Source organism: Rutidosis leptorrhynchoides, chromosome 3, assembly GCF_046630445.1.
Source record: "Rutidosis leptorrhynchoides isolate AG116_Rl617_1_P2 chromosome 3, CSIRO_AGI_Rlap_v1, whole genome shotgun sequence".
Lineage (NCBI taxonomy): Eukaryota > Viridiplantae > Streptophyta > Magnoliopsida > Asterales > Asteraceae > Rutidosis > Rutidosis leptorrhynchoides.
In genome coordinates this window covers 501,828,630-501,900,718 of record NC_092335.1, presented here as the reverse complement: position 1 = coordinate 501,900,718, position 72,089 = coordinate 501,828,630, and positions in this window count along the sequence as shown.

The window sequence follows — 72,089 nt, the reverse complement described above, 5'->3', positions numbered from 1 at the left end:
TGTTTATGAGAAATGGAAATATGAAATCTTGTGGTCTATTAAAATTATGAAATGATTATTTATGTTAAACTAATGAACTCACCAACCTTTTGGTTGACACTTTAAAGCATGTTTATTCTCAGGTACGAAAGAAATCTTCCGCTGTGTATTTGCTCATTTTTTAGATATTACTTGGAGTCATTCATGGCATATTTCAAAAGACGTTGCATTCTAGTCGTCGAGTTCATCAAGATTATTATTAAGTCAATTATAGTTGGATATATTATGAAATGGTATGCATGCCTGTCAACTTTCGATGTAATGAAAGATTGTCTTTTCAAAAACGAATGCAATGTTTGTAAACTGTATCATATAGAGGTCAAGTACCTCGCAATGTAATCAACTGTTGTGAATCGTTTATAATCGATATGGACTTTGTCCGAATGGATTAGGACGGGTCCTTTCAAAACGTCTCAAAATTACAAGAGTACAAGCCTCAAAACGCAAAGTACAAGATATTAAATAGTACGCAAGGACGTTCGAAAATCCGGAACCGGGACCTGAACCAACTATCAATGCGCAATGCAACGGAGCTAAAAGTACAAGTCAACTATGCATATAAATATAATATAATATATATATAATTATATAAAATTATATATATTATATATATATATTTAATAAATGTCGGCAAGCTTGCAAACAAAAGTACCTGACCAGTAAAAGGTGGCCATGCGACCGCATGGACAGGAAGCACAAACTCCATACGGTCGCATGGAGTACTGTAGCAGCTGACATCCTATAAATTGCACGAGTTTCAGCGAACAAAAACACATCTTTTTCTAATCTCTCTCTCACAAATAAATATATATTTATATTTATATTTTAATTATAATTTTAATTTAAGTTTAATAATAATAAGGTTATAATGGCGAATGTTGTAAGTTTGTAAGTCGAAATTCTGTCCGTGTAACGCTACGCTATTAATACTCATTGTAAGTTATGTTCAACCTTTTTAAATTAATGTCTCGTAGCTAAGTTATTATTATGCTTATTTAAACTGAAGTAATCGTGATGTTGGGCTAAATATTAAAGATAGGGTAATTGGGTTTTGTACCATAATTGGGGTTTGGACAAAAGAACGACGCTTGTGGAAATTAGATTATGGGCTATTAATGGGCTTTATATTAACTAAACGATACCTCATTAATTTAATATAAAGGTTACAATTTGACGTATCTATATATAACCACACACGCTTAATCGGGTACGGTGGGCGGGATATCTATAAATTTGAATTATTGTTCATTTGACCGGACACGGGAATGGATTAATGGTTAATGGACTCATTAAAACAGGGGTGGATTACATTCAAGGGTAATTAGTGTAATTGTTAACAAAGTAGTAAAACCTTGGATTACATGCAGTCGATAACCTGGTGTATTCATTAAACAAAGTATTAAGACCTTGTTACAGTTCGAATCCCTAATTAGTTGGAGTATTTGACTTCGGGTATAAGGATAATTTGACGAAGACTCTCGCACTTTATTTTTATGACTGATGGACTATTATGGACAAAACCGTATGGACATATCGAATAATCCAGGACAAAGGACAATTAACACATGGTAATAAATTAAAATCAACACGTCAAACATCATGATTACGGAAGTTTAAATAAGCATAATTCCTTTATTTTATATCTTATCGCACTTTTAATGATCGTACTTTTTAATTACCGCAATTTTATTTATCGTAATTTTATTAATCGCACTTTAAATTATCACACTTTTATTATCGTTATTTAATTTACGCTTTAAATTAAGTTATTTGTATATTTAATATTTTACATTAGGTTTTAATTGTGACTAAAGACATAAAATCGACAAACCGGTCATTAAATGATAAAAACCCCCCTTTTATAATAATAATAATACTACTTATATATATATATATATATATATATATATATATATATATATATATATATATATATATATATATATATATATATATATATATATATTACAATTATAGGTTAAAATAATTATAGCGTTAAACTTGTTTACTGTATCCCTGTGGAACGAACCGGACTTACTAAAAACTACACTACTGTACGATTAGGTACACTGCCTATAAGTGTTGTAGCAAGGTTTAGGTATACCCATCTGTAAATTAAATATATAAACTTGTGTAAATTGTATCGTATTTAATAGTATTTCGCAATAAAAATATAACTATTTCGTATACGCTGCTGCACACATTAAGTATTTTTGGCGCCGCTGCCGGGGACATCTCATCAACGCCGAAAGCGAAACGCTATAAAAAAATATTAGTTTTTAAGCTATTTTTGTAAAAATATAATTTTATATAAGTTTTAAAATACAAAAATATAAAAGAAAAATATATTTCTATTTAAATTAAAAAGTTTATATTTTTATTAAAACTAATAAGTAAATTATTTTTTTATAAGTTTTATTTAAGTTATTTTATTTTTATTTTATTAAAAATCAGTAAAAAAATATAAAAAGTATTCGGGCCTGGCACTGTAGAAGCCCAACATCTGAACTGGATCCGAGGGTCATGCGACCGCATGAAATTTTAACTAACACTCCATGCGATCGCATGGAGTGACTTGACAGGCCTGATCCTTAAACTGGTACGATTAGGATTAGGTTTAAAATTAATTATTATTATTAATTAATTAGAATTAGGGTTAATTAAAATAATAATTAGTTTAATTTAGTTTTCTTTTTAGTTTTAATTAGTTTTATTAAGTTTAATTAAATATATAAAACTAATACTTTTATATAAATAATATAAAAATAATATTTTTATAAAAAATTGTATTTTTATAACTTTAAGCTTATTTTTACATTTTGTATATTTTTATCGTTAATTCGTAATTTATATGTTTTTCATTCGTAATTAGTTTTAAGTGTAGTATTTTGCCGTAGTTATTTTTATTTCTAAATTTTTAGGCTTTGCTGTAAAATCCCTTAAGTGCTTTTTCTTTAGACTAAGATTTAGGTGCTTTAGAATTTTGCGACGCCGTTTTAAGATTTTTGTACTTTTTAAGTTATTGTCGTTTTGGATATAGAATTCCTTTTAAGCTTTAATACCTTTAGACATAAGTTTTAATTTTTAGTATTTACTACCTTTTATTTTTCGGCGCTTATTTTTTCGACCTTTTATTTTTCGACGTTTTTTGACGCACTCTTTTTCTTTCTTATTTCTCGACGCTCTAGTTTTTAGGACATAGAATTTTCTATTTCTTCTTTAAATTTCAACGAAAAATTATTTTAAGCGGTTAAATTGATAGACATCCAAAATTTTTTGATTCGTAGTAATAGTTGGATTTGTTAGTGGCGAGTTGTGGGCTTCCGATTTAAAGGGTCCTGGCTACCTGCTGCATCTATTGGCTATTCGAAACGTGGGAAAAATCAGAAAAATCTATTAATTTGATAACTTATATAATTTTTATTTTTATAACTAATAGGATATTCAGTGAATGCACCGAGCAAAACGTTCACAACCTTTCATACGTTCACCACCTGTAACTCGATCAAAACATCTAGCCAATATTGTCGCCATTGATTTTTTTGTAGAATCGTCATCTAGTCGACCAAGTACTCCAATTCAAATTTCTGATAATCCATTTTTTGAACCCGACCTCACAATTGAGAACCCGGAGGATATTCAGGGACAATTCAGAGATCCTGAACCACTAATCATTCCTCTTGGACCACAAATCACTCATCCAAAGATTGTCGAGGAAGAAACCATTAAATCAAAATCCTCTAGTGATTCAGATTCAACAAATTCAATCATGGAAAATCTGGAACCTCTAAGTATGGAAGACCGAATGAGGGCTAAACGCACTGGCCAAGGTCATGCAATTACTCAACCAGACATTAATGCACCAGATTATGAAATCAAAGGACAAATCCTACACAAGGTAACTAATCAATGCCAATTTAGTGGTGCGCCGAAGGAAGATCCAAACGAACATCTTCGTACCTTTAATAGGATTTGTACTCTATTTAAGATCCTAGAAGTGGAGGATGAACAGATATATCTCATGTTATTTCCCTGGACTTTAAAGGGAGAAGCCAAAGATTGGTTAGAATCGTTACTTGAAGGGGCGATTGATACATAGGACGTTTTAGTTGAAAATTTTCTTAAACAATTCTTTTCGGCATCTAAAGCCGTGAGACTTCAAGGAGAAATTGTTACGTTCACGCAAAAGCCAAATGAAACTCTATATGAGGCGTGGACAAGATTTGGAAAATTGTTAAGAGGATGTCCGCAACATGGTTTAGACACTTATCAAATAGTACAAATATTCTACCAAGGATGCGACATCACTACAAGAAAAGACATCGATATAGCAGCTGGTGGTTCCATTATGAAGAAAACCGCAACTGAAGCTTACAAAATTATTGATAACACTGCTTCCCACTCACATGAGTGGCACCAAGAAAAAGATATCGTTAGATCATCTAAAGTGGCTAGAGCTGATTCTAGCCATGACTTTGATTCCATTTCCGCAAAGATAGATGTTGTCGAAAGATGAATGGAAAAGATGACTAAAGATATTCACTCAATACGAATTAGTTGTGAGCAGTGTGGAGGACCACATTTGATAAAAGATTGTCTCAGTATTGAACAAACAATGGAACAAAGAGAGAATGTTTCATACATGAACCAAAGGCCTGGAAATAATTATCAAAATAATTATCAACCGCCAAGACCAAACTACAATCAAAACCTGAATTATAACCGAAATGTTCCATACAACAACCAACAAGGTCCTAGCAATTAACAAGTATCTAACAATACTTACAATCAGCAAACAAATCAGAAGACATGATGTCGAAGCTAGTTGAATCTCAAACTCAATTTTTCACATCTCAGAAACAAACCAATGAACAAAATGCTCAAGCATTTAGAAATCAACAAGCTTCTATCCAAAATCTGGAACAAGAAGTGAGCAACCTAGCAAGGTTGATAGGTGAAAGAAAACCGGAGAGTCTACCTAGCGATACAAATGCTAACCCTTTGAATGAAACATCTAAAGCCATTACCACACGAAGTGGTATTACACTTAAACCACCTAAAATGGCTGTAATTTCTGATGACACTATTCCTACTCCACAGGCACCATAGCCTGAGCAAGATAAGGAAACAGAACCGGTAGTTGAAAAGGTTAATGAAGATAACACAGCTAAGGCAAAGCCTTATGTTAAACCATACCGACCACCACTTCCTTATCCGTGTAAAATAAGAAAATAAAGACTTGAAGCCGCGCAATCCAAATTCTTGGATATGTTTAAACAAATAGTGCTGTTGAATAACATACCAGAAAAATTATCAGATCCAGGAAGTTTCACAATTCCATATTTTCTGGGTAGTCTTAGTTCAATAGAAGCATTGGCAAATTTAGGTGCTAGTATAAATTTAATGCCGTATTCACTATACGCTAAAGTAGACCTTGGAGAATTGAAACCAACACGAATAAGCATACAACTAGCCGATCGATCAGTAAAATATCCTAGAGGGATAATGGAGAACATGCTAGTTAAAGTTGGTACTTTAGTATTTCCAGTAGATTTTGTTATTCTGGACATTGAAGAAAATTCTCGAGTTCCTCTCATATTAGGAAGACCATTCTTAAACACGGCTAAAGCAATAATAGACGTGTTCGGTAAGAAACTAACCCTAAGTATAGAGGATACATGTTATTATATTCAAACTATAGATTCACATGCAGAATTGTTAGAAGAATTTTCGAAATTATAAGGAACAGGAGAATGTTCTTTAGGAGAAGGAACTGAACCAATTGATGAAGCTGAAATGTTAGCTACACTCATGGCTAATGGATATGAACCAACAACAGAAGAAATTCAAATGCTAAAAGAAGAAGATAGATATCGATACAAATCATCGATAGAAGAACCACCGACATTAGAGTTAAAGCCACTTCCAACCCATTTGGAATATGCTTATTTACATGGTGAATCTGAATTACCTGTAATAATCTCGTCTTATCTCACGAACAATGAAAAATCTCGACTCATTTCTGTGCTAAAAGCTCATAAACCAGCTATTGCATAGAAGATTTATGATATTAAAGGCATAAGTCCTTCGTATTGCACACATAAAATCCTTATGGAAGAATGTCATAAAACATATGTGCAACGCCAACGAAGACTAAATTCTAATATGCAAGATGTTGTTAAGAAAGAAATTATTAAACTACTAGATGCAGGTTTAATTTATCCAATTTTTGATAGTCCATGGATAAGCCCAGTTCAATGTGTACCTAAGAAGGGTGGCATGACTGTCATCACAAATGAAAAAAATGAGCTTATTCCTACTAGGACTGTAACAGGATGGCGTGTTTGTATTGATTATAGAAAATTAAATGACGCCACCAGAAAAGATCACTTTTCCTTACCTTTCATTGATCAAATGTTGGAAAGGTTAGCTAGAAAAAGTTACTATTATTTTCTTGACGGCTTCTCCGAATATTTTCAAATTCCAATCGCACCCGAGGACCAAGAGAAAACCACATTCACGTGCCCATATGGTACTTTTGCTTACAAACGCATGCCATTTGGACTTTGCAACGCCCTTGCAATCTTTCAAAGGTGCATGTTGGCGATTTTTCACGACATGATAGAAGAATGCATGGAAGTTTTCATGGATGACTTTTCAGTCTTCGGTGATACTTTTGAAACATGTCTAGTTAATCTTGAACGAATGCTTATTAGATGCGAACAATCAAATCTAGTACTTAATTGGGAGAAATGTCATTTCATGGTTAAATAAGGCATCGTTCTTGGTCATAAAATTTCAAAGGAAGGAATTGAAGTGGATAGAGCTGAAGTGGATAGAGCTAAAGTAGAAAAGGATGTAATTGCTAAACTTCCACATCCCACCAATGTTAGAGGAGTTAGGAGTTTTTTAGGGCATGCCGGTTTTTACCGACGTTTCATAAAAGATTTTTCTAAAATTGCCATTCCTATGAATAAACTCCTAGAAAAGGATGCTCCATTCATCTTTTCGGATGAATGCATCAAATATTTTAATATTCTTAAAGAAAAACTCACTAATGCGCCGATCATGATAACTCCAAATTGGAATTTACCATTTGAAATCATGTGCGATGCAAGTGATTTTGCAATGGGAGCCATTTTAGGACAAAGGATTGAAAAACGATTTCAACATATTTATTACGCTAGTAAGACATTACAAGGAGCACAAACGAATTACATAACTACTGAAAAAGAACTCCTTGCTATTGTCTTTGCTTTTGACAAATTTTGTTCATATCTCGTTCTAGCAAAAACGGTGGTCAATACCGACCATTCTGCTCTTAGATACCTATTTTCTAAACAAGATGCCAAACCAAGATTAATCCGTTGGATCTTACTCTTACAAGAGTTCGATATTGAAATTCGAGACAAAAAGGGAACATAAAATCTCGCCGCTGATCATCTTTCTCGTCTTGAAAATCCCGAATTAGAAATTCTAAATGAATCGGCCATACAAGATAACTTTCCTAATAAATATCTATTGAAGATAGATTATAATGAAATTTCATGGTTTGCAGACTATGCAAACTACTTAGTATGTGGATTCCTTGAAAAAGGATTGTCGTACCAAAAACGAAAGAAATTCTTTAGTGATATAAAACACTATTTTTGGGAAGATCCACATTTATTTAAAAGTTGTCCCGATGGAATAATACGCCGATGCGTATTCGGAGATGAAGCTAGTCAAATCTTAAACCATTGTCACACAGGACCAACAGGAGGGCATTATGGGCCTCAACTTACAGCAAGAAAAGTCTATGACGCTGGATTCTATTGGCCTACAATTTTCAAAGACGCACACCTTCTTTGTAAATCCTGTGATGCTTATCAAAGGGCCGAAAAAATAAGTCAACGTGATGAAATGCCACAAAATGTCATTCAAGTATGTGAAGTATTTGACGTTTGGGGTTGATATTGCTTTAAACATACATATAATTCGACGCAATATCATTTATATTTCATCAGCTTTTACCGAAACGAAGACATTCAAAAGTATTATTCACGAGAAAAATGACAAAAGTCAACACGAGCTTGAAGTTTGATAAAACAACGATAAAAACAACGGATTTAAACCAAATATGTATCAAGATAAAGTTTACCCGAATGCAAGTTCAAGATGATCGAATAGAAGAGTTCAAATAAAAAGTTCCAAGTCGATATACATAAACACGGGATCAAAAGAGAACAAAACATAAAATAAAAATAAGAAAACTGTCTGCTATTCTTACGCGAATCGTGTGGCCTCCTACGCGAAACGCGTAGTATTTCTAACTTACGCGTATCGTGTGGCCTCCTACGCGAAACGCGTAATATCTTGTCCAGATTCAGATTCAAATTCATATAGGACGGTCGCTTTTTCAGTTTAATATTACAACTACCATCAACTTTTCAGCTGTACAGTGGTGTATACTTAAGTATACCTGCTACACTTCAATTAAAATACAAGATATATTGTGAAGAGAGGGAGGATATATACAGTTAGAGTTGAAGACAGACGGGGAGAGCAGAACTACACAAAGAAATATATATCACAAAAATTATTAATAGTGTGTTTGTAATTTTTAAGTACTCCGTATCATTTCAGTTTCAAGGTTCAATATTTAGGATAGTTTCAAATATTAAGGGTGTATTGTTCGTGATTTAAGGTTACGTTTGTACGCGTGAAAGGGGTGTTATTATTGTAATTTTCTACTGTTTAAAGTAAATGAGAGTGAAGATTTTCGTAAGTATATTCTGTTAAAATTATCGTTATCAGTTTTTATCATTATTATTATGTTTGTATATTTATATTTTTATGTTTACCCTAGTATAATGAGTAGCTAATTTCCCTAGTGTTTGCTTAGATGTAGAGCCCCTAGTGAAATCGATTGTTATCATTTGTAAAAATTAAAATGTAACTTTAGTATTTTTAACATTGAGCCTAATTGAAAGAACCATTATTATGTATTTGGATATTTAACTCTTGTCACTTAATTTGTTAGATTAAAAATAACGAAAGTTATTATTATTTATATAAATTAAGCTTCAACATTAAAAGTGATCTAGACGAACTTATAACTAATTTACTAACACTAAATTAAAAAGTAAGGTTCGGTGGTTTGGGTAATATCACTAGTCATATAATAGTGAAATTGTAAAAAGGGAAACCGTTATGATTTGGGTTTTGGCGAAGGTCAAAACTGGGTTGGATCTCAATTTAAATACTTAAAGATTAGTAACTATCTAAATATAATCCAATGAAAATTAGATTTAATTTAGTTAGCCAAAACTTATTATTTATTCGAAAGGAAAATATAAGTCTTATACTAAACATTTTAATACGAGCTTAAACTTAAAACAATCCATGGACCTAGAGGTGACACATTTAAGTAAACACTCCCATTTATTTATTGTTAACTATTATTATTATTATTATTTACGTTTATTAATTCAATAAAGTAAAACTAAAAAAAATATATATACACAACATTATAACTCAGTGTATTCGTTACTGTTTTGTCACATCGATTAACTCATACGCGAATCGCGTATAAATCTACACGATACGCGTACGATTTAAAACTTACGCAGAACGAGTACATCATTACGCGGAACGCGTAAGTATAATACGAATACTGTAGCGTACTAGGTTAAAATTTAGGGTTTTAATTATTTTATTATTATATTTAAGTTGTTAGTTTACAATTAGTATTAATTTATAATTAGTAATTAGTTTATAATTAGTAAAATATTATAATTCCTATTAATTTATATTAATTTTATTAAAACATGTTATTTAGTCAATTTAAATAAATTTGTATTATAATTGCTCAAAACAAAATTCTAATCAATTAGTTTTATTAAAAGTTATCATTTAATTAATTATCATTTAGTAATAAACTTATTAGTATAATTTCAATTAATTCACTTTTAAGTTAATAATTATAAATAATGTATTCGTATAAATTAATAAGTAGTTCAATTAAATTAGGATTAAGTTATATTTTATTATTATGTAGTATTATCAATTCCTAATCTAAAACCCCCTTAAAATAAGTTTAACTTTAAAGACTATTAAAAAACCATTGAACACTGTCTCCCTGTGGAACGAACCGGATTTACCAACAAACTAAACTACACGGATATGACCAATTGCCTATATGTGTTTGAAACCAACCTAAAATCGTTAAAATACCACATATATAATAAATCAATTCGTGTAACAAAACAACTCAAATCCGTTCATAAATAAAGGTACTGTTTAAACGCATCAACGCCTTTCCATCCTCAAGCGAATGTTAATTCGTTGTGAGGAATCAAATCTTGTTTTAAATTGGGAAAAATGCCACTTCATGGTGAAGGAAGTCATTGTTTTAGGACACAAGATTTCTCGAGATGGAATGGAAGTAGACAAAGCTAAGATCGATGTAATCTCAAAGCTTCCTCCTCCAACTAACGTTAAAGGAATTCGTAGTTTCTTAGGTCATGCGGGATTCTATCGACGATTCATAAATGACTTTTCCAAAATCGCGCGACCCATGACTAAACTTCTCGACAAAGACAGTGCATTCGACTTCAATGACGAATGCTTACAAGCTTTCTCCATTCTAAAAAATAAACTTACGAATGCACCCATTATGGTATCACCCGACTGGTCCAAACCTTTCGAACTAATGTGTGATGCTAGTGATTTTGCGATGGGAGCTGTTTTAGGTCAACGTCAAGATAACAAATTTCAACCAATCTATTACGCAAGTAAAATGCTTACAGGAGCTCAGTTGAATTACACAACCACAGAGAAGGAGCTCCTTGCAGTAGTTTTTTCTTTCGATAAGTTTAGATCTTACTTAGTGTTATCTAAAACAATTGTTTATACCGATCATTCAGCCCTAAAGTACTTATTCAAAAAGCAAGATGCTAAACCTAGACTAATTCGTTGGATTCTTCTCCTACAAGAATTCGACATTGAAATTAAGGATAAAAAAAAGTGCTGAAAATCTCGCTGCAGATCACCTATCCCGCCTTAAAAATCCTAACTTAGAAACACTCAACGAATCTGTTAATCACGATACTTTTCCGGACGAGTTTCTTATGAGAATTGAAATAGAAGAAGAAATTCCATGGTTTGCGGGCTATGCTAATTATCTAGCCGCATGAATTCTTGTTAAAAATCAAACTTATCAGCAAAAGAAGAAATTCTTTGCTGATCTGAAGTTTTACTTTTGGGAAAGCCCTGACCTCTTTCGTATAGGGGCTGACCAAGTTATTCGTCGATGTGTATACGGCAAAGAAGCGCAACAAATTTTAGAGCACTGTTATGAAGTACCGGCTGGTGGACATTTTGGACCTAGCTATACAGCCAAAAAGGTTTTTGACTCAGGTTTTTACTGGCCTACAATTTTTAAAGATGCATACAATATGGTAAAAACTTGTGATTCTTGTCAAAGATCTGGAAATATCTCAAGAGAGAAGAAATGCCACAACAAGGCATCTTAGTATGCGAAGTATTCGACATATGGGGTATTGACTTCATGGGTCCATTCCCCTCTTCTAACAAATGCAAATACATTCTCGTGGCAGTCGATTACGTTTCTAAATGGGCTGAAGCAAAAGCCCTACCCACTAACGATGCTCGAGTTGTTGTCAGCTTTCTTAAAAATCTTTTCTCGTGTTTTGGGATTCCAAAAGCATTAATCAGTGATCGTGGAACGCATTTTACAAATCAACTACTCGAGAAAGTGCTTAAAAAGTATGGAGTTAATCATCGTTTTTCAACTTCTTACCACCCTCAAACGAGTGGTCAAGTTGAAAACACGAACAGAGGTCTTAAACGAATTTTAGAAAGAACGGTTATAAATAATCCAAAAATCTGACATCGAAAGCTAGATGATGCCCTTTGGGCATTTAGAACTGCATTCAAAACGCCCATCGGTACTACACCTTTCCGATTGATTTACGGTAAGGCATGTCATCTACCTGTTGAAGTTGAACATAAGGCATACTGAGCTCTGAGAGAATGTAATACCGATCTTGCGAAAGCTGGAGAAAACCGATTCTTACAACTAAATGAATTAGATGAAATAAGACTACAAGCGTATGAAAACTCTAAAACATACAAGGAGAAAACTAAAAGATGGCACGATGCACGGTTAAAAGAAAAGAAAGAATTTGAACAAGGGGATAAAGTATTAGTATTCCAATCACGTTTTAAGTTTTCACCTGGGAAACTTAGATCCCGATGGACTGGACCATATATAATAAAACAAGTTTTTCCATCTGGATATGCAGAATTATATAGTAAAGAAGGTGGAACTTTCAAAGTGAACGGTCATCGACTCAAATTACACTTTGAAGGGATCAATACTACGGAAAGAGACGAGATCACATTCTACCCTAAGGACAAGTAAATTCAGGGTAACTTTAAAGCTTGTTAACTCCATTCTCAAACTTTATTTTCATCTTTAAGAGTGGGGTTTGTTTGGTCTTTCCCTAGCAGACACTAAAGAACTAGTCTTCTCCCTCCATTCTACCTTTTTATTTTCTTCTTTTCATTTGTATTTATTGTTTATTTTCAAGATGCGCAATCAATATGTCTACAACCACTTCTTTTTAATGTGCGATAAAATTTTACCGAGAGATGTGGTGTTAGATATAAAGAGAAGATGCGATCAGGCGAGTAAAGAGATAAGGCAAGAACTTAACGAGAAAAATTATGCCAAAGGAAAATCAAAATCAGCTAAGAAACGTCAAGCGCATCATTTGGGCAAATGTGTAAAATGTGGAAAACCAGCTCATTACGGAAATTGCCCAAAGAACCAGACGGACTCTAATATCGAGTACGTAACCTTATGCCGAGAAGGGCCTTTTAAATGTTCAAAGGAAAACCTCTTAAACCAACGAGGTTACACCTACGAAGCCATGGGGGGTGAAATGATGCGACTCCACTACGAGGCGAGTCGACGCGGTTTCACAATCTAATCCTTTTTCTCGCCAATTGTGTGTTTGTCATTTTTGTAATTTTGTGCAATTTTGTGTTTTTGTGTTTATGTTATGGTGTGTTAATTTATTCTTACCTTTATTTATCTTTACAAAAACGTTTAGTGTGGGGTAAAATTTTTGTACTACTAAAGTACAACCCCATCTTGTGTGTGATTAACATGATTGTTGACAGGTACTTATGATGATGATGCATTCGACATAACGAAACACCATATTTATATTGTGATAAAGGGATTGGATATGTTGATACGATAAGAAAGTTTACAATCTCCAATTTTTAACTAAGGAAGTTCTAACAACCTTTACACTTTTTGTCCTCTTAAATTTATATAGTTTATCTGATTTTATGTAATGAGGGCATTACATAATCTTAAGTGTGGGGTGGGAATATATAAATTCTCGTAAATTCTCGAGAACTTATAATTTAGTGGTTTTTATGAAAATTTTTACAATTTTTAAACAAATATAACTAATCAATTTTTAATGTAATAACTAGCAATTAAAGATTAGGTGTCAAAAACCGAAATTATTGTCTCCATACATTAAAAATACATAAGTTTATTTGATTGAAATATATAAAAGAAAACCATGTATAACAGAATTTATAAACCCCATATGTTTAGAACTATTTATAACATGTTTCTATGAAGTTTATTGCAGATATCATCGCTTTGGAATGTATAAACCTGAATATTTCGTTAAGGAAGTAAAGTCTTCCAAAATGACACACTTGCTAACTTATGTTAGAAGATGTAGTCCAGAACAGCTGTAGGTTGACGAAAAATCTTGAAAAGTCATCTCTATCATCGGCTGGAAATCCACCTCACCTCAGCATCAAACGGGGTTTTTGGTGGTCAGACTTATCCTAACCATGAGATGGATCTGTCTCGTACAATGGGGGGCACATTGCAAATTAGCTTTTAAGACTAATGAATCTAATCCCCAGATGGATGATCTCCGTAAAGATCAACCGCATCTATGTTTGACCGCGGTCAACATACATATGCCATAACAAATTGAGGTGTACAAACTCATGGTTCACCGATCATATTTGGACACGATATAATTTTATTCTAAAACTTATGCAATTTTATGAATTATATTGTGTAAAACCATTTTTTTGGACATTCGGTTTCAAGTTCCATGATACTTCAATTATGGGGGCGGATAGCTTGCTAATCGCTGACTGAGACTACGGTTTTCAGTTACCCTCGACCGGAATTTGAGGTTAAAATCGAAAAACGTGTCTAGTGTAAAAACTAGCATGAAATTTTATAAAATCTTAAAACGTTTTCATAAGGTCCAATTTTCCCTAAGGATCCAAATTTTTAAACCTTAATCACGAGTTTCATGTTTGTTTCTGTTGTCAGAAGTTCATTTCGTGTGGTGTGCGTGTGATCCAATAAAAATTGTGTAGTGTTTCCAACTTATTCCATATAGCGTGTGTTTCATTTCGTGCAGTGTGTGTTGTGTGATTTAATGTTCGATATGGAAAAATATGTAATGTTCCGATTCTATTTAGAAGATGTAATTGCTTGAGGACAAGCAACGTTCAAGTGTGGGGTATTTTGATATTGCTTTAAACATACATATAATTCGACGCAATATCATTTATATTTCATCAGCTTTTACCGAAACGAAGACATTCAAAAGTATTATTCACGAGAAAAACGACAAAAGTAAACAAGAGCTTGAAGTTTGATAAAACAACGATAAAAACGACGGATTTAAACCAAATATGTATCAAGATAAAGTTTACCCGAATGCAAGTTCAAGATGATCGAAGAGAAGAGTTCAAATAAAAAGTTCCAAGTCGATATACGTAAACACGGGATCAAAAGAGAACAAAACATAAAATAAAAATAAGAAAACTGTCTGCTATTCTTACACGAATCGTGTGGCCTCCTACGCGAAACGCGTAGTATTTCTAACTTACGCGTATCGTGTGGCCTCCTACGCGAAACGCATAATATCTTGTCCAGATTCAGATTCAAATGCATATGGGACGGTCGCTTTTTCAGTTTAATATTACAACTACCATCAACTTTTCAGCTGTACAGTGGTGTATACTCAAGTATACCTACTACACTTCAATTAAAATACAAGATATATTGTGAAGAGAGGGAGGATATATACAGTTAGAGTTGAAGACAGACGGGGAGAGCAGAACTACACAAAGAAATATATATCACAAAAATTATTAATAGTGTGTTTGTAATTTTTAAGTACTCCGTATCATTTCAGTTTCAAGGTTCAATATTTAGGATAGTTTCAAATATTAAGGGTGTATTGTTCGTGATTTAAGGTTACGTTTGTACGCGTGAAAGGGGTGTTATTATTGTAATTTTCTACTGTTTAAAGTAAATGAGAGTGAAGATTTTCGTAAGTATATTCTGTTAAAATTATCGTTATTAGTTTTTATCATTATTATTATGTTTGTATATTTATATTTTTATGTTTACCCTAGTATAATGAGTAGCTAATTTCCCTAGTGTTTGCTTAGATGTAGAGCCCCTATTGAAATGGATTGTTATCATTTGTAAAAATTAAAATGTAACTTTAGTATTTTTAACATTGAGCCTAATTGAAAGAACCATTATTATGTATTTGGATATTTAACTCTTGTCACTTAATTTGTTAGATTAAAAATAACGAAAGTTATTTTCATTTATATAAATTAAGCTTCAACATTAAAAGTGATCTAGACGAACTTATAACTAATTTACTAACACTAAATTAAAAAGTAAGGTTCGGTGGTTTGGGTAATATCACTAGTCATATAATAGTGAAATTGTAAAAAGGGAAACCGTTATGATTTGGGTTTTGGCGAAGGTCAAAACTGGGTTGGGTCTCAATTTAAATACTTAAAGATTAGTAACTATCTAAATATAATCTAATGAAAATTAGATTTAATTTAGTTAGCCAAAACTTATTATTTATTCGAAAGGAAAATATAAGTCTTATACTAAACATTTTAATACGAGCTTAAACTTAAAACAATCCATGGACCTAGAGGTGACACATTTAAGTAAACACTCCCATTTATTTATTGTTAACTATTATTATTATTATTATTTACGTTTATTTATTGAGTAAAGTAAAACTAAAAAAAAATATACACAACATTATAACTCAGTGTATTCGTTACTGTTTTGTCACATCGATTAACTCGTACGTGAATCGCGTATAAATCTATACGATACGCGTACGATTTAAAACATACGCGGAACGCGTACATCATTACGCGGAACGCGTAAGTATAATACGAATACTATAGCGTACTTGGTTAAAATTTAGGGTTTTAATTATTTTATTATTATATTTAAGTTGTTAGTTTACAATTAGTATTAATTTATAATTAGTAATTAGTTTATAATTAGTAAAATATTATAATTCCTATTAATTTATATTAATTTTATTAAAACATGTTATTTAGTCAATTTAAATAAATTTGTATTATAATTGCTCAAAACAAAATTGTAATCAATTAGTTTTATTAAAAGTTATCATTTAATTAATTATCATTTAGTAATAAACTTATTAGTATAATTTCAATTAATTCACTTTTAAGTTAATAATTATAAATAATGTATTCGTATAAATTAATAAGTAGTTCAATTAAATTAGGATTAAGTTATATTTTATTATTATGTAGTATTATCAATTCCTAATCCAAAACCCCCTTAAAATAAGTTTAACTTTAAAGACTATTAAAAAACCATTGAACACTATCTCCCTGTGGAACGAACCGGATTTACCAACAAACTAAACTACACGGATAGGACCAGTTGCCTATATGTGTTTGAAACCAACCTAAAATCGTTAAAATACCATATATATATATATAATAAATCAATTCGTGTAACAAAACAACTCAAATCCGTTCATAAATAAAGGTACTGTTTCAACGCATCAGGGGTTTTGACTTTATGGGTCCATTTCCAAAATCTCATAATAATCTCTACATTCTCGTTGACATTGATTATGTATCTAAATGGGCGGAAGCACAAGCTCTCCCAACTAACGATGCACGAGTCGTAGGCAACTTCTTAAAACGTCTTTTTGCTAGGTTCGGAACACCGAAAGCTTTAATAAGTGATCGGGATACTCATTTTTGTAATAATCAACTTGAGAAAGTTCTCAAAAGATATGGAGTAACTCATAAAATCTCAGTCGCTTATCATCCACAAACAAGTGGACAAGTTGAAAATACCAACCGAGCATTAAAACGTATTTTAGAGAAAACCGTAGGATCAAATCTGAAGGAATGGTCCATGAAATTGGAGGATGCACTTTGGGCTTTTAGAACAGCCTACAAAACTCCAATTGGCACCACACCTTTTAAACTTGTTTACGGAAAAGCATGTCATCTTCCAGTAGAAATTGAGCACAAAGCATTTTGGGCTTTAAAGACATGTAATCTAGATTTACATGAAGACGGACGTCTACGATTAAGTCAATTAAACGAATTAGAAGAATTAAGACATGATGCATATGAAAATTCCTTAATCTATAAAGAAAGAACGAAGAAGTGGCATGATAAAAGAATCAGAAGTTCAAAAGAATTTAAGAAAGGAGACATAGTCCTTCTTTTCAATTCACGATTCAAGCTATTTCCTGGAAAATTGAAATTTAGATGGTCTGGATCATTCATAGTAAAAAAAGTTTTCCCATATGGAACAATAGAGTTAATAAATTCAAATGGGATTGAATTTAATGTTAATGGTCACAGAGTTAAACATTACATACATGGTCCAATGGATGTTGACAATGAAGTTAATCACAATTTCAACACCACAGCTAACTAAGTGTGGGAAGATTCGAATCTTTTAAGGGTAATATGTATTTCTGTTAGAGTTAGATATTCTGTTTTCATGTAGTTCTCGAGAATGAAATCCGCATGGTCTTTCCCTAGCAGACCCTAAAGAACTAGTCTTCTCCCTTCATTCTGAATTTTTATTTCTTTTAGGTTTTACGAGATGAAGAATTCCTTTGATCTGAACCATGGTCTACTACTACATGCTATGATTACTAAACGTAATAATAACATCTTTCCGAGTGAACTGGTATCATTCATAAGAGGCAAAATGGACGCAGTGAGGAAAGAACTCAGGAAAGATCATCATAAGATACATTTTGGTAAAGGAAAATCAAAATCCGCAACAAAAAGAAGAGCACGACACCTTGAAAGATGTCATAAATGCGAAAAATGGTCACATGAAGGTAAATGTTCAAACAATCAAACATATTCAAATACCGAATTTGTTACTCTATGCAGAGAAGGACCGTTCATATGTTTAGAAGAAAAGTTATTGAAGAATCGAGGTTACGCTTACGTAGCTATGGAAAACAAAATCACACGACTCTCCTATGAGTCGGCTAAAGCACGTCTCTGAGAATTCTTTCTCATAGGTAAGTATGTACAGTTTTTATTTTATTGCTTTTAACCTTTTGATAATAAATGCTGAATCGTTCGCTATAAAGTATTAAATTGATATTCAATAAAATTAGGTATGCGAAACCGAAATTATTGATATCATACAAAAATTTATTACATCACTGCGAAATTTACCGTTTATTCTTAAGATATAAATATCTTTAATCAATCAATCCAAAATATTTCAGAAATTCGTCAGGAGTAAAACTAGGTAAAATAGCCAAAATTACTTTACCCAAAAGAGGGGCGTATATTTTTGATAATATTTGATTGATTAAAGTGGGATAAAAGACCAAAAAGATTTTTAATTTTATTTTTACGTTGTTTTTAAAATTAATATACAACAACAACAACAACAACACACCCAATCCCATTTTGTGGGGTATGGAGGAGGTGGAACGTAGACAATCCTTCCTCTACCCTAGAATAAAGAGAAGTCATTTCTCCACCCCTAGTGAAACACTCCAAAAGTAGAGAAAGTCATCCCTCTCAATGTTCGACGAATAGAGAGATTGCTTTGAAGAAGACCTCCGGCCAATAGATAAAAAAAAAAAAAAAAAAAAAAAAAAAAAAAAGACACCTTGAAAATGGTAGGATCAAATTTTCATGGGTTTTAAATAATGCCTGGTATTCAATCTAGGCTCTAGAGAGAAGTCAAGTCGCCAATATATTGGCGCTTGCTGATAACTCACTTAATAGAGCCGGATGCATAAAAAAATGATAAAAATAATAAATAAAAAGATAAATAAAATGGAAATAAAAACGTACCTTAGAGTGTAGTGCGGAGCGCAAGGCAAAGGATAGCTAAAAAGTCAAAGAACATGAAAAACCCACAAACAAACAAGCAACCAAACAAACAAGATATACAAACATGATATACATACATGACATACATACAAAAAGCATACATACATAAAAACAAACCAACCAGGGACATACCTACGAATAAACATACATACAAAAATACATACATAAAATCGTACCTAAACATACAAAACAAACCAACAAGGGACATACCTACGAACATACATACGTACAAACTAACAAACCAACACACACATATATACATAAAACAAAACATACCTAAACAAACATGCATACATACAAACAAAACACAGATACCTAAATCCAAAACAAACAAACCAACGGAACAAAGCAAGTCATAGAAAGAACAAACAACATACACATACAACATTAAAAAAAAAAGGGGGAAAAAAACTCATTGACAAACCAACGAAAAACAACTCAAGTCAAACACAAACCTAAAAACCTACACAAACTTACCAAACCAAAAAAAAAAAAAAAAAAAAAGCACCCATGCCAACAGCCGAACCAACGCAAGCAAACAAAAAAAACAAACATAACCAAAAACCTACTCGTCTATTCTAATTCTAGTCCTCCACGTAATCCTATCAGAAGTCATGTCCTCGGACAATAAAAGCTCCTTCAAGTCCATCTTTATTCTATCCTCCCACCTACGAGTAGGTCTACCCTTTCTCCTTACACCGTCAACCGTAAGTGCCTCGACTCTCCTAACAGGGGCAGTAAGAGGTCGCCTCCTCACATGCCCAAAGTAGCGAAGCCGTCCTTCTCTTAGCTTATCAGAGATGCTTCTAACTTCTAGGTTCTCCCTGAAAACACTATTTAGAATCATATCCAACATGGTTTTACCGCAAGTCCACCTAAGCATTCTCATCTCTTCGACCTCCATCCTTCTCTCTTGCGCCTTCGTCATAGGCCAACACTCTGAACCATATAACATGGCCGGTCTAATTGCCACCTTGAAGAATTTCCCTTTCAGCTTAAGGGGGATCTTCTTGTCGCATAAGACCCCAGTCGCTGACCTCCACTTCAGCCACCCTACCTTAATACGGTGCGAAACATCTTCGTCAATCCTTCCCGATTTGTGGAGCACCGAGCCTAGGTATCTGAACGAGGTTTGTGGATGCAAGATCTGGTCACCAATGCAGATGTTCACTCCATCCTCTTGAACATCGTCGTTCCTATCGAAATCACATCAAAGATATTCCGTCTTTTGTCTACTAATTTGTAGGCCATTACTTTCTAAGGCCACCCTCCATTGCTCTAATCTTCTATTAAGCTCCTCCTTGGATTCTGAAACAAGCACGATATCATCGGCAAAAATCAAGCACCAAGGGATGCACTCTTGTATCCCTCGAGAAAGCTCGTCAAGGATCAAAACGAAAAGAAAAGGGCTAAGGGCCGACCCCTGATGCAGGCCCACTTCTATTGGGAAAACTTCAGTATTTCCCACAGGCGTTCGAACACAGGATTTAGCGCCTTCATACATGTCCCTAATAACACAGATATATCTACTCGGGATACTTCTACCATTAAGGGTCTTCCAAATCAAGTTTCGTGAATCGTAGGCCATTTCCAAGTCTAAGAAAACCATCTCTAGGTTCTTTTGTTTTTCTCTATACTTCTCCATAAGGCTCCTAATAATATGAATTGCCTCTATCGAAGAGCGCTCCGGCATGAAACCAAATTGGTTCTCCGACACATTCGTTACGCATCGAAGTCTAGTTTCAATCACTCTCTCCCAAAGCTTCATACTATGACTAAGTAATTTTATCCCTCTATAGTTACCGCAAATTTGCGCATCCCCCTTGTTCTTATAGATGGGGATAGTCTCGCTCAGTCTCCATTCCATAGGCATCTTAGAGCTTCGAAACATCTTGTTGAAAAGGCAAGTCAACCACCTAATACCATCATCGCCAAGGCACCACCATGCCTCAATAGGGATCTGGTCTGGTCCAACAGCTTTATTTCTCCCCATATTACGTAGTGCCAATCTTACTTCCTCATGATTGATCTCCTCACAATCCCTGTTGATCTGGAATTGTTCTATATCAGCTTCTTGCAGATCTTCGTGATGCTCGGGTCTGCCTCCAACGAAGAGAGATGAGAAATACTCTTCCCATCTTTTCCTAATTTCGTCCTCCTTTACTAAATTTTGACAAGCTTCATTTTTGATAAACTTGATGTTATCAATATCCCTGCGCCTTCGCTCCCTAGCTTTGGCTATCCTGTATATATCATTTGCTCCCTCTTTGGAGTCAAGCTTCCTATACAGATCTTCATATGCCTTTTCTTTTGCCCGGGCTATAGCCTTCTTAGCTTCTCTTTTGGCTTCTTTATATCTCTCTTCAACCCTGGTTCTATCCGTCGAAGTCCCCTCTTGGCAAGTGATAAGCTCCCTGAACCTTAGTTGCTTAAGCGCGACTTTGCTTTGAACCTCATCACTAAACCACCATGATTCTCTATCAGTCTTATGTCCCCTCGATGTTCCTACTGCCACACCTAAGGCTTCCTTGGAAACCTCTCTAATGGTGGACGCCAGACAAATCCACATCTGATCCGCATCATCATTCGGTGTCATTTCTACTGATGCATCAATTCTTTCTACCACCGATGTTTTGAAAGTCACCGCCTTCTCTCCGATCAGCTTCTTCCACAAGATCTTAGGTTGGATGGGCCTCACACTCTTGGTAACCCGTCTCCGAAGAGCCAAATCCATGACCAACAATCTGTGCTGGGAGGAGCATGTCAAGTCAGTCAGTACCTTACAGTCTCCACAAGTCCTAAGATCCCTTTTGCGTAGTACCAAATAGTCAATCTTGGTACTATGGCCCCCGCTATGGAAAGTTGCTAACTGAGCATCCGTCTTCTTGAAAAACGAATTTGCAACAGCCAAATCGTGTGCAACAGCAAATTCGAGGATATAGATCCCTTCCTCGTTTCTTATTTCGAACCCAAAGCCCCCATGGGCTCCCGCATATCCCTCGACATCAGTTCCTATATGACCATTGAGGTCTCCACCAATAAGTAATCGATGTTCCTGAGGGCACATCCTCACAACCTCGTCTAGCGATTCCCAGAAGTGTCTTTTTCAGCTTCACCAAGGCCCGCATGAGGTGCGTAGGCACTAATGACCGTGTAAGTCACCTCCTGGATAACTAACCTAACCGACATAATCCTATCGCTCCGTCGGTCTACGTCCACAACATTCTCATTATAGGGTGGTCCTATAATGATTCCAACCCCGTTTCTAGCTACTCTCGATACCGAGAACCACAACTTGTAGCCATTGGTCTTGACCGCCCCTCGACCCTTCCATCTAGTCTCCTGGATACACAAAATGTCCACTTTACGTTTACGTAAAGTCTCAACAAGTTCATATCGTTTTCCGGTTAAAGTACCCACATTCCAACTACCCACTCTAATTCTAACCGGCTTCGCTATCCTATTGCCGCTTCTAGGCCCTATAAACCTACCCGCCCCAGAACTAGGAGGACATGACTTCAAGTAACCATGATACAGTCTAGATTCTATCTTATCTAAAAAACAAAAATAGATAAATACAAAATAGATAATAAAAAAATAAATATAAAGTCCCGTAGATAGGATAGGATTAAGCTAAAAAACAAGTAGAATCGGGAAAATACAGAAATAAAGTATCAAGAAGAACCCAAAGGGTCAAACCTCAAAGAAGACGACACAAAAATCAAATAAAAACAGTAACCAAAGTAACTCGAAAATAAAAGCACAAAAAAGTATAAGATAATAATAGAAGGAAAAAAATAGAAATAAAAATAAATAAAATGATACAGATTCAAAAGAAATCAGGATCGAATATATGAGAAACAGATTAAAATATACGTAAAGAAAAAAGAGCAGGTCAACAGAAAGAAGATACCCAAGGATAATTAATACTCCGTAATAAAGATAATTAATATATAATAATACACAATAGGTTATAGTATAGTAGAATTAATAATAAAAATGGCAGTGGAAACAACAAAACACAGTAAGTTTGAGGTAGAAAACGAACACTAGCGGCGGTACTTGACGGTAGCGGCGATACACGGCGGCCGTCAGCGGCGGCAGAGGAGTTGCTGTTGTAGTTCAGATTTGAGTATATCCCTGCGCTGCTTGAGTCCTAGTTGCGTTGACGGCACCCTCTTAATGGAAAGACCTGAAAAAAGCAAAAAAGTAGACCGGAAAAATATTCCGGCGAGTTAGCTGTGACGGCGCGTGGATGCTGTAGTGACCCGAACTTTTCCATGTTTATATATATTAATTGAGATTGATATTTACATGATTAAATGTTTTCAACATATTAAGCAATAAAACTTGTTAAGACTTGATTAATTGAAATATGTTTCATATAGACAATTGACCACCCAAGTTGACCGGTGATTCACGAACGTTAAAACTTGTAAAAACTATATGATGACATATATATGGTTATATATATAGTTAACATGATATTATGATAAGTAAACATATCATTAAGTATATTAATAATGAACTACATATGTAAAAACAAGACTACTAACTTAATGATTTTGAAACGAGACATATATGTAACGATTATCGTTGTAACGACATTTAATGTATATATATCATATTAAGAGATATTCGTACATCATAATATCATGATAATATAATAATTTAAAATCTCATTTGATATTATAAATATTGGGTTAACAACATTTAACAAGATCGTTAACCTAAAGGTTTCAAAACAACACTTACATGTAACGGCTAACGATGACTTAACGACTCAGTTAAAATGTATATACATGTAGTGTTTTAATATGTATTCATACACTTTTGAAAGACTTCAAGACACTTATCAAAATACTTCTACTTAACAAAAATGCTTACAATTACATCCTCGTTCAGTTTTATCAACAATTCTACTCATATGCATCCGTATTCGTACTCGTACAATACACAGCTTTTAGATGTATGTACTATTGTTATATACACTCCAATGATCAGCTCTTAGCAGCCCATCTGAGTCACCTAACACATGTGGGAACCATCATTTGGCAACTAGCATGAAATATCTCATAAAATTACAAAAAAATGAGTAATCATTCATGACTTATTTACATGAAAACAAAATTACATATCCTTTATATCTAATCCATACACCAACGACCAAAAACACCTAAAAACACTTTAATTCTTCAATTTTCTTCATCTAATTGATCTCTCTCAAGTTCTATCTTCAAGTTCTAAGTGTTCTTCATAAATTCCAAAAGTTCTAGTTTCATAAAATCAAGAATACTTTCAAGTTTGCTAGCTCACTTCCAATCTTGTAAGGTGATCATCCAACCTCAAGAAATCTTTGTTTCTTACAGTAGGTTATCATTCTAATACAAGGTAATAATCATATTCAAACTTTGGTTCAATTTCTATAACTATAACAATCTTATTTCAAGTGATGATCTTACTTGAACTTGTTTTCGTGTCATGATTCTGCTTCAAGAACTTCGAGCCATCCAAGGATCCGTTGAAGCTAGATCCATTTTTCTCTTTTCCAGTAGGTTTATCCAAGGAACTTAAGGTAGTAATGATGTTCATAACATCATTTGATTCATACATATAAAGCTATCTTATTCGAAGGTTTAAACTTGTAATCACTAGAACATAGTTTAGTTAATTCTAAACTTGTTCGCAAACAAAAGTTAATCCTTCTAACTTGACTTTTAAAATCAACTAAACACATGTTCTATATATATATGATATGCTAACTTAATGATTTAAAACCTGGAAACACGAAAAACACCGTAAAACCGGATTTACGCCGTCGTAGTAACACCGCGGGCTGTTTTGGGTTAGTTAATTAAAAACTATGATAAACTTTGATTTAAAAGTTGTTATTCTGAGAAAATGATTTTTATTATGAACATGAAACTAAGTCCAAAAATTATGGTTAAACTCAAAGTGGAAGTATGTTTTCTAAAATGGTCATCTAGACGTCGTTCTTTCGACTGAAATGACTACCTTTACAAAAATGACTTGTAACTTATTTTTCTGACTATAAACCTATACTTTTTCTGTTTAGATTCATAAAATAGAGTTCAATATGAAACCATAGCAATTTGATTCACTCAAAACGGATTTAAAATGAAGAAGTTATGGGTAAAACAAGATTGGATAATTTTTCTCATTTTAGCTACGTGAAAATTGGTAACAAATCTATTCCAACCATAACTTAATCAACTTGTATTGTATATTATGTAATCTTGAGATACCATAGACACGTGTACAATGTTTCGACCTATCATGTCGACACATCTATATATATTTCGGAACAACCATAGAAACTCTATATGTGAATGTTGGAGTTAGCTATACAGGGTTGATGTTGATTCCAAAATATATATAGTTTGAGTTGTGATCAATACTGAGATACGTATACACTGGGTCGTGGATTGATTCAAGATAATATTTATCAATTTATTTCTGTACATCTAACTGTGGACAACTAGTTGTAGGTTACTAACGAGGACAGCTGACTTAATAAACTTAAAACATCAAAATATATTAAAAGTGTTGTAAATATATTTTGAACATACTTTGATATATATGTATATATTGTTATAGGTTCGTGAATCAACCAGTGGCCAAGTCTTACTTCCCGACGAAGTAAAAATCTGTGAAAGTGAGTTATAGTCCCACTTTTAAAATCTAATATTTTTGGGATGAGAATACATGCAGGTTTTATAAATGATTTACAAAATAGACACAAGTACGTGAAACTACATTCTATGGTTGAATTATCGAAATCGAATATGCCCCTTTTTATTAAGTCTGGTAATCTAAGAATTAGGGAACAGACACCCTAATTGACGCGAATCCTAAAGATAGATCTATTGGGCCTAACAAACCCCATCCAAAGTACCGGATGCTTTAGTACTTCGAAATTTATATCATATCCGAAGGGTGTCCCGGATTGATGGGGATATTCTTATATATGCATCTTGTTAATGTCGGTTACCAGTATTTACCATATGAATGATTTTTATCTCTATGTATGGGATGTGTATTGAAATATGAAATCTTGTGGTCTATTATTATGATTTGATATATATAGGTTAAACCTATAACTCACCAACATTTTTGTTGACGTTTTAAGCATGTTTATTCTCAGGTGATTATTAAGAGCTTCCGCTGTCGCATACTTAAATAAGGACGAGATTTGGAGTCCATGCTTGTATGATATTGTGTAAAAACTGCATTCAAGAAACTTATTTTGTTGTAACAAATTTGTATTGTAAACCATTATGTAATGGTCGTATGTAAACAGGATATTTTAGATTATCATTATTTGATAATCTACGTAAAGCTTTTTAAACCTTTATTGATGAAATAAAGGTTATGGTTTGTTTTAAAATGAATGCAGTCTTTGAAAAACGTCTCATATAGAGGTCAAAAACTCGCAACGAAATCAATTAATATGGAACGTTTTTAATCAATAAGAACGGGACATTTCAGTTGGTATCCGAGCGTTGGTCTTAGAGAACTAGAATTTTGCATTAGTATGTCTTATCGAGTTTGTTAGGATGCATTAGTGAGTCTGGACTTCGACCGTGTTTACTTGAAAAATGATTGCTTAACAAATTTTGTTGGAAACTATATATTTTTAACATGTGAATATTATGTGATATATTAATCTCTTAACGCGTTTGATATTATGTGATAGATGTCTACCTCTAGAACAAGTCCCATTGACTCACCTAATAATAATGAAGAGTCAAATGTAAATTAGAATGATTCGTGGACTGATTCACAAGTTCCCGAAGAGGAACCGGAAGAAGAGTCGGAACCGGAAGAAGAATCGGAACCGGATGAAGAAATAGAACCGGTGGGGGAAATAATAAAACGGTTAAGTAAAAGAAAATCCTCAACCAACCGACCAAGGTTAATTATGGTCAATGGTGTTTTCGCCAAGGAAGCAAAATATTGGGAGGATTACCAATTCTCCGATGAATCGGATTCCGACGAGAATTCCGATGATGTTATAGAAATTACCCCAACTGAATTTAAAAAGGCAAAAGAAAATAATAAGGGAAAGGGCATAAAAATAGAGAAATCAAATTCCAACCCCGATGAACTTTATATGTATCGTCAACCCCCGAAGTCCTTAAGTTGTAACAATGACCCGGGAATCTCTAAACCACCAGGTTTTTCTAAACCAATGTGGAAAACGACGGCTCGTATTAGGGGAACATCATATATCCCTAGAAACTTGGCAAAACGAACCAAAACCGAAGAAGAAGAAACAAGCGAGTCGGAATAAGATAGTTGTATTCGTGTGGTGTAATATATGTAATATAGTGTGCTTATGCTTTATGATATATGTAAAAATTGCTTGTATTAATAAGTATTTTTTTTATGAATCTAACTCTTGTCTATTTTACAGTATAAAAACACAAAATAGATAGACAACCCAATATTTTAAGAGACCTACTGAAATGTCCCGTTCTTATTGATTAAAAACGTTCCATATTAATTGATTTCGTTGTGAGGTTTTGACCTCTATATGAGACGTTTTTCAAAGACTGCATTCATTTTAAAACAAACCATAACCTTTATTTCATCAATAAAGGTATAAAAAGCTTTACGTAGATTATCAAATAATGATAATCTAAAATATCCTGTTTACACACGACCATTACATAATGGTATACAATACAAATATGTTACAACAAAATAAGTTTCTTGAATGCAGTTTTTACACAATATCATACAAGCATGGACTCCAAATCTCGTCCTTATTTAAGTATGCGACAGCGGAAGCTCTTAATAATCACCTGAGAATAAACATGCTTAAAACGTCAACAAAAATGTTGGTGAGTTATAGGTTTAACCTATATATATCAAATCATAATAATAGACCACAAGATTTCATATTTCAATACACATCCCATACATAGAGATAAAAATCATTCATATGGTGAACACCTGGTAACCGACATTAACAAGATGCATATATAAGAATATCCCCATCATTCCGGGACACCCTTCGGATATGATATAAATTTCGAAGTACTAAAGCATCCGGTACTTTGGATGGGGTTTGTTAGGCCCAATAGATCTATCTTTAGAGTTCGCGTCAATTAGGGTGTCTGTTCCCTAATTCTTAGATTACCAGACTAAATAAAAAGGGGCATATTCGATTTCGATAATTCAACCATAGAATGTAGTTTCACGTACTTGTGTCTATTTTGTAAATCATTTATAAAACCTGCATGTATTCTCATCCCAAAAATATTAGATTTTAAAAGTGGGACTATAACTCACTTTCACAGATTTTTACTTCGTCGGGAAGTAAGACTTGGCCACTGGTTGATTCACGAACCTATAACAATATATACATATATATCAAAGTATGTTCAAAATATATTTACAACACTTTTAATATATTTTGATGTTTTAAGTTTATTAAGTCAGTTGTCCTCGTTAGTAACCTACAACTAGTTGTCCACAGTTAGATGTACAGAAATAAATCGATAAATATTATCTTGAATCAATCCACGACCCAGTGTATACGTATTTCAGTATTGATCACAACTCAAACTATATATATTTTGGAATCAACCTCAACCCTGTATAGCTAACTCCAACATTCACATATAGAGTGTCTATGGTTGTTTCGAAATATATATAGATGTGTCGACATGATAGGTCGAAACATTGTATACGTGTCTATGGTATCTCAAGATTACATAATATACAATACAAGTTGATTAAGTTATGGTTGGAATAGATTTGTTACCAATTTTCACGTAGCTAAAATGAGAAAAATTATCCAATCTTGTTTTACCCATAACTTCTTCATTTTAAATCCGTTTTGAGTGAATCAAATTACTATGGTTTCATATTGAACTCTATTTTATGAATCTAAACAGAAAAAGTATAGGTTTATATTCGGAAAAATAAGTTACAAGTCATTTTTGTAAAGGTAGTCATTTCAGTCGAAAGAACGACGTCTAGATGACCATTTTAGAAAACATACTTCCACTTTGAGTTTAACCATAATTTTTGGATATAGTTTCATGTTCATAATAAAAATCATTTTCTCATAATAACAACTTTTAAATCAAAGTTTCTCATAGTTTTTAATTAACTAACCCAAAACAGCCCGCGGTGTTACTACGACGGCGTAAATCCGGTTTTACGGTGTTTTTCGTGTTTCCAAGTTTTAAATCATTAAGTTAGCATATCATATAGATATAGAACATGTGTTTAGTTGATTTTAAAAGTCAAGTTAGAAAGATTAACTTTTGTTTGCGAACAAGTTTAGAATTAACTAAACTATGTTCTAGTGATTACAAGTTTAAACCTTCGAATAAGATAGCTTTATATGTATGAATCGAATGATGTTATAAACATCATTACTACCTTAAGTTCCTTGGATAAACCTACTGGAAAAGAGAAAAATGGATCTAGCTTCAACGGATCCTTGGATGGCTCGAAGTTCTTGAAGCAGAATCATGACACGAAAACAAGTTCAAGTAAGATCATCATTTGAAATAAGATTGTTATAGTTATAGAAATTGAACCAAAGTTTGAATATGATTATTAACTTATATTAGAATGATAACCTACTGTAAGAAACAAAGATTTCTTGAGGTTGGATGATCACCTTACAAGATTGGAAGTGAGCTAGCAAACTTGAAAGTATTCTTGATTTTATGTAACTAGAACTTGTAGAATTTATGAAGAACACTTAGAACTTGAAGATAGAACTTGAGAGAGATCAATTAGATGAAAAAAATTGAAGAATGAAAGTGTTTTTAGGTGTTTTTGGTCGTTGGTGTATGGATTAGATATAAAGGATATGTAATTTTGTTTTCATGTAAATAAGTCATGAATGATTACTCATATTTTTGTAATTTTATGAGATATTTCATGCTAGTTGCCAAATGATGGTTCCCACATGTGTTAGGTGACTCACATGGGCTGCTAAGAGCTGATCATTGGAGTGTATATACCAATATTACATACATCTAAAAGCTGTGTATTGTACGAGTACGAATACGGGTGCATACGAGTAGAATTGTTGATGAAACTGAACGAGGATGTAATTGTAAGCATTTTTGTTAAGTAGAAGTATTTTGATAAGTGTATTGAAGTGTTTCAAAAGTGTATAAATACATATTAAAACACTACATGTATATACATTTTAACTGAGTCGTTAAGTCATCGTTAGTCGTTACATGTAAGTGTTGTTTTGAAACCTTTAGGTTAACGATCTTGTCAAATGTTGTTAACCTAATGTTTATAATATCAAATGAGATTTTAAATTATTATATTATCATGATATTATCATGTATGAATATCTCTTAATATGATATATATACATTAAATGACTTTACAACGATAATCGTTACATATATGTCTAGTTTAAAAATCATTAAGTTAGTAGTCTTGTTTTTACATATGTAGTTCATTGTTAATATACTTAATGATATGTTTACTTATCATAGTATCATGTTAACTATATATATATCCATATATATGTCATCATATAGTTTTTACAAGTTTTAACGTTCGTGAATCACCGGTCAACTTGGGTGGTCAATTGTCTATATGAAACATATTTCAATTAATCAAGTCTTAACAAGTTTGATTGCTTAACATGTTGGAAACATTTAATCATGTAAATATCAATCTCAATTAATATATATAAACATGGAAAAGTTCGGGTCACTACAGTACCTACCCGTTAAATAAATTTCGTCCCGAAATTTTAAGCTGTTGAAGGTGTTGACGAATCTTCTGGAAATAGATACGGGTATTTCCATCGAACTTTAACAATTGGTATCTTGTTTTGCTTAAGTCTTTTAACCTCACGATCCATTATTTCGACGGGTTCTTCGATGAATTGAAGTTTTGCGTTGATTTGGATTTCATCTAACTGAATAGTGAGATCTTCTTTAGCAAAACATTTCTTCAAATTCGAGACGTGGAAAGTGTTATGTACAGCCGCGAGTTGTTGAGGTAACTCAAGTCGGTAAGCTACTGGTCCGACACGATCAATAATCTTGAATGGTCCAATATACCTTGGATTTAATTTCCCTCGTTTACCAAATCGAACAATGCCTTTCCAAGGTGCAACTTTAAGCATGACCATCTCTCCAATTTCAAATTCTATATCTTTTCTTTTAATGTCAGCGTAGCTCTTTTGTCGACTTTGGGCGGTTTTCAACCGTTATTGAATTTGGATGATCTTCTCGGTAGTTTCTTGTATAATCTCCGGACCCGTAATCTGTCTATCCCCCACTTCACTCCAACAAATCGGAGACCTGCACTTTCTACCATAAAGTGCTTCAAACGGCGCCATCTCAATGCTTGAATGGTAGCTGTTGTTGTAGGAAAATTCTGCTAACGGTAGATGTCGATCCCAACTGTTTCCGAAATCAATAACACATGCTCGTAGCATGTCTTCAAGCGTTTGTATTGTCCTTTCGCTCTTCCCATCAGTTTGTGGATGATAGGCAGTACTCATGTCTAGACGAGTTCCTAATGCTTGCTGTAATGTCTGCCAGAATCTTGAAATAAATCTGCCATCCCTATCAAAGATAATAGAGATTGGTATTCCATGTCTGGAGACGACTTCCTTCAAATACAGTCGTGCTAACTTCTCCATCTTGTCATCTTCTCTTATTGGCAGGAAGTGTGCTGATTTGGTGAGACGATCAACTATTACCCAAATAGTATCAAAACCACTTGCAGTCCTTTGCAATTTAGTGATGAAATCCATGGTAATGTTTTCCCATTTCCATTCTGGGATTTCGGGTTGTTGAAGTAGACCTGATGGTTTCTGATGCTCAGCTTTGACCTTAGAACACGTCAAACATTCTCCTACGTATTTTGCAACATCGGCTTTCATACCCGGCCACCAAAAATGTTTCTTGAGATCCTTGTACATCTTCCCCGTTCCAGGATGTATTGAGTATCTGGTTTTATGAGCTTCTCTAAGTACCATTTCTCTCATATCTCCAAATTTTGGTACCCAAATCCTTTCAGCCCTATACCGGGTTCCGTCTTCCCGAATATTAAGATGCTTCTCCGATCTTTTGGGTATTTCATCCTTTAAATTTCCCTCTTTTAAAACTCCTTGTTGCGCCTCCTTTATTTGAGTAGTAAGGTTATTGTGAATCATTATATTCATAGATTTTACTCGAATGGGTTCTCTGTCCTTCCTGCTCAAGGCATCGGCTACCACATTTGCCTTCCCCGGGTGGTAACGAATCTTAAAGTCGTAATCATTCAATAATTCAATCCACCTACGCTGCCTCATATTCAGTTGTTTCTGATTAAATATGTGTTGAAGACTTTTGTGGTCGGTATATATAATACTTTTAACCCCATATAAGTAGTGCCTCTAAGTCTTTAATGCAAAAACAACCGCGCCTAATTCCAAATCATGCGTCGTATAATTTTGTTCGTGAATCTTCAATTGTCTAGACGCATAAGCAATCACCTTTGTTCGTTGCATTAATACACAACCGAGACCTTGCTTTGATGCGTCACAATAAATCACAAAATCATCATTCCCTTCAGGCAATGACAATATAGGTGCCGTAGTTAGCTTTTTCTTCAATAACTGAAACGCTTTCTCTTGTTCATCATTCCATTCAAATTTCTTCCCTTTATGCGTTAATGCAGTCAAGGGTTTTGCTATTCTGGAAAAGTCTTGGATGAACCTTCTGTAGTAACCAGCTAGTCCTAAAAATTGACGTATATGCTTCGGAGTTTTTGGGGTTTCCCACTTTTCAACGGTTTCGATCTTTGCCGGGTCCACCTGGATACCTTCTTTGTTCACTATGTGACCGAGGAATTGAACTTCTTCCAAAAAAAATGAACACTTTGAAAACTTAGCGTACAATTCTTCTTTCCTCAATACATCTAACACCTTTCTCAAATGTTCACCGTGTTCTTGGTCATTCTTTGAGTAAATAAGTATGTCATCAATGAAAACAATGACAAACTTGTCAAGGTATGGTCCACACACTTGGTTCATAAGGTCAATGAACACAGCTGGTGCATTAGTTAAACCAAACGACATGACCATAAACTCGTAATGACTATAACGTGTTCTGAAAGCAGTCTTTGGAATATCATCTTCTTTCACCCGCATTTGATGATACCCGGAACGTAAGTCAATCTCTGAATAAACAGACGAGCCTTGTAGTTGATCAAATAAGTCGTCGATTCTCGGTAGTGGGTAGCGGTTCTTGATGGTAAGTTTGTTCAACTCTCGGTAGTCAATACACAACCTGAATGTACCATCTTTCTTCTTGACAAACAAAACAGGAGCTCCCCACGGTGATGTGCTTGGTCGAATGAAACCACGCTCTAAAAGTTCTTGTAATTGGCTTTGCAGTTCTTTCATCTCGCTGGGTGCGAGTCTGTAAGGAGCACGAGCTATTGGTGCAGCTCCTGGTACAAGATCTATTTGAAATTCAACGGATCGATGTGGGGGTAATCCCGGTAATTCTTTCGGAAATACATCGGGAAATTCTTTTGCAATGGGAACATCATTGATGCTTTTTTCTTCAGTTTGTACTTTCTCGACATGTGCTAGAATAGCATAGCAACCTTTTCTTATTAGTTTTTGTGCCTTCAAATTACTAATAAGATGTAGCTTCGTGTTGCCCTTTTCTCCGTACACCATTAAGGGTTTTCCTTTTTCTTGTATAATGCGAATTGCATTTTTGTAACAAACGATCTCTGCTTTCACTTCTTTCAACCAGTCCATACCGATTATCACATCAAAACTCCCTAACTCTACTGGTATCAAATCAATCTTAAATGTTTCGCTAACCAGTTTAATTTCTCGATTCCGACATATATTATCTGCTGAAATTAATTTACCATTTGCTAATTCGAGTAAAAATTTACTATCCAAAGGCGTCAATGGACAAATTAATTTAGCACAAAAATCTCTACTCATATAGCTTCTATCCGCACCCGAATCAAATAAAACGTAAGCAGATTTATTGTCAATAAGAAACGTACCCGTAACAAGCTCCGGGTCTTCCTGTGCCTCTGCCGCATTAATATTGAAAACTCTTTCGCGGACTTGTCCATTCGTGTTCTCTTGGTTCGGGCAATTTCTAATAATGTAGCCCAGTTTTCCACATTTATAACAAACTACATTGGCATAACTTGCTCCGACACTATTTGCTTCACCATTACTCGTTCCGACACCATTTGTTCCTTTTGTTCTATTAACCCCTGGTCCGTAGACCTCACACTTCACCGCGCTATGACCATTTCTTTTACACTGGTTGCAAAATTTGGTGCAGAACCCCGAGTGATACTTTTCACACCTTTGGCATAGCTGCTTCTGATTGTTGTTGTTGTTGCTGTTGTTATTGTTGTTGGGATGATTGTTGTAGTTGCTGTTGTTGTTGTTGTTGTTGTTGTTGGGCCATTTGTTGTAGTTGCGATTGATGTTACGATTGTTGGGATAGTTGTTGCGATTATTGTTGTAATTGCTGTTGTGGTTGTTGTATTGGTGATTCTTATCACCGTTTTCCTCCCACTTTCTTTTGACTTGCTTCACATTGGCCTCTTCAGCAGTCTGTTCTTTAATTCTTTCTTCAATCTGGTTCACTAGTTTGTGAGCCATTCTACATGCCTGTTGTATGGAGGCGGGCTCGTGTGAACTTATATCTTCTTGGATTCTTTCCGGTAATCCTTTCACAAATGCATCGATCTTCTCTTCCTCATCTTCGAATGCTCCCGGACACAATAGGCACAATTCTGTGAATCGTCTTTCGTACGTGGTAATATCAAATCCTTGGGTTCTTAACCCTCTAAGTTATGTCTTGAGCTTATTGACCTCGGTTCTGGGACGGTACTTCTCGTTCATCAAGTGCTTGAATGCTGACCACGGTAGTGCGTACACATCATCTTGTCCCACTTGCTCTAGATAGGTATTCCACCATGTTAACGCAGAACCTGTGAAGGTATGCGTAGCGTACTTCACTTTATCTTCTTCAGTACACTTACTTATGGCAAACACCGATTCAACCTTCTCGGTCTACCGTTTCAATCCGATCGGTCCTTCGGTTCCATCAAATTCTAAAGGTTTGCAGGCAGTGAATTCTTTGTAGGTGCATCCTACACGATTTCCTGTACTGCTAGATCCAAGGTTATTGTTGGTATGTAGCGCAGCCTGTACTGCGGCTATGTTTGAAGCTAGAAAAGTACGGAATTCCTCTTCATTCATATTCACGGTGTGTCGAGTAGTCGGTGCCATTTCCTTCAAAATAGTCAAATGGAACAAGTTAATCATACAGAATATTAAGAGTAGTTAATAGTATTTCATAGCATAATATGAACTCATTTATAAAAGCTTTTTCTTCATATTAGCGTTTTATAAGTTTAAATTCGGGTAGTACCTACCCGTTAAGTTCATACTTAGTAGCTAATATACAATTCAACTACTACAATTCTATATGAAAAACTGATTATAATAATATTTCGCGTTCAAACTTTTACACAAAATTTTACAAACTTACAATACCGCTTATTTTACATAAAGCATGAAATATAGCACACAATAACTTTGATACAAGATAGTTGTGAAGATAATTCTAGCTAGTACACAAGTCGTTCAGCAAAGGCAATAAAGACACGTAATTCATACGTCCAGAAACAAGTCATGCATTCTGGATTTACTAGGACTACTTCCCATCCTTGGCCTTGTGGAACATAACCGTTATGGCCGTTGATAAGACAGCGTGTTGTAATGTCGTCAAAGGGACGAGGGTTACGTAATGACCAACAGTCTCGTAATAACCTAAAAACCTCATTTCTTACCCCAATTACCGACTCCGTCACTTGTGGGAACGTTTTGTTTAATAGTTGTAGCCCGAGGTTCTTTTTCTCACTTTGGTGAGAAGCGAACATTACTAACCCGTAAGCATCGCATGCTTCTTTATGTTGCATGTTAGCCGCTTTTTTCTAAATCATGAAGTCCTATATTCGGATACGTTAAGTCAAAATAATTTCTTAACCCGTTGCGTAAAATAGCATTTGGGTTCCCCGCAATATATGCGTCAAAGTAAACACATCGTAACTTATGGGTTTCCCAATGTGATATCCCCCATCTTTCAAACGAAAGTCTCTTATAAACCAAGACATTCTTGGAACGTTCTTCGAATGTCTTACAAACTGATTTCGCCGTAAATAGTTGTGCCGAAGAATTCTGACCGACTGTAGAACGTTCCAAGAATTCTGACCGACTCTAGACAAGATTTCATCAATCATGTCTTCGGCACAACTATTTAAGGCGAGATCAGTTTGTAAGACATTCGAAGAACGTTCCAAGAATGCCTTGGTTTATAACAGGCTTTCGTTCGAAAGATGGGGGATATCACATTGGGAAATCCATAAGTTATGATGTGTTTACTTTGACGCATATATTGCGGGGAACCCAAATGCTATTTTACGCAATGGGTTAAGAAATTATTTTGACTCAATATATCCGAATATTGGACTTCGTGATTTAGAAAAAGCGGCTAACATGCAACATAAAGAAGCATGTTATGCTTACGGATTAGTAATGTTCGCTTCTCACCAAAGTGAGAACAAGAACATCGGGCTACAACTATTAAACAAAACGTTCCCACAAGTGACGGAGTCGGTAATTGGGGTAAGAAATGAGGTTTTTAGATTGTTACGGGACTGTTGGACATTACGTAACCCTCGTCCCTTTGACGACGTTACAACACGATGTCTTATCAACGGCCATAACGGTTATGTTCCACAAGACCAAGGATGGGAAGTAATCCTAGTAAAACCAGAATATATGACTTGTTTCTGGACGTATGAATTACGTGTCTTTATTGCCTTTGCTGAACGACTTGTGTACTAGCTAGAATTATCTTCACAACCATCTTGTATCAAATTTATTGTGTGCTATATTTCATGCTATATGTAAAATAAGTGGTATTGTAAGTTTGTAAAATATTGTGTAAAAGTTTGAACGCGAAATATTTTTATAATCAGTTTTTCATATAGAATTATAGTAGTTGAATTGTATATTAGCTACTAAGTATGAACTTAACGGGTAGGTACTACCCGAATTTAAACTTATAAAACGCTAATATGAAGAAAAAGCTTTTATAAATGAGTTCATATTATGCTACGAAATACTATTAACTACTCTTAATATTCTGTATGATTAACTTGTTCCATTTGACTATTTTGAAGAAAATGGCACCGACTACTCGACACACCATGAATATGAATGAAGAGGAATTCCGTACTTTTCTAGCTTCAAACATAGCCGTAGTACAGGCTGCGCTACATGTCACGACCCTACTTTTTCCGTTATCTTTTTCCGTTAATTATTTAACGACCGTTAACTGTTAGTGTGCCACGTCATTTCCATGACCTATATTATTATTTTTGTAATAATATATATATAATAATTATTATGTGTTATGTGAATATATGTATTCATATTTTAATTTATACGTTTCTACGTTCCGCGGATTTCCATCCGGCGAATCTTTTCGGTTTTTAAACCAACGGTCGAGCTTTCGGGATTTTAAAATCCTAAATATTTTAAATATGATATTTTAAGGTCATATTATTAGTAGGTGTATTTATATTTATTTTTCGTCGCGCGTTCGTTATCTTTCCGGATTTTTAATCGCGTAAGCGTGTTTTCGCGTTTCGGGCTTCGTACGGGATCTCGGGCCACAAGGATTTCATCATTTAGCAAGACGGGCTAGTGGGGCCCACTCCCCACCTCCCATTCGGCCGAAACTCCCACAAGGGAGGGAGTATTACTCCCTTAATTTTCTATTTTTGATATTTATCATTCCATTCCAATTTAATTAAAACCTAAAATTCTATTTTTTTCTCTCAAACTCTCTCCCCCCTCCCTCCTTGTGCCGTCACCATCCACCACCAACATCACCATCATCATCTAAAATTGTAGCTTGGATCAAGGATTGAATAGCATACACGCGTTCCTCTCTTCGTTCTCTACACATCTATATACTTTGATTCTTGATTAGGGTATAAACCCTAACCCTAGATCTTTTCATATTTATTTATATTTCTGTATTTTGATGTTATATGATTAGTATGATATGTATAAGTTGTTGTAATGTTGTTGGAATGCGTAGAATTACTCGTTTGCGTATGATTTCGGTTTGTAAATTTTGGACAGCAGTTTGAATCGTGTTTTCTGACTATATAACTGATATGAATGTTAAAATAAAGTACATAATTGAGTTCCTCTCATCAAGACATTAATTTTAGACTCCGGATTCATGTCGTTTCGATTCCCGGAGCCCTAGATACGCTTAATTTGGTTTTTGATTGAAATTGAAAGGTGTTCTTGGCATGAACAAGGTTGGGTCCGACTTTGTGACCATCCTTGGTGTCTTTAGGGTGCCTCATTTGGTTAGGACTGATGGTGGGACGAATATTCATGTTCGGGTCACCTAAATCCGAGCCACGGTTCACCCGTTTTGCCCGAATTACTGTTTTGAGTAAAATGATTTCCCAATTGAAGTCATGGCTGATATGCACGACTTAGGGACTGTTCTTGGAGTGTTCTTGAGTTCATAAATGTGTCGGGTGGTTTGAGTAGGTGAAGTTACATATGTGGCTTGCCCGAAACCGACACCCGGGGCTCAAGATACGACCCGGCGAACTTTTAAACTTAAAACTTATGGTTAATGATTAAACTTATGATAAAATTTATGGAATTTATTATTAATTAATTACTTATGATAAAAGAAGTAATTATTATTATTTAAAACATATGAGATAAATATTTATTATATCATTTAATTATTAATTATAATTTAATTAACATTTTAATTAAACTTATGATTAGTAATACTTTTATTTATTAAAGGAAAATACTTATGATAAGTATTAAATTTAATTATGAGAAATTATTATAAGACTTATAATAAAGATTAAATAATTATTTAATTATTATAAGACTTAATTATTATTTAATTATGACTTAATTATTAAATACTTATGATTTAATAATTTTAATTAGAAACTTATGATATGATTAATAATTCATTATTAATTAATAATACTTATGATATGATTTAAAATTTATTATAAATTAATAATATTTATATTATGATTGACATTTAATTAATTAATTAAATACTTATGTTATACTAATTATAACATTTCAACTTATATTAACTTTAATAATTCATTTTATTTAATTAAACTTATGTTAAGACATTATTATACACTTTTGACTTTAAATAACGTTATAACCTATGTTATTATTATAACTTACACTTTTAAAATTAATGTTGACTATGTTTGACCAAGGTTGACTTTTGAGTTGACTTTCGGTTGACTTTGACTTTCAGTTGACTTCTGTTGACTTTCTAAATAGAAACTTTCCAAAAATAGAAACTTTCCAAAAATAGAAACTTTCCAAAAATAGAAACTTTCCTAAAATAGAAAACTTTCCAAAAATGGAAACCTGCTAAAAATAGAAACTTTCTAAAAATAGAAAGTGTGTGTCCTTATGCTGTTCCAATCAAACCGATGCTTGTTGAGTAATGTTCTATGCCTACTTGCAACATGTACAATAGCTATCATACTAAGACTTGGCCTAAGTTAGTTATTTATTTCGACCTGCTTTATTTATAGGTCGGCGTTGTGATCTTTCTTGATCACTTTACTTTACGTGCTGTTCGCTTGTTTGTGAGATTTCTTCAGTTGCAATTTAAGGTGAGTTATAGTCCCGTTTTTACATACTTTTCAAAGTATATTTTTGGGATGTGATTACATGCAGATTTTTATTTACGTTTAGACACAAGTAACAGTTAAATTTAATTATTCATTGTGAGTTAGACAAAAATATTCCCTAGTCTGGTAACTGTAATCATTGGTTTCTACCGGTGAACGCGAATCCTACGGATAGATCTATCGGGTTTGACAACCCCATTTCGAGCTAGTCGCGCTAGCAATTTATAATCGGAATGTTTAGTACTTCGTAATTTGTTGTAGATACACTGTCCAAGTGTATATTTTTATTGTGTTTGGCAAGGGTAAATAAAGGGTTAAGTGGTTACCAGGTGGCTCATTGATAATGGAATAATGTTTAATGTTTTCTAACATTTTTAAATCTTGTGGTCTAAAGTTTACTTATTTATTTAAACCTATAATTCACTCAACCTTTGTGTTGACAGTTTGCTTGCATGTTTTCACAGGTACTTGAGTTATTTGATGCTTCCGCTGTCATTAGAAGAGTCTGCATGCATTTGGGCAGATTTTATGAAACAATTTATGAAACTTAAGTTTGCATTCTATTTTGGATAATTTAAATTGTGGGTTTGTTGGCAATGTTTTGTGTCAACTTTTGGTTTCATATTATGGTTGGTTGGTTTTCAAACTACTTAATTTGGTTTGTTTCCTTTTTGGGGAACATTTTGAAATAAAAGAATGCAACTTTGTTTATTTAATTCATTTAAGTCCGATCAAGCTATGGGACCAACTGACGGATCCGTTAAGTGTTTTGACGGGGTCGTCACATGTGGTATCAGAGCTCTGGTTGTAGGGAACTAGGCGGTCTTAATGTGGTCAACCCGTGGTTATTAGGGTGCATTAGAGTCTAGTCTACAGCCCGACCATTTTGCTATAGCATTATTATGCATTTCATTTCGTATAAGTTATATTATTAGCTTTCATATCTTTTGGTATATGGTTTGCGGTTTTGCTGTTTGCAGATGTCGACTTCGAGCGATAACTCTGTTGCTGCTCCTGCTCCACCGTCTCCTGCTAGACGTCGTGCTAATCAACCGGAGATCGATGATCCTGTTCATTACTATTTTTCTACCATTACTCATATGAACCGGGCTTATAATGAGGTGACACGTATTAACGCCCTTAGTGATTGTTTGCGCACCTTGCCACATAATGAAGTTATGGACGAGATCCGTGCCGACATGCGTAACTTTGTCACTTTCAAGCATAGGGTTGAGGATGCAAACCGCAAGCGTGATCGGGAAGTTAATGCTAAGTTCGAGGCTCTCGAGAGCACTGTTCGTGTGTTGAAGGAAGAGTTGGATGTTGTGAAAGGGAAGTTGCGTAAGTATGAGGATCCTGCTGAGACTCATGCTGGACCAGCTTATCACACCCGCTCTAAGCGAATGTGATGTGATTATTCATATTGATTATCTATTTCATCAGACTTAATGTCCTTTTTATACATACATTTTGGGTTATGTACGGCGTTTTGCCGAGGGTTTTATTAAGATTTTGTTATGGGATATTTTTCATTATGTATGGATGGTTATTTTTACGACATCTATTATCATTATCACGTTTTATTTCTGATGTTGTGGCTCTTGGCATGTTATATTATGCGTAATATATGTTCATGTATGTTAGGTGCTATGTATGTTGTATGATGTTATCATAAAATATGTATGCATGTGATGGTTATTTCTATAACAATCATAACTGTCATGTTATTACTCATAGTGTTAGTTGGCTAATATCTTAATGGTTAGTCTTTTCGTGTTTTGATCTATTCTTTTATGACACTAGTATTATTCTTGGTACTAACGGATGTGTTATTCTATTTTGAAGATCATGCCTCCAAGAGAGTCCACTGAAGCGCGTATGCAACGCCTGATCAATGAAGGAATTGCTGCTGCTATGGCAGCAAATGCTAATGTTAACGCCAATGCGAACAACAACGTGGGATGCTCCCACAAAACTTTTATGGCTGGTCGACCTCAAGAATTCAGTGGTACGGAAGGACCAATAGGGCTTACTCGTTGGTTCGAGAAAATCGAATCTATTTTCAGGGTCAGTCGGGTCCGTGAAGAGGACAAAGTTAGTTTCGCTAGTTGCACTCTCAAGGATAGTGCCTTGACATGGTGGAACAATCTGGTTAGTAGTTTGGGAAGCGATGTAGCTTATGGTTTGGCCTGGAATGATTTTAAGGAAAGATTGATCACCCGCTATAGACCTCGGGGTGAGCTTAAGAAGCTAGAGGTTGAGCTCAAGAATTTGAAAATGCATGGCACCGAGTTAGATGCCTATGAACGAAGGTTTTTCGAGTTAACTTTGCTGTGTCCTAGGGTTTATGCGGATGAGGACCGCAAAATTGAGGCTTACATTGATGGTTTGTCCGAGAAGATTGAACACGGGGTTGAGTCAGTGAACCCCAGACTATTGAGGCAGCTATGACTATGGCTCACAAACTTAATGACAAGGTGTTGAGAAGAAGCAAGACTACAGTTGTTGAAAGTAGTGAGGAGGTTGTCAAGAAGGCTGAAAATGGGAAACGAAAGTGGGATAACAACCGCAATCAAAACCAAAATCAGCAGAAGAAACAGGATACCTCAGGTGCTAACAACAGAAATCAGCGTGTGTGTCCTCGTTGCTATAAAGTTCATGATGGTTACTGCACAGTTACTTGTAAGAGGTGCTCTAAGCAAGGGCACATTGCTAAAGATTGTACAGTGCTTTTGCCGGGGTCTGCTACTCCCGCGACTGGTGGTAATAATAATAATGTTGGTAATAGAGGTGGTAACGGTAACGGTAATGGGAAATCGAATAATGGAGGTAATCCAAGGGTTTGTTATGAGTGTGGGAAGCCGGGGCATTTCCGAGATGCTTGTCCCAACAAGAAGACTGCAGAGACTGCACGCGGTCGAGCGTTCAACATTAATGCTAAGGATGCGGAGGAAGATCCTAAGCTTGTTACTGGTACGTTCTCAGTCAACGATTTATCAGTTTATGTGTTATTTGATTCAGGGGCTGATTTAAGTTTCGTGTCGAGTAAATTAAGTCCGAGAATCAAAACGCCGTTAGCTCTCTTAGACAATACTTATGTTATTGAAGTAGCTAATGGTAAGGAACTTACTGCTAAGACTGTACATCGTAAGTGTAACATTAATCTGGGTGGTAGGGATTTCGAGATAGATTTGATACCGATTGAACTTGGTAGTTTTGATATTGTTATTGGTATGGATTGGTTGTCCGCGAACCGTGCCGAGATCGTCTGTTATGATAAGGCTATTCGTATTACTGATGTGATTGGAGAGCCACTGATGGTCTTTGGAGATAAGAAATGCACACAGTTAAACCTTATTAGCTGTATGAAAGTTCGTAAACATCTCCGCAAAGGCTGTCATGCTATCCTTGCTCATGTTGTTGATCCTAGTAAGGAAGTAAAGAACGTTGGTGACGTTCATATTGTCAGGGATTTTCCCGAGGTGTTTCCCGATGACTTACCTGGCCTTCCGCCGCAACGCGCGGTAGAATTTCAAATTGATCTTGTTCCCGGTGCTGCTCCTGTAGCACGTGCTCCTTATCGTCTTGCGCCTTCTGAACTTCAAGAATTGTCAAGTCAACTCCGTGAGTTGATAGACAAAGGTTTTATTCGTCCTAGTTCGTCCCCTTGGGGAGCTCCTGTTCTGTTTGTTAAGAAGAAGGATGGCTCTTTTCGTTTATGCATTGATTATCGTGAACTGAATAAGCTCACTGTTAAAAATCGTTATCCTCTTCCGAGAATTGATGATCTGTTCGATCAGCTTCAGGGTTCTTCTGTTTATTCAAAAATTGATCTTCGTTCTGGCTATCATCAGTTGCGTGTTAAAGAATCTGATGTTTCAAAAACTGCTTTTCGCACCCGTTACGGTCACTTTGAATTTCTTGTTATGCCGTTCGGATTGACAAATGCACCTGCTGTGTTCATGGACCTCATGAATCGTGTGTGCAGACCCTATCTGGACAAGTTCGTTATTGTTTTCATCGACGACATCCTTATCTATTCTAAGAGTGATGAAGAGCACGAAGAACACTTGAGGTTAGTGCTTGATTTGTTAAAGAAAGAAGAGTTGTACGCTAAGTTCTCTAAGTGTGCTTTTTGGTTAAGAGAAGTTCAGTTCCTTGGTCACATTGTTAGCAAACAAGGAATACAAGTTGATCCTGCTAAAATTGAGGCGATTGAAAAGTGGGAAACCCCGAAAACTCCTACTCAAATTCGTCAGTTCTTAGGATTGGCAGGTTACTATCGAAGGTTCATCCAGGATTTCTCTCGTATAGCGAAACCTCTGACTGCTTTAACGCATAAAGGGAAAAAGTATGAGTGGAAGGATGAACAGGAGAATGCTTTTCAGATTTTGAAGAAGAAACTGACTACCGCTCCGATATTGTCTTTACCGGAGGGTAATGATGATTTTGTTGTTTATTGTGACGCATCACGACAAGGCTATGGTTGCGTTTTGATGCAACGAAAGAAGGTTATTGCGTACGCATCACGTCAGTTGAAGATTCACGAGCAGAACTATACAACTCATGATTTAGAGTTGGGGGCCGTTGTTTTTGCACTTAAGATTTGGAGACATTATTTGTATGGGGTCAAGAGTACTGTGTACACAGATCACAAAAGTCTTCAACATATCCTCGATCAGAAACAGTTGAACATGAGACAACGAAGATGGATTGAGACGTTGAATGATTACGATTGTGACCTTTTGTATCACCCGGGTAAGGCCAATGTTGTGGCTGATGCATTGAGTCGTAAAGAAAGGACTGAACCCCGCAGGGTTAGGGCCTTGAATATGACAGTTAGATCAAACCTCGCAAGGCAGATTCTTGAGGCACAACAAGAAGCCTTAAAGGAAGAGAATTTTGTGAAAGAAAACGTAAGAGGTATGGCTAAGAAATTTGAGATTCGAGCAGATGGTACTAGGTACTTTGTAGGACGTCTTTGGGTTCCGAAGTTTGGTGAACTGCGACAACTTGTTTTGGATGAGGCTCATAAGTCTAGGTACTCTATTCATCCTGGTTCAGGGAAGATGTACCATGATCTTAAGGAGCTGTATTGGTGGCCAAATTTGAAAGGTGATGTGGCTACGTATGTGGCTAAGTGTTTGACCTGTTCTAAGGTCAAAGCTGAACATCAAAAACCGTCCGGATTGTTGGTACAACCAGAAATTCCCGAGTGGAAGTGGGAAGGTATCACTATGGATTTTATCACTAAGTTACCAAGAGTTTCGGGTGGCTACGATGCGATTTGGGTGATTGTAGATCGACTCACTAAGTCGGCTCACTTTTTGCCGATTAGGGAAACCGATTCCATGGAGAAACTCACCCGTTTGTATTTGAAAGAGATTGTTTCGAGGCATGGTGTTCCCGTTTCTATAATTTCCGACAGAGATAGTCGATTTGTATCGAGATTTTGGCAATCGTTGCAAGAAGCCTTGGGCACTAGATTGGATATGAGCACCGCTTATCATCCTCAAACGGATGGTCAAAGTGAGAGGACCATTCAGACATTAGAAGATATGTTACGAGCTTGTGTAATTGATTTTGGAAATGGGTGGGATAGGTATTTGCCGTTAGCTGAGTTTTCTTATAACAACAGCTACCACGCAAGTATTAAAGCCGCACCGTTTGAAGCGTTGTACGGTAGGAAATGTAGATCTCCTATTTGTTGGAATGAGGTTGGGGATGCTCAACTTACAGGTCCAGAGATTATTCACGAGACTACTGAGAAGATTGTTCAAATTAAAGAAAGGTTGAGAACTGCTAGAAGTCGGCAAAAGAGTTATGCCGACAAAGGAAGGAAAGATGTTGAATTTCAAGTTGGTGATCGTGTTATGTTAAAAGTTTCGCCTTGGAAAGGTGTTATTCGTTTTGGTAAAAGAGGGAAGTTAAGTCCTCGTTTCGTGGGACCGTTTGAGATCATTGAAAGAGTTGGACCGGTGGCTTATCGTTTGAAGTTGCCACAAGAACTCAGTGCTGTTCACGATGTTTTCCATATTTCGAACTTAAAGAAGTGTTTGGCTGAATTTGATCAGACTATTCCTTTGGAGGAACTTCAAGTTGACAAGCAATTGCATTTTATTGAGGAGCCAGTTGAGATCATGGACTGAGAGGTTAAGACTCTTAAACAGAGCAAAATTCCTATTGTTCGGGTCCGATGGAACGCTAGACGCGGTCCCGAGTTCACTTGGGAGCGTGAAGACCAAATGAAGCAGAAGTATCCGCATTTGTTCTCAGATGCCGAGTCAACCCCTGCGCCTGCTTAAATTTCGGGACGAAATTTCCATAACGGGGAGGTACTGTCACGACCCTACTTTTTCCGTTATCTTTTTCCGTTAATTATTTAACGACCGTTAACTGTTAGTGTGCCACGTCATTTCCATGACCTATATTATTATTTTTGTAATAATATATATATAATAATTATTATGTGTTATGTGAATATATGTATTCATATTTTAATTTATACGTTTCTACGTTCCGCGGATTTCCATCCGGCGAATCTTTTCGGTTTTTAAACCAACGGTCGAGCTTTCGGGATTTTAAAATCCTAAATATTTTAAATATGATATTTTAAGGTCATATTATTAGTAGGTGTATTTATATTTATTTTTCGTCGCGCGTTCGTTATCTTTCCGGATTTTTAATCGCGTAAGCGTGTTTTCGCGTTTCGGGCTTCGTACGGGATCTCGGGCCACAAGGATTTCATCATTTAGCAAGACGGGCTAGTGGGGCCCACTCCCCACCTCCCATTCGGCCGAAACTCCCACAAGGGAGGGAGTATTACTCCCTTAATTTTCTATTTTTGATATTTATCATTCCATTCCAATTTAATTAAAACCTAAAATTCTATTTTTTTCTCTCAAACTCTCTCCCCCCTCCCTCCTTGTGCCGTCACCATCCACCACCAACATCACCATCATCATCTAAAATTGTAGCTTGGATCAAGGATTGAATAGCATACACGCGTTCCTCTCTTCGTTCTCTACACATCTATATACTTTGATTCTTGATTAGGGTATAAACCCTAACCCTAGATCTTTTCATATTTATTTATATTTCTGTATTTTGATGTTATATGATTAGTATGATATGTATAAGTTGTTGTAATGTTGTTGGAATGCGTAGAATTACTCGTTTGCGTATGATTTCGGTTTGTAAATTTTGGACAGCAGTTTGAATCGTGTTTTCTGACTATATAACTGATATGAATGTTAAAATAAAGTACATAATTGAGTTCCTCTCATCAAGACATTAATTTTAGACTCCGGATTCATGTCGTTTCGATTCCCGGAGCCCTAGATACGCTTAATTTGGTTTTTGATTGAAATTGAAAGGTGTTCTTGGCATGAACAAGGTTGGGTCCGACTTTGTGACCATCCTTGGTGTCTTTAGGGTGCCTCATTTGGTTAGGACTGATGGTGGGACGAATATTCATGTTCGGGTCACCTAAATCCGAGCCACGGTTCACCCGTTTTGCCCGAATTACTGTTTTGAGTAAAATGATTTCCCAATTGAAGTCATGGCTGATATGCACGACTTAGGGACTGTTCTTGGAGTGTTCTTGAGTTCATAAATGTGTCGGGTGGTTTGAGTAGGTGAAGTTACATATGTGGCTTGCCCGAAACCGACACCCGGGGCTCAAGATACGACCCGGCGAACTTTTAAACTTAAAACTTATGGTTAATGATTAAACTTATGATAAAATTTATGGAATTTATTATTAATTAATTACTTATGATAAAAGAAGTAATTATTATTATTTAAAACATATGAGATAAATATTTATTATATCATTTAATTATTAATTATAATTTAATTAACATTTTAATTAAACTTATGATTAGTAATACTTTTATTTATTAAAGGAAAATACTTATGATAAGTATTAAATTTAATTATGAGAAATTATTATAAGACTTATAATAAAGATTAAATAATTATTTAATTATTATAAGACTTAATTATTATTTAATTATGACTTAATTATTAAATACTTATGATTTAATAATTTTAATTAGAAACTTATGATATGATTAATAATTCATTATTAATTAATAATACTTATGATATGATTTAAAATTTATTATAAATTAATAATATTTATATTATGATTGACATTTAATTAATTAATTAAATACTTATGTTATACTAATTATAACATTTCAACTTATATTAACTTTAATAATTCATTTTATTTAATTAAACTTATGTTAAGACATTATTATACACTTTTGACTTTAAATAACGTTATAACCTATGTTATTATTATAACTTACACTTTTAAAATTAATGTTGACTATGTTTGACCAAGGTTGACTTTTGAGTTGACTTTCGGTTGACTTTGACTTTCAGTTGACTTCTGTTGACTTTCTAAATAGAAACTTTCCAAAAATAGAAACTTTCCAAAAATAGAAACTTTCCAAAAATAGAAACTTTCCAAAAATAGAAACTTTCCTAAAATAGAAAACTTTCCAAAAATGGAAACCTGCTAAAAATAGAAACTTTCTAAAAATAGAAAGTGTGTGTCCTTATGCTGTTCCAATCAAACCGATGCTTGTTGAGTAATGTTCTATGCCTACTTGCAACATGTACAATAGCTATCATACTAAGACTTGGCCTAAGTTAGTTATTTATTTCGACCTGCTTTATTTATAGGTCGGCGTTGTGATCTTTCTTGATCACTTTACTTTACGTGCTGTTCGCTTGTTTGTGAGATTTCTTCAGTTGCTATTTAAGGTGAGTTATAGTCCCGTTTTTACATACTTTTCAAAGTATATTTTTGGGATGTGATTACATGCAGATTTTTATTTACGTTTAGACACAAGTAACAGTTAAATTTAATTATTCATTGTGAGTTGGACAAAAATATTCCCTAGTCTGGTAACTGTAATCATTGGTTTCTACCGGTGAACGCGAATCCTACGGATAGATCTATCGGGTTTGACAACCCCATTTCGAGCTAGTCGCGCTAGCAATTTATAATCGGAATGTTTAGTACTTCGTAATTTGTTGTAGATACACTGTCCAAGTGTATATTTTTATTGTGTTTGGCAAGGGTAAATAAAGGGTTAAGTGGTTACCAGGTGGCTCATTGATAATGGAATAATGTTTAATGTTTTCTAACATTTTTAAATCTTGTGGTCTAAAGTTTACTTATTTATTTAAACCTATAATTCACTCAACCTTTGTGTTGACAGTTTGCTTGCATGTTTTCACAGGTACTTGAGTTATTTGATGCTTCCGCTGTCATTAGAAGAGTCTGCATGCATTTGGGCAGATTTTATGAAACAATTTATGAAACTTAAGTTTGCATTCTATTTTGGATAATTTAAATTGTGGGTTTGTTGGCAATGTTTTGTGTCAACTTTTGGTTTCATATTATGGTTGGTTGGTTTTCAAACTACTTAATTTGGTTTGTTTCCTTTTTGGGGAACATTTTGAAATAAAAGAATGCAACTTTGTTTATTTAATTCATTTAAGTCCGATCAAGCTATGGGACCAACTGACGGATCCGTTAAGTGTTTTGACGGGGTCGTCACACTACATACCAACAATAACCTTGGATCTAGCAGTACAGGAAATCGTGTAGGATGCACCTACAAAGAATTCACTGCCTGCAAACCTTTGGAATTTGATGGAACCGAAGGACCGATCGGATTGAAACGGTAGACCGAGAAGGTCTAATCGGTGTTTGCCATAAGTAAGTGTACTGAAGAGGACAAAGTGAAGTACGCTACGCATACCTTCACAGGTTCTACGTTAACATGGTGGAATACCTATCTAGAGCAAGTGGGACAAGATGATGCGTACGCACTACCATGGTCAGCATTCAATCACTTGATGAACGAGAAGTACCGTCCCAGAACCGAGGTCAATAAGCTCAAGACAGAACTTAGAGGGTTACGAACCCAAGGATTTGATATTACCACGTACGAAAGACGATTCACAGAATTGTGCCTATTGTATCCGGGAGCATTCGAAGATGAGGAAGAGAAAATCGACGCGTTTGTGAAAGGATTACCGGAAAGAATCCAAGAAGATATAAGTTCACACGAGCCCGCCTCCATACAACAGGCATGTAGAATGGCTCACAAACTAGTGAACCAGATTGAAGAAAGAATTAAAGAACAGACTGCTGAAGAGGCCAATGTGAAGCAAGTCAAAAGAAAGTGGGAGGAAAACGGTGATAAGAATCACCAATACAACAACAACAGCAATTACAACAATAATCGCAACAACTATCCCAACAATCGCAACATCAATCGCAACTACAACAAATGGCCCAACAACAACAACAACAACAACAACAACAACAACAACAACAACAACAGCAACTACAACAATCATCCCAACAACAATAATAACCGCAACAACAACAACAATCAGAAGCAGCTATGCCAAAGGTGTGAAAAGTATCACTCGGGGTTCTGCACCAAATTTTGCAACAAGTGTAAAAGAAATGGTCATAGTGCGGCGAAGTGTGAGGTCTACGGACCAGGGGTTAATAGAACGAAAGGAACAAATGGTGTCGGAACGAGTAATGGCGGAGCAAGTAGTGTCGGAACAAGTTATGCCAATGTAGTTTGTTATAAATGTGGAAAACCGGGCCATATTATTAGAAATTGCCCGAACCAGGAGAACACAAATGGACAAGGCCGCGGAAGAGTTTTCAATATTAATGCGGCAGAGGCACAGGAAAACCCGGAGCTTGTTACGGGTACGTTTCTTATTGACAATAAATCTGCTTACGTTTTATTTGATTCGGGTGCGGATAGAAGCTATATGAGTAGAGACTTTTGTGCTAAATTAAGTTGTCCATTGACACCTTTGGATAGTAAATTTTTACTCGAATTAGCAAATGGTAAATTAATTTCAGCAGATAATATATGTCGGAATCGAGAAATTAAACTGGTTAGCGAAACATTTAAGATTGACTTGATACCAGTAGAGTTAGGGAGTTTTGATGTGATAATCGGTATGGACTGGTTGAAAGAAGTGAAAGCAGAGATCGTTTGTTACAAAAATGCAATTCGCATTATACGAGAAAAAGGAAAACCCTTAATGGTGTACGGAGAAAAGGGCAACACGAAGCTACATCTTATTAGTAATTTGAAGGCACAAAAACTAATAATAAAAGGTTGCTATGCTGTTCTAGCACACGTCGAGAAAGTACAAACTGAAGAAAAGAGCATCAATGATGTTCCCGTCGCAAAAGAATTTCCCGATGTATTTCTGAAAGAATTACCGGGATTACCCCCACATCGATCCGTTGAATTTCAAATAGATCTTGTACCAGGAGCTGCACCAATAGCTCGTGCTCCTTACAGACTCGCACCCAGTGAGATGAAAGAACTGCAAAGCCAATTACAAGAACTTTTAGAGCGTGGTTTCATTCGACCAAGCACATCACCGTGGGGAGCTCCTGTTTTGTTTGTCAAGAAGAAAGATGGTACATTCAGGTTGTGTATCGACTACCGAGAGTTGAACAAACTTACCATCAAGAACCGTTACCCACTACCGAGAATCGACGACTTATTTGATCAACTACAAGGCTCGTCTGTTTATTCAAAGATTGACTTACGTTCCGGGTATCATCAAATGCGAGTGAAAGAAGATGATATTCCGAAGACTGCTTTCAGAACACGTTACGGTCATTACGAGTTTATGGTCATGCCGTTTGGTTTAACTAATGCACCAGCTGTGTTCATGGACCTTATGAACCGAGTATGTGGACCATACCTTGACAAGTTTGTCATTGTTTTCATTGATGACATACTTATTTACTCAAAGAATGACCAAGAACACGGTGAACATTTGAGAAAGGTGTTAGAAGTATTGAGGAAGGAAGAATTGTACGCTAAGTTTTCAAAGTGTGCATTTTGGTTGGAAGAAGTTCAATTCCTCGGTCACATAGTGAACAAAGAAGGTATTAAGGTGGATCCGGCAAAGATAGAAACTGTTGAAAAGTGGGAAACCCCGAAAACTCCGAAACACATACGCCAGTTTTTAGGACTAGCTGGTTACTACAGAAGGTTCATCCAAGACTTTTCCAGAATAGCAAAACCCTTGACTGCATTAACGCATAAAGGGAAGAAATTTGAATGGAATGATGAACAAGAGAAAGCGTTTCAGTTATTGAAGAAAAAGCTAACTATGGCACCTATATTGTCATTGCCTGAAGGGAATGATGATTTTGTGATTTATTGTGACGCATCAAAGCAAGGTCTCGGTTGTGTATTAATGCAACGAACGAAGGTGATTGCTTATGCGTCTAGACAATTGAAGATTCACGAACAAAATTATACGACGCATGATTTGGAATTAGGCGCGGTTGTTTTTGCATTAAAGACTTGGAGGAACTACTTATATGGGGTCAAAAGTATTATATATACCGACCACAAAAGTCTTCAACACATATTTAATCAGAAACAACTGAATATGAGGCAGCGTAGGTGGATTGAATTATTGAATGATTACGACTTTGAGATTCGTTACCACCCGGGGAAGGCAAATGTGGTAGCCGATGCCTTGAGCAGAAAGGACAGAGAACCCATTTGAGTAAAATCTATGAATATAATGATTCATAATAACCTTACTACTCAAATAAAGGAGGCGCAACAAGGAGTTTTAAAAGAGGGAAATTTAAAGGATGAAATACCCAAAGGATCGGAGAAGCATCTTAATATTCAGGAAGACGGAACCCGGTATAGGGCTGAAAGGATTTGGGTACCAAAATTTGGAGATATGAGAGAAATGGTACTTAGAGAACCTCATAAAACCAGATACTCAATACATCCTGGAACGGGGAAGATGTACAAGGATCTCAAGAAACATTTTTGGTGGCCGGGTATGAAAGCCGATGTTGCTAAATACGTAGGAGAATGTTTGACGTGTTCTAAGGTCAAAGCAGAGCATCAGAAACCATCAGGTCTACTTCAACAACCCGAAATCCCGGAATGGAAATGGGAAAACATTACCATGGATTTCATCACTAAATTGCCAAGGACTGCAAGTGGTTTTGATACTATTTGGGTAATACTTGATCGTCTCACCAAATCAGCACATTTCCTGCCAATAAGGGAAGATGACAAGATGGAGAAGTTAGCACGACTGTATTTGAAGGAAGTCGTCTCCAGACATGGAATACCAATCTCTATTATCTCTGATAGGGATGGCAGATTTATTTCAAGATTCTGGCAGACATTACAGCAAGCATTAGGAACTCGTCTAGACATGACTACTGCCTATCATCCACAAACTGATGGGCAGAGCGAAAGGACGATACAAACGCTTGAAGACATGCTACGAGCATGTGTTATTGATTTCGAAAACAGTTGGGATCGACATCTACCGTTAGCAGAATTTTCCTACAACAACAGCTACCATTCAAGCATTGAGATGGCGCCGTTTGAAGCACTTTATGGTAGAAAGTGCAGGTCTCCGATTTGTTGGAGTGAAGTGGGGGATAGACAGATTACGGGTCCGGAGATTATACAAGAAACTACCGAGAAGATCATCCAAATTCAACAACGGTTGAAAACCGCCCAAAGTCGACAAAAGAGCTACGCTGACATTAAAAGAAAAGATATAGAATTTGAAATTGGAGAGATGGTCATGCTTAAAGTTGCACCTTGGAAAGGCGTTGTTCGATTTGGTAAACGAGGGAAATTAAATCCAAGGTATATTGGACCATTCAAGATTATTGATCGTGTCGGACCAGTAGCTTACCGACTTGAGTTACCTCAACAACTCGCGGCTGTACATAACACTTTCCACGTCTCGAATTTGAAGAAATGTTTTGCTAAAGAAGATCTCACTATTCCGTTAGGTGAAATCCAAATCAACGAAAAACTTCAATTCATCGAAGAACCCGTCGAAATAATGGATCGTGAGGTTAAAAGACTTAAGCAAAACAAGATACCAATTGTTAAGGTTCGATGGAATGCTCGTAGAGGACCCGAGTTCACCTGGGAGCATGAAGATCAGATGAAGAAGAAATACCCGCATCTATTTCCAGAAGATTCGTCAACACCTTCAATAGCTTAAAATTTCGGGACGAAATTTATTTAACGGGTAGGTACTGTAGTGACCCGAACTTTTCCATGTTTATATATATTATTTGAGATTGATATTTACATGATTAAATGTTTCCAACATGTTAAGCAATCAAACTTGTTAAGACTTGATTAATTGAAATATGTTTCATATAGACAATTGACCACCCAAGTTGACCGGTGATTCACGAACGTTAAAACTTGTAAAAACTATATGATGACATATATATGGTTATATATATAGTTAACATGATATTATGATAAGTAAACATATCATTAAGTATATTAATAATGAACTACATATGTAAAAACAAGACTACTAACTTAATGATTTTGAAACGAGACATATATGTAACGATTATCGTTGTAACGACATTTAATGTATATATATCATATTAAGAGATATTCGTACATCATAATATCATGATAATATAATAATTTAAAATCTCATTTGATATTATAAACATTGGGTTAACAACATTTAACAAGATCGTTAACCTAAAGGTTTCAAAACAACACTTACATGTAACGGCTAACGATGACTTAACGACTCAGTTAAAATGTATATACATGTAGTGTTTTAATATGTATTCTGTAGTGACCCGAACTTTTCCATGTTTATATATATTAATTGAGATTGATATTTACATGATTAAATGTTTCCAACATGTTAAGCAATCAAAATTGTTAAGACTTGATTAATTGAAATATGTTTCATATAGACAATTGACCACCCAAGTTGACCGGCGATTCACGAACGTTAAAACTTGTAAAAACGACATTATGATATATATATATGGATATACATATGGTTAACATGAGATTATGATAAGTAAGTATCTCCATAAGTATATTAACAATGAGTTATATACATATAAACAAGACTACTAACTTAAGGATTTCGAAACGAGACATATATGTAACGATTATCGTTGTAACGACATTTAAATGTATATATATCATATTAAGATATATTAATATATCATAATATCATGATAATATAATAATTTAACATCTCATTAGATATAATAAACAATGGGTTAACAACATTAATTGAGATCGTTAACTTAAAGGTTTCAAAACAACACTTACATGTAACGACTAACGATGACTTAACGACTCAGTTAAAATGTATATACATGTAGTGTATTTAGATGTATTAAAATACTTTTGGAAGACTTTAAGACATATATCAAAACACTCATACTTAACAAAAATGGTTACAGTTACTTTCCCATTCTTTTCTTTCATCAAGAATTCTAGTCGTATTTTTACCCGTATTATACACAGCTTCAAAACGTACTTACTATGGGTATATACCAATAGGAACTAGCATGGGATTCCACTCTTGATTATGTCATGTATGACTAATCAATTTTAACTTCTACCATGAGCTAGTCAACTAACTAGAACTCCTTTTAACCCCACTCAACACTCACCAATTACCACTCATCATTCACTCCATTTCACTTCCAATTCTCTTTCTAATTCTCTCTCAACACACCCACACTATTATGAATGTATTTTTCCAGTAGTTAATCATCATCTTCATCAAAAATCACTTCAAGAATCAAGCTATAATCATCATAGGAAGAACATTTCAAGAATACTTCAAAAATCCCTTCAAGTTTACTAATTTACTTCCAAGCTTTCTAATCCATTCCAAGTAATCATCTAAGATCAAGAAACCTTTGTTATATACAGTAGGTTATCTTTCTTATTCAAGGTAATATTCATATTCAAACTTTGATTCAATTTCTATAACTATAAACTATCTTAATTCGAGCAAAAATCTTACTTGAACTTGTTTTTGTGTCATGATCCTACTTCAAGAACTTTCAAGCCATCCAAGATCCTTTGAAGCTAGATCATTTCTTGTCACTTCCAGTAGGTTTACCTACTAAACTTGAGGTAGTAATGATGTTCATAACATCATTCGATTCATATATATAAAACTATCTTATTCGAAGGTTTAAACTCGTAATCACTAGAACATAGTTTAGTTAATTCTAAACTTGTTCGCAAACAAAAGTTAATCCTTCTAACTTGACTTTTAAAATTAACTAAACACATGTTCTATATCTATATGATATGCTAACTTAATGATTTAAAACCTGGAAACACGAAAAACACCGTAAAACCGGATTTACGCCGTCGTAGTAACACCGCGGGCTGTTTTGGGTTAGTTAATTAAAAACTATGATAAACTTTGATTTAAAAGTTGTTATTCTGAGAAAATGATTTTTATTATGAACATGAAACTATATCCAAAAATTATGGTTAAACTCAAAGTGGAAGTATGTTTTCTAAAATGGTCATCTAGACGTCATTCTTTCGACTGAAATGACTACCTTTACAAAAACGACTTGTAACTTATTTTTCTGACTATAAACATATACTTTTTCTGTTTAGATTCATAAAATACAGTTCAATATGAAACCATAGCAATTTGATTCATTCAAAACGGATTTAAAATGAAGAAGTTATGGGTAAAACAAGATTGGATAATTTTTCTCATTTTAGCTACGTGAAAATTGGTAACAAATCTATTCCAACCATAACTTAATCAACTTGTATTGTATATTATGTAATCTTGAGATACCATAGACACGTATACAATGTTTTGACCTATCATTTCGACACATCTATATATATTTCGGAACAACCATAGACACTCTATATGTGAATGTTGGAGTTAGCTATACAGGGTTGAGGTTGATTCCAAAATATATATAGTTTGAGTTGTGATCAATACTGAGATACGTATACACTGGGTCGTGGATTGATTCAAGATAATATTTATTGATTTATTTCTGTACATCTAACTGTGGACAACTAGTTGTAGGTTACTAACGAGGACAGCTGACTTAATAAACTTAAAACATCAAAATATATTAAAAGTGTTGTAAATATATTTTGAACATACTTTAATATATATGTATATATTGTTATAGGTTCGTGAATCAACAGTGGCCAAGTCTTACTTCTCGACGAAGTAAAAATCTGTGAAAGTGAGTTATAGTCCCACTTTTAAAATCTAATATTTTTGGGATGAGAATACATGCAGGTTTTATAAATGATTTACAAAATAGACACAAGTACGTGAAACTACATTCTATGGTTGAATTATCGAAATCGAATATGCCCCTTTTTATTAAGTCTGGTAATCTAAGAATTAGGGAACAGACACCCTAATTGACGCGAATCCTAAAGATAGATCTATTGGGCCTAACAAACCCCATCCAAAGTACCGGATGCTTTAGTACTTCGAAATTTATATCATATCCGAAGGGTGTCCCGGAATGATGGGGATATTCTTATATATGCATCTTGTTAATGTTGGTTACCAGGTGTTCACCATATGAATGATTTTTATCTCTATGTATGGGATGTGTATTGAAATATGAAATCTTGTGGTCTATTGTTACGATTTGATATATATAGGTTAAACCTATAACTCACTAACATTTTTGTTGACGTTTAAAGCATGTTTATTCTCAGGTGAATATTAAGAGCTTCCGATGTTGCATACTAAAATAAGGACAAGATTTGGAGTCCATATTTATACGATATTGTGTAAAAACTGCATTCAAGAAACTGATTTCGATGTAACATATTTGTATTGTAAACCATTATGTAATGGTCGTGTGTAAACAGGATATTTTAGATTATCATTATTTGATAATCTACGTAAAACTTTTTAAACCTTTATTTATGAAATAAAGGTTATGGTTTGTTTTAAAAATGAATGCAGTATTTGAAAAACGTATCATATAGAGGTCAAAACTTCGCAACGAAATCAATTAATATGGAACGTTTTTAATCAATAAGAACGGGACATTTCAGTTGGTATCAGAGCATTGGTCTTAGAGAACCAGAATTTTGCATTAGTGTGTCTTATCGAGTTTGTTAGGATGCATTAGTGAGTCTGGACTTCGACCGTGTTTACTTGAAAAATGATTGCTTAACAAATTTTGTTGGAAACTATATATTTTTAACATGTGAATATTATGTGATATATTAATCTCTTAACGCGTTTGATATTATGTGATAGATGTCTACCTCTAGAACAAGTCCCATTGACTCACCTAATAATAATGAAGAGTCAAATGTAAATTGGAATGATTCGTGGACTGATTCACAAGTTCCCGAAGAGGAACCGGAAGAAGAGTCGGAACCAGAAGAAGAATCGGAACCGGAAGAAGAATCGGAACTAGATGAAGAAATAGAACCGGTGGGGGAAATAATAAAACGGTTAAGTAAAAGAAAATCCTCAACCAACCGACCAAGGTTAATTATGGTCAATGGTGTTTCCGCTAAGGAAGCAAAATATTGGGAGGATTACCAATTCTCCGATGAATCGGATTCCGACGAGAATTCCGATGATGTTATAGAAATTACCCCAACTAAATTTAAAAAGGCAAAAGAAAATAATAAGGGAAAGGGCATAAAAATAGAGAAATCTAATTCCAACCCCGATGAACTTTATATGTATCGTCAACCCCCGAAGTCCTTAAGTTGTAACAATGACCCGGGAACCTCTAAACCACCAGGTTTTTCTAAACCAATGTGGAAAATAACGGCTCGTATTAGGGGAACATCATATATCCCTAGAAACTTGGGAAAATGAACCAAAGCCAAAGAAGAAGAAACAAGCGAGTCGGAATAAGATAGTTGTATTCGTGTGGTGTAATATATGTAATATATTGTGCTTATGCTTTATGATATATGTAAAAATTGCTTGTATTAATAAGTATTTTTTTTATGAATCTAACTCTTGTCTATTTTACAGTATAAAAACACAAAATGGATAGACAACCCAATATTTTAAGAGACCTACCCGGAGACATGATTGATGAAATCTTGTCTAGAGTTGGTCAGAATTCTTTGCCACAACTATTTAAGGCGAGATCAGTTTGTAAGACATTCGAAGAACGTTCCAAGAATACCTTGGTTTATATCACATTGGGAAATCCATAAGTTACGATGTGTTTACTTTGACGCATATATTGCGGGGAACCCAAATGCTATTTTACGCAATGGGTTAAGAAATTATTTTGACTCAATATATCCGAATATTGGACTTCGTGATTTAGAAAAAGCAGCTAACATGCAACATAAAGAAGCATGTTATGCTTACGGATTAGTAATGTTCGCTTCTCACCAAAGTGAGAACAAGAACATCGGGCTACAACTATTAAACAAAACGTTCCCACAAGTGACGGAGTCGGTAATTGGGGTAAGAAATGAGGTATTTAGATTGTTACGGGACTGTTGGACATTACGTAACCCTCGTCCCTTTGACGACGTTACAACACGCTGTCTTATCAACGGCCATAACGGTTATGTTCCACAAGACCAAGGATGGGAAGTAATCCTAGTAAAACCAGAATGCATGACTTGTTTCTGGACGTATGAATTACGTGTCTTTATTGCCTTTGCTGAACGACTTGTGTACTAGCTAGAATTATCTTCACAACCATCTTGTATCAAATTTATTGTGTGCTATATTTCATGCTATATGTAAAATAAGCGGTATTGTAAGTTTGTAAAATATTGTGTAAAAGTTTGAACGCGAAATATTATTATAATCAGTTTTTCATATAGAATTGTAGTAGTTGAATTGTATATTAGCTACTAAGTATGAACTTAACGGGTAGGTACTACCCGAATTTAAACTTATAAAACGCTAATATGAAGAAAAAGCTTTTATAAATGAGTTCATATTATGCTACGAAATACTATTAACTACTCTTAATATTCTGTATGATTAACTTGTTCCATTTGACTATTTTGAAGGAAATGGCACCGACTACTCGACACACCGTGAATATGAATGAAGAGGAATTCCGTACTTTTCTAGCTTCAAACATAGCCGCAGTACAGGCTGCGCTACATACCAACAATAACCTTGGATCTAGCAGTACAGGAAATCGTGTAGGATGCACCTACAAAGAATTCACTGCCTGCAAACCTTTGGAATTTGATGGAACCGAAGGACCGATCGGATTGAAACGGTGGACCGAGAAGGTCGAATCGATGTTTGCCATAAGTAAGTGTACTGAAGAGGACAAAGTAAAGTACGCTACGCATACCTTCACAGGTTCTGCGTTAACATGGTGGAATACCTATCTAGAGCAAGTGGGATAAGACGATGGGTACGCACTACCGTGGTCAGCATTCAAGCACTTGATGAACGAGAAGTACCGTCCCAGAACCGAGGTCAATAAGCTCAAGACAGAACTTAGAGGGTTACGAACCCAAGGATTTGATATTACCACGTACGAAAGACGATTCACAGAATTGTGCCTATTGTGTCCGGGAGCATTCGAAGATGAGGAAGAGAAGATCGACGCGTTTGTGAAAGGATTACCGGAAAGAATCCAAGAAGATATAAGTTCACACGAGCCCGCCTCCATACAATAGGCATGTAGAATGGCTCACAAACTAGTGAACCAGATTGAAGAAAGAATTAAAGAACAGACTGCTGAAGAGGCCAATGTGAAACAAGTCGAAAGAAAGTGGGAGGAAAACGGTGATAAGAATCACCAATACAACAACAACAGCAATTACAACAATAATCGCAACAATTATCCCAACAATCGCAACATCAATCGCAACTACAACAAACGGCCCAACAATAACAACAACAACAACAACAGTAACTACAACAATCATCCCAACAACAATAATAACCGCAACAACAACAACAATCAGAAGCAGCTATGCCAAAGGTGTGAAAAGTATCACTCGGGGTTCTGCACCAAATTTTGCAACAAGTGTAAAAGAAATGGTCATAGCGCGGCGAAGTGTGAGGTCTACGGACCAGGGGTTAATAGAACGAAAGGAACAAATGGTGTCGGAACGAGTAATGGCGGAGCAAGTAGTGTCGGAGCAAGTTATGCCAATGTAGTTTGTTATAAATGTGGAAAACCGGGCCACATTATTAGAAATTGCCCGAACCAGGAGAACACGAATGGACAAGGCCGCGGAAGAGTTTTCAATATTAATGCGGCAGAGGCACAGGAAGACCCGGAGCTTGTTACGGGTACGTTTCTTATTGACAATAAATCTGCTTACGTTTTATTTGATTCGGGTGCGGATAGAAGCTATATGAGTAGAGATTTTTGTGCTAAATTAAGTTGTCCATTGACGCCTTTGGATAGTAAATTTTTACTCGAATTAGCAAATGGTAAATTAATTTCAGCAGATAATATATGTCGGAATCGAGAAATTAAACTGGTTAGCAAAACATTTAAGATTGATTTGATACCAGTAGAGTTAGGGAGTTTTGATATGATAATCGGTATGGACTGGTTGAAAGAAGTGAAAGCAGAGATCGTTTGTTACAAAAATGCAATTCGCATTATACGAGAAAAAGGAAAACCCTTAATGGTGTACGGAGAAAAGGGCAACACGAAGCTACATCTTATTAGTAATTTGAAGGCACAAAAACTAATAAGAAAAGGTTGCTATGCTGTTCTAGCACACGTCGAGAAAGTACAAACTTAAGAAAAGAGCATCAATGATGTTCCCGTCGCAAAAGAATTTCCCGATGTATTTCTGAAAGAATTACCGGGATTACCCCCACATCGATCCGTTGAATTTCAAATAGATCTTGTACCAGGAGCTGCACCAATAGCTCGTGCTCCTTACAGACTCGCACCCAGTGAGATGAAAGAACTGCAAAGCCAATTACAAAAACTTTTAGAGCGTGGTTTCATTCGACCAAGCACATCACCGTGGGGAGCTCCTGTTTTGTTTGTCAAGAAGAAAGATGGTACATTCAGGTTGTGTATCGACTACCGAGAGTTGAACAAACTTACCATCAAGAACCGCTACCCACTACCGAGAATCGACGACTTATTTGATCAACTACAAGGCTCGTCTGTTTATTCAAAGATTGACTTACGTTCCGGGTATCATCAAATGCGGGTGAAAGAAGATGATATTCCAAAGACTGCTTTCAGAACACGTTACGGTCATTATGAGTTTATGGTCATGCCATTTGGTTTAACTAATGCACCAGCTGTGTTCATGGACCTTATGAACCGAGTGTGTGGACCATACCTTGACAAATTTGTCATTGTTTTCATTGATGACATACTTATTTACTCAAAGAATGACCAAGAACACGGTGAACATTTGAGAAAGGTGTTAGAAGTATTGAGGAAGGAAGAATTGTACGCTAAGTTTTCAAAGTGTGCATTTTGGTTGGAAGAAGTTCATTTCCTCGGTCACATAGTGAACAAAGAAGGTATTAAGGTGGATCCGGCAAAAATAGAAACTGTTGAAAAGTGGGAAACCCCGAAAACTCCGAAACACATACGCCAGTTTTTAGGACTAGCTGGCTACTACAGAAGGTTCATCCAAGACTTTTCCAGAATAGCAAAACCCTTGACTGCATTAACGCATAAAGGGAAGAAATTTGAATGGAATGATGAACAAGAGAAAGCGTTTCAATTATTGAAGAAAAAGCTAACTACGGCACCTATATTGTCATTGCCTGAAGGGAATGATGATTTTGTGATTTATTGTGACGCTTCAAAGCAAGGTCTCGGTTGTGTATTAATGCAACGAACGAAGGTGATTGCTTATGCGTCTAGACAATTGAAGATTCACGAACAAAATTATACGACGCATGATTTGGAATTAGGCGCGGTTGTTTTTGCATTAAAGACTTGGAGGCACTACTTATATGGGGTCAAAAGTATTATATATACTGACCACAAAAGTCTTCAACACATATTTAATCAGAAACAACTGAATATGAGGTAGCGTAGGTGGATTGAATTATTGAATGATTACGACTTTGAGATTCGTTACCACCCGGGAAAGGCAAATGTGGTAGCCGATGCCTTGAGCAGGAAGGACAGAGAACCCATTCGAGTAAAATCTATGAATATAATGATTCATAATAACCTTACTACTCAAATAAAGGAGGCGCAACAAGGAGTTTTAAAAGAGGGAAATTTAAAGGATGAAATACCCAAAGGATCGGAGAAGCATCTTAATAATCGGGAAGACGGAACCCGGTATAGGGCTGAAAGGATTTGGGTACCAAAATTTGGAGATATGAGAGAAATGGTACTTAGAGAAGCTCATAAAACCAGATACTCAATACATCCTGGAATGGGGAAGATGTACAAGGATCTCAAGAAACATTTTTGGTGGCCGGGTATGAAAGCCGATGTTGCTAAATACGTAGGAGAATGTTTGACGTGTTCTAAGGTAAAAGCTGAGCATCAGAAACCATTAGGTCTACTTCAACAACCCGAAATCCCAGAATGGAAATGGAAAAACATTACCATGGATTTCATCACTAAATTGGCAAGGACTGCAAGTGGTTTTGATACTATTTGGGCAATAGTTGATCGTCTCACCAAATCAGCACACTTTCTGCCAATAAGAGAAGATGACAAGATGGAGAAGTTAGCACGACTGTATTTGAAGGAAGTCGTCTCCAGAAATGGAATACCAATCTCTATTATCTCTGATAGGGATGGCAGATTTATTTCAAGATTCTGGCAGACATTACAGCAAGCATTAGGAACTTGTCTAGACATGAGTACTGCCTATCATCCACAAACTGATGGGCAGAGCGAAAGGACGATACAAACGGTTGAAGACATGCTACGAGCATGTGTTATTGATTTCGGAAACAGTTGGGATCGACATCTACCGTTAGCAGAATTTTCCTACAACAACAGCTACCATTCAAGCATTGAGATGGCGCCGTTTGAAGCACTTTATGGTAGAAAGTGTAGGTCTCCGATTTGTTGGAGTGAAGTGGGGGATAGACATATTACGGGTCCAGAGATTATACAAGAAACTACCGAGAAGATCATCCAAATTCAACAACGGTTGAAAACCGCCCAAAGTCGACAAAAGAGCTACGCTGACATTAAAAGAAAAGATATAGAATTTGAAATTGGAGAGATGGTCATGCTTAAAGTTGCACCTTGGAAAGGCGTTGTTCGATTTGGTAAACGAGGGAAATTAAATCCAAGGTATATTGGACCATTCAAGATTATTGATCGTGTCGGACCAGTAGCTTACCGACTTGAGTTACCTCAACAACTCGCGGCTGTACATAACACTTTCCACGTCTCGAATTTGAAGAAATGTTTTGCTAAAGAAGATCTCACTATTCCGTTAGATGAAATCCAAATCAACGAAAAACTCCAATTCATCGAAGAACCCGTCGAAATAATGGATCGTGAGGTTAAAAGACTTAAGCAAAACAAGATACCAATTGTTAAGGTTCGATGGAATGCTCGTAGAGGACCCGAGTTCACCTGGGAGCATGAAGATCAAATGAAGAAGAAATACCCGCATCTATTTCCAGAAGATTCGTCAACACCTTCAACAGCTTAAAATTTCGGGACGAAATTTATTTAACGGGTAGGTACTGTAGTGACCCGAACTTTTCCATGTTTATATATATTAATTGAGATTGATATTTACATGATTAAATGTTTCCAACATGTTAAGCAATCAAAATTGTTAAGACTTGATTAATTGAAATATGTTTCATATAGACAATTGACCACCCAAGTTGACCGGCGATTCACGAACGTTAAAACTTGTAAAAACGACATGATGATATATATATGGATATACATATGGTTAACATGAGATTATGATAAGTAAGTATCTCCATAAGTATATTAACAATGAGTTATATACATATAAACAAGACTACTAACTTAAGGATTTCGAAACGAGACATATATGTAACGATTATCGTTGTAACGACATTTAAATGTATATATATCATATTAAGATATATTAATATATCATAATATCATGATAATATAATAATTTAACATCTCATTAGATATAATAAACAATGGGTTAACAACATTAATTGAGATCGTTAACTTAAAGGTTTCAAAACAACACTTACATGTAACGACTAACGATGACTTAACGACTCAGTTAAAATGTATATACATGTAGTGTATTTAGATGTATTAAAATACTTTTGGAAGACTTTAAGACATATATCAAAACACTCATACTTAACAAAAATGGTTACAGTTACTTTCCCATTCTTTTCTTTCATCAAGAATTCTAGTCGTATTTTTACCCGTATTATACACAGCTTCAAAACGTACTTACTATGGGTATATACCAATAGGAACTAGCATGGGATTCCACTCTTGATTATGTCATGTATGACTAATCAATTTTAACTTCTACCATGAGCTAGTCAACTAACTAGAACTCCTTTTAACCCCACTCAACACTCACCAATTACCACTCATCATTCACTCCATTTCACTTCCAATTCTCTTTCTAATTCTCTCTCAACACACCCACACTATTATGAACGTATTTTTCCAGTAGTTAATCATCATCTTCATCAAAAATCACTTCAAAAATCAAGCTATAATCATCATAGGAAGAACATTTCAAGAATACTTCAAAAATCCCTTCAAGTTTACTAATTTACTTCCAAGCTTTCTAATCCATTCCAAGTAATCATCTAAGATCAAGAAACCTTTGTTATATACAGTAGGTTATCTTTCTTATTCAAGGTAATATTCATATTCAAACTTTGATTCAATTTCTATAACTATAAACTATCTTAATTCGAGCAAAAATCTTACTTGAACTTGTTTTTGTGTCATGATCCTACTTCAAGAACTTTCAAGCCATCCAAGATCCTTTGAAGCTAGATCATTTCTTGTCACTTCCAGTAGGTTTACCTACTAAACTTGAGGTAGTAATGATGTTCATAACATCATTCGATTCATATATATAAAACTATCTTATTCGAAGGTTTAAACTCGTAATCACTAGAACATAGTTTAGTTAATTCTAAACTTGTTCGCAAACAAAAGTTAATCCTTCTAACTTGACTTTTAAAATTAACTAAACACATGTTCTATATCTATATGATATGCTAACTTAATGATTTAAAACCTGGAAACACGAAAAACACCGTAAAACCGGATTTACGCCGTCGTAGTAACACCGCGGGCTGTTTTGGGTTAGTTAATTAAAAACTATGATAAACTTTGATTTAAAAGTTGTTATTCTGAGAAAATGATTTTTATTATGAACATGAAACTATATCCAAAAATTATGGTTAAACTCAAAGTGGAAGTATGTTTTCTAAAATGGTCATCTAGACGTCGTTCTTTCGACTGAAATGACTACCTTTACAAAAACGACTTGTAACTTATTTTTCCGACAATAAACCTATACTTTTTCTGTTTAGATTCATAAAATACAGTTCAATATGAAACCATAGCAATTTGATTCATTCAAAACGGATTTAAAATGAAGAAGTTATGGGTAAAACAAGATTGGATAATTTTTCTCATTTTAGCTACGTGAAAATTGGTAACAAATCTATTCCAACCATAACTTAATCAACTTGTATTGTATATTATGTAATCTTGAGATACCATAGACACGTATACAATGTTTCGACCTATCATTTCGACACATCTATATATATTTAGGAACAACCATAGACACTCTATATGTGAATGTTGGAGTTAGCTATACAGGGTTGAGGTTGATTCCAAAATATATATAGTTTGAGTTGTGATCAATACTGAGATACGTATACACTGGGTCGTGGATTGATTCAAGATAATATTTATTGATTTATTTCTGTACATATAACTGTGGACAACTAGTTGTAGGTTACTAACGAGGACAGCTGACTTAATAAACTTAAAACATCAAAATATATTAAAAGTGTTGTAAATATATTTTGAACATACTTTAATATATATGTATATATTGTTATAGGTTCGTGAATCAACAGTGGCCAAGTCTTACTTCTCGACGAAGTAAAAATCTGTGAAAGTGAGTTATAGTCCCACTTTTAAAATCTAATATTTTTGGGATGAGAATACATGCAGGTTTTATAAATGATTTACAAAATAGACACAAGTACGTGAAACTACATTCTATGGTTGAATTATCGAAATCGAATATGCCCCTTTTTATTAAGTCTGGTAATCTAAGAATTAGGGAACAGACACCTTAATTGACGCGAATCCTAAAGATAGATCTATTGGGCCTAACAAACCCCATCCAAAGTACCGGATGCTTTAGTACTTCGAAATTTATATCATATCCGAAGGGTGTCCCGGAATGATGGGGATATTCTTATATATGCATCTTGTTAATGTTGGTTACCAGGTGTTTACCATATGAATGATTTTTATCTCTATGTATGGGATGTGTATTGAAATATGAAATCTTGTGGTCTATTGTTACGATTTGATATATATAGGTTAAACCTATAACTCACCAACATTTTTGTTGACGTTTAAAGCATGTTTATTCTCAGGTGAATATTAAGAGCTTCCGCTGTTGCATACTAAAATAAGGACAAGATTTGGAGTCCATATTTATACGATATTGTGTAAAAACTGCATTCAAGAAACTGATTTCGATGTAACATATTTGTATTGTAAACCATTATGTAATGGTCGTGTGTAAACAGGATATTTTAGATTATCATTATTTGATAATCTACGTAAAACTTTTTAAACCTTTATTTATGAAATAAAGGTTATGGTTTGTTTTAAAAATGAATGCAGCATTTGAAAAACGTATCATATAGAGGTCAAAACCTCGCAACGAAATCAATTAATATGGAACATTTTTAATCAATAAGAACGGGACATTTCATATTCATACACTTTTGAAAGACTTCAAGACACTTATCAAAATACTTCTACTTAACAAAAATGCTTACAATTACATCCTCGTTCAGTTTCATCAACAATTCTACTCATATGCATCCGTATTCGTACTCGTACAATACACAGCTTTTAGATATATGTACTATTGGTATATACACTCCAATTATCAGCTCTTAGCAGCCCATGTGAGTCACCTAACACATGTGGGAACCATCATTTGGCAACTAGCATGAAATATCTCATAAAATTACAAAAATATGAGTAATCATTCATGACTTATTTACATGAAAACAAAATTACATATCCTTAATATCTAATTCATACACCAACGACCAAAAACACCTACAAACACTTTCATTCTTCAATTTTCTTCATCTAATTGATCTCTCTCAAGTTCTATCTTCAAGTTCTAAGTGTTCTTCATAAATTCCAAAAGTTCTAGTTTCATAAAATCAAGAATACTTTCAAGTTTGCTAGCTCACTTCCAATCTTGTAAGGTGATCATCCAACCTCAAGAAATCTTTGTTTCTTACAGTAGGTTATCATTCTAATACAAGGTAATAATCATATTCAAACTTTGGTTCAATTTCTATAACTATAACAATCTTATTTCAAGTGATGATCTTATTTGAACTTGTTTTCGTGTCATGATTCTGCTTCAAGAACTTCGAGCCATCCAAGGATCCGTTGAAGCTAGATCCATTTTTCTCTTTTCCAGTAGGTTTATCCAAGGAACTTAAGGTAGTAATGATATTCATAACATCATTTGATTCATACATATAAAGCTATCTTATTCGAAGGTTTAAACTTGTAATCACTAGAACATAGTTTAGTTAATTCTAAACTAGTTCGCAAACAAAAGTTAATCCTTCTAACTTGACTTTTAAAATCAACTAAACACATGTTCTATATCTATATGATATGCTAAATTAATGATTTAAAACCTGGAAACACGAAAAACACCGTAAAACCGGATTTACGCCGTCGTAGTAACACCGCGGGCTGTTTTGGGTTAGTTAATTAAAAACAATCATAAACTTTGATTTAAAAGTTGTTATTCTGAGAAAATGATTTTTATTATGAACATGAAACTATGTCCAAAAATTATGGTTAAACTCAAAGTGGAAGTATGTTTTCTAAAATGGTCATCTAGACGTCGTTCTTTCGACTGAAATGACTACCTTTACAAAAACGACTTGTAACTTATTTTTCCGACTATAAACCTATACTTTTTCTGTTTAGATTCATAAAATAGAGTTCAATATGAAACCATAGCAATTTGATTCACTCAAAACGGATTTAAAATGAAGAAGTTATGGGTAAAACAAGATTGGATAATTTTTCTCATTTTAGCTACGTGAAAATTGGTAACAAATCTATTCCAACCATAACTTAATCAACTTGTATTGTATATTATGTAATCTTGAGATACCATAGACACGTGTACAATGTTTCGACCTATCATGTCGACACATCTATATATATTTTGGAACAACCATAGATACTCTATATGTGAATATTGGAGTTAGCTATACAGGGTTGAGGTTGATTCCAAAATATATATAGTTTGAGTTGTGATCAATACTGAGATACGTATACACTGGGTCGTGGATTGATTCAAGATAATATTTATCGATTTATTTCTGTACATCTAACTGTGGACAACTAGTTGTAGGTTACTAACGAGGACAGCTGACTTAATAAACTTAAAACATCAAAATATATTAAAAGTGTTGTAAATATATTTTGAACATACTTTGATATATATGTATATATTGTTATAGGTTCGTGAATCAACCAGTGGCCAAGTCTTACTTCCCGACGAAGTAAAAATCTGTGAAAGTGAGTTATAGTCCCACTTTTAAAATCTAATATTTTTGGGATGAGAATACATGCAGGTTTTATAAATGATTTACAAAATAGAGACAAGTACGTGAAACTACATTCTATGGTTGAATTATCGAAATCGAATATGCCCCTTTTTATTAAGTCTGGTAATCGAAGAATTAGGGAACAGACACCCTAATTGACGCGAATCCTAAAGATAGATCTATTGGGCCTAACAAACCCATCCAAAGTACCGGATGCTTTAGTACTTCGAAATTTATATCATATCCGAAGGGTGTCCCAGAATGATGGGGATATTCTTATATATGCATCTTGTTAATGTCGGTTATCAGGTGTTCACCATATGAATGATTTTTATCTCTATGTATGGGATGTGTATTGAAATATGAAATCTTGTGGTCTATTATTATGATTTGATATATATAGGTTAAACCTATAACTCACCAACATTTTTGTTGACGTTTTAAGCATGTTTATTCTCAGGTGATTATTAAGAGCTTCCGCTGTCGCATACTTAAATAAGGACGAGATTTGGAGTCCATGCTTGTATGATATTGTGTAAAAACTGCATTCAAGAAACTTATTTTGTTGTAACATATTTGTATTGTAAACCATTATGTAATGGTCGTGTGTAAACAGGATATTTTAGATTATCATTATTTGATAATCTACGTAAAGCTTTTTAAACCTTTATTGATGAAATAAAGGTTATGGTTTGTTTTAAAATGAATGCAGTCTTTGAAAAACGTCTCATATAGAGGTTAAAACCTCGCAACGAAATCAATTAATATGGAACGTTTTTAATCAATAAGAACGGGACATTTCAGATGCGCGTGGAGCGCGTGTGCCAACAATCACCGAAAAAAAGTATACGATTAGAATCAGCTAGTTAATTTGGGTTTTAAATATTAAATTATTATTGTAAATCTTTTTAAATCAATATATTTAAGTTTTTAAATATTTTAAAAATTAATATTTTCAATATACGTTATTAATATGAATTTTTAATTTTATTCATTTTTAATTTAAGTTTGGTGTGAATTTAAAAACAAAAATTTACTTTATTTCATTAAGTTAAAAATTTGATATTTAAAATTCGTCGTGAGTTGAAGACTAGGTCGTTGAACCGAAATTGTTTTACCCAAGGGAGGGACGAGAAATTTTATTATCATTATTTTTAATCTTATTGATTTAGAGTATGCCAAAAACATTAAAAAACCAAAAAATCTTTGCTTTTAAAACAACGCTTTAAAAAGACAAAATTTTAAAATTTTGTCGAGGGACAGACTATGACAACGATCCGAAACGACCTCGTCCTAAATAACAAGGAAAATAAAATTTTAAATTTATTTAATTTTTGTTTTATAAGTATAAGGTTTTTAAATTAAAAAAAAATAAAATACCTGGGACCATGCGATCGCATGGGGTTTGAACTGTCAAGCCATGCGATCGCATGGCCTTAGAAATCTGGTCAGAAACGTAAAAGCAGACGAGCTGCTTCTGCCTTCTCACTTCCAACACACAGATACACGAACATATAGACACAAAATCACCAAAAATCATCAATTTTTCATCAAAATCAACCAAATTTCTTGCTATAATCCGCTTTAATCATGAAATTGTTCAGAATTTTTTCAAAGAAGGTAAAGATTTCACCCCTAAAACTCTTTAAATTCAAATTTTAGTGTTCTTGAGCTAAATTTTACCTAATTTAATTTTGTTAATTTCTAGTGTAATTAGAGTTAAATTGTTAGTATATTATGCATGTATAACCTAGATTGATGCTATTTAACATGATGTGAAGCCAAAAACTTCAAAAATTTTAGAAATCTAGGGTTTGTGTTCTTGAGCAATTTGGGGTTTTTTGATATAAACAGGTTATGGCCGATTTTTGTCATGAATTATTGCTAAATTAAGCAGTGTAACATGTTTAGGTAGCTAAATGATCCAAACTTTGATCCTAAACATGATTTTTGAGAATTAAAATTGGACTTTTTAAGTCTAAAATTCATGAACTTGATTAAATTGATGAAAATGCCATTTGAAACTTGTTTAATTGCTAGTAATGGTTATTTTGACATGTTATTTGAGTTGAATGCTTATGAACTTTGTAAACATTTTCATATATGCTTATTTGAAAAAGTGTAGAAAAAAATATGAAAATGAGTATGAGTTTAATATGGATTAAACATGTTATTGTAATTGTTTTAATTTGTTATTTTGCTAACACTAATGCATATTTGGATGTAAAAATTTTGTGTTTAATGTGTTTTGCAGAGAAATACCGATACTGATGGTGCATTATCATCATCTAGGCAACCTGCTCCGGAACCATAGCCAGAGATGCAATATCACGAACCGGAGCAACAACAGGAAC